The sequence below is a fragment of the Dicentrarchus labrax genome, unplaced genomic scaffold, assembly GCF_905237075.1.
Source record: "Dicentrarchus labrax unplaced genomic scaffold, dlabrax2021, whole genome shotgun sequence".
Taxonomy (NCBI): domain Eukaryota; kingdom Metazoa; phylum Chordata; class Actinopteri; family Moronidae; genus Dicentrarchus; species Dicentrarchus labrax.
Window position 1 is genome coordinate 6,497,363 of NW_026136710.1, and position 70,364 is coordinate 6,567,726.

General features: G+C 39.8%; 3 protein-coding genes across 5 annotated transcripts in view; all 3 read left to right on the plus strand.

Annotated features, from left to right (window-relative positions):
• Window positions 1-730, plus strand: part of ptcd2 (pentatricopeptide repeat domain 2) — a 3,040-nt gene extending 2,310 nt beyond the window's left edge. Inside the window, exon 10 of the mRNA XM_051412574.1 lies at window positions 118-730. Within this exon, the coding sequence (XP_051268534.1) occupies window positions 118-336 (219 nt within the window). The 3' untranslated portion in view covers window positions 337-730. The remainder of the gene's footprint in view (window positions 1-117) is intronic.
• A 667-nt stretch (window positions 731-1,397) lies between these two features.
• On the plus strand, window positions 1,398-8,859 carry cacfd1 (calcium channel flower domain containing 1). The gene is made up of 5 exons (XM_051412575.1): window positions 1,398-2,051; window positions 4,366-4,438; window positions 5,611-5,736; window positions 5,962-6,069; window positions 6,543-8,859. The coding sequence occupies exons 1-5, from the start codon at window positions 1,943-1,945 to the stop codon at window positions 6,631-6,633; spliced, it is 507 nt and encodes a 168-aa protein (XP_051268535.1). The 5' UTR covers window positions 1,398-1,942; the 3' UTR covers window positions 6,634-8,859.
• Window positions 8,860-13,747: 4,888 nt separating this feature from the next.
• Window positions 13,748-60,741, plus strand: si:dkey-34e4.1 (carboxyl-terminal PDZ ligand of neuronal nitric oxide synthase protein). 3 transcript variants are annotated; one of them, XR_007886243.1, is made up of 13 exons: window positions 13,748-14,295; window positions 15,735-15,806; window positions 36,202-36,294; window positions 36,435-36,493; window positions 37,977-38,085; window positions 39,282-39,423; window positions 40,839-41,014; window positions 41,590-41,643; window positions 44,050-44,211; window positions 45,453-45,657; window positions 47,826-48,156; window positions 54,825-55,121; window positions 58,456-58,547. XR_007886243.1 is itself a non-coding variant. In XM_051412640.1 (12 exons), the coding sequence occupies exons 1-12, from the start codon at window positions 14,191-14,193 to the stop codon at window positions 59,021-59,023; spliced, it is 2,076 nt and encodes a 691-aa protein (XP_051268600.1). In that variant the 5' UTR covers window positions 13,749-14,190; the 3' UTR covers window positions 59,024-60,741. The 3 variants fall into 3 exon arrangements, 2 of the variants coding, with proteins under 2 accessions (XP_051268600.1, XP_051268601.1); XM_051412640.1 differs by lacking the exon at window positions 54,825-55,121 and having other exon boundaries at window positions 13,749-14,295; window positions 58,456-60,741; XM_051412641.1 differs by lacking the exons at window positions 41,590-41,643; window positions 54,825-55,121 and having other exon boundaries at window positions 13,751-14,295; window positions 58,456-60,741.
• The last annotated feature ends 9,623 nt before the right edge of the window (window positions 60,742-70,364 follow it).

Consider the following 70,364-nt stretch of genomic DNA (forward strand, 5'->3'; position numbering starts at 1 on the left):
ATCTTCTGTCAACAAGATAGTGGCAAACCTAACTTTAAAATCAAAAGGTTTGAGGTGTCCTTTACGGTGGCTATTGATACATAGTTAGCTCAGTGGCCTCTTGTGACCTTTTTTCAGTTGGATGTGCTGCGCTCGTGTAGCAATGGCGGACCACACATGATGGAAGTGGAGCAGGTAGTGGCTAACCTCAAGCAAGCCGGTCAGGTGACCAGTCAGACCCTCGATGATATGCTCTGCCACACACCCAAAGTGAATAGTAAGCCAGTTCTGGTGCAGGCGAGGAAGGCCAGCCGAAGGACCATGAAGCCACTAAACAACATTCTGCTGTCAGAGTGAGAGAAGCTGTGTGCCGTGCCAAAGCCAAGTCACATCAGTCTGTTCACTAAAGGGTCTAATCTAACTCTTAAAGGAACCCGTCAAAAATGAAAAATGAATGACTGCGGCTTGACTTTGTCAATCTAATGTACTTAATCTACAGTCATCCCCCTTTTGATTTCGTCCCTATGCAACAGTTTTTGAAAAAGGTCACAGTTCATGTTTGTGCAACTTGCACTTTAACAGAAAGCAGATGAGATAAAGTTGCAGAAGTAACACCATCTACCTAAAGAGGTATTGATTTCCTTGCAAGGGTCTCTGTGTATAATGTGTTGTGTGTATAATGTGTTGATTGAGTGATTAAAGATCAATCAGATTTACTTTAAAAAAAATAAATGAAAAGTGTTTCATTGTGTGTGGGAATGCTGGTCCTTTCACTGTAGCTCAACCATGAACATTTACATGTATTCAATATATTGTGAAAGGTTGTTTTAAATGTATGCATTGTAGTGTGTTCACACCATACAGTTGTTTCCTACTGTCCTCTATCCAGTACTAGTCCCAATGTTTGCCTCCCATACATTACCATTACATTTGAGTCACACAGCTAAGCATCTGTTTTTCCAGAAATAATCATCTTTGATAAACCCACACGGTCCCAACACTTCCAGCTGTTCTATATGTATTTTGATCTGCTTCAAACCACCTTTTCCCGAGGTGCACCACTATCTCCTAATTCAAACCTTGTTTCATCACTGTTAATATGGGCATCTGACTTGTTTTAAGACAGATTGTGAATCTGTCCTGTAAACCACCACCTGGGTTTTTTTTTTAGAAAGATACCGATGCTGATACTTCTTAGCTCTGTGACAAATGTAAGGCACAAACTGGGGATCTGAAGCCACACGTGGCATGGTGTGATTTATATTAATAATAAAACCTAATTTAAAAAAAAAAAAAAAACCCGTATTTCACACGTACACTGTGATAATCACAAATATGTAGTAAAATATTCATCACAATCCGAAAGCCTGCTGTTCTGAACAGCATGTAAACAAACCATGACGCACATGAAATCCCTCCCACAATGCACCGCTTACATCGGCTGAGCAGCCAGAGACGAGAACAACGGAGCAGCCTCGTCAACCCGAATAAACCGGCTGGATAAACGACAGTGAACGGGTTTAAAATAGCAGGAAGCGAGTTCGTGATAGTGTTTGCTTATTTGAAACATCACAGGGTAGTTTCGGGCGGATGCAGCGGCGGTAGACACTCCTAGCGGCAGCTGGTGGCGGTGCTTTTTAGCATCAGCTAGCCGGTTAGCTGGTTTTGACTGACGTTGGGGGGGGAGCTGTGTGAAAAGCAGCTGGTAACACCAGGCAGCTGGCCACCACACGAACAAAGGGAAGAAAATATATAACCTTACATTTAAAAAAAATACTTTTAAGTTGATATTATATCTGGTTTTACAAAATAGTCGTACGTGAAGAGGAAGTTAGCGGTTTAGTTTGTTGAGACTGACGTTAGCTAACTTAACTCCGCTATTGTTGAAGTGGTCTCAGGCTAACATCTGTAAATACTGGATTTCGGGAGCTTTAGCTAACGTAGCTAGATAAAAAAAAACACAATGAGCTCTGAGGAGACTGCACCGTCCACTAAATCCACTCCGGAGGATGATGGCATGACCTGGTGGTACCGATGGCTCTGCAAGATAGCTGGGATTTTGGGAGGAATATGTAAGTAGTTGTCGAAGTACATTTCTTGTGTCACTAAAAACTAATAAGTAAATAAATAATAAGTCCACAGAAAACCTTTATCCTGCCATAGTTGCTTGTCTAGTGAATACAACTGTGAGAGTGCTGTGTGCCAGGTGACATTTAAAGTTTGTGCTAGTTTCTCTTATAGACAGACAGACAGACAGACAGACAGGTAGATTTATTGTCTTGTCAGCATACTTGCTATGTTTTATTATGTGGACTCAATATCTCTGCATTAATTTGAGGTTGACATCTGAGACATAACGGAAAGGGTATTAGATTACCATTGGAAAAAAAAAAAAAACATGTTTTGGATTGTGTGTTAAACCTCACTTCAGTTGCTCAGCCAGCACAGACAAAAGCTCTGCCACAGCCCATTGTCCCCTCCCTGCAGCAGCCACTGTCGGGCACCGCCTGTTTGCATGGCTTGCTCATTCCATAACAGTTTGTTAACCCTAAATTTACCATATGGTATGAACACACGTAGTCCACAGCGTGTACGTTGACTCTTTCCCTGAGGACAGTGTGAGACAGAAGTGTTTTTTTTTTTTTTTTTTACTGCTGGCTTTGCAGTTTTCCAGCAGCATTGCAGCCCTCTATCCTTCTCTCCTTCACAGTGACACCAGAGTCACAGTGGTGGTATCACATTAACCACCTGGGGCACTGCATATTCAATGGGATCTGTATTATTAAGGAGGCTGAATGCTCTAAAGGAGCTGGATATGCTATATGGCTTTTCCACTGTTTGTGGTGGTATGGGCTTGTCTGGCCTGAGAATTCACATAGACACTAGGCATATTTGCCCTCTCTTTTCACTCTGGAGTTTCAGCCTGAAACTTGTTGTGCGACTGAAACAGTTGAATCTCAAATGTATCTGTATGGACTGGCAGTCAAAAGCTTTATCATTTTGGCTCAATATCAAACAATATGTCCACTATAAGTACCACAGATTTAGATTGTAAAGATTAATAGATATATCACCAGCTATTCTGATCATGTTTTTTATGCAAAAAACTAAAATTAATAATTATTTGCAGGTGTGTCAATGTGCCAGATTGTACAACACAAGGGCCCTGACATTAGCACACCTACTAGAGTGTAACCATGAATAATCTTGGATTGGATACAGTTGTGTTTGACAACTCCGTTTGTACAGTGTGTTTATTAGCTGCAGATTCTGCATTTCTTTCATTTTCATCCTGAGTCAGATGTTGCCAGAATAATTGACTGCAGTACACACACAAACACACACACACACAGGATCAATTATATATTTAAAATAAGCCATAAATTCACTATAGGAGATACACCTCATATGTTCCCTATGTGTTTATATATACTTCTAGGACTGCTATCATTGATTCATTTACTGATGCCGTGTTAATTCCTTTAGCTGACACACCTCTCCAATGTGTAATGTTGTCATATCACACATTATTTCAAACCCTACCGAAGATTCCCACATGTAGAACGTTGAAAGTGTTTCACAGCCCTTTCACAACCTCGCCACCAGTGGTCTACTTTTCACTGAATCTCATCTCAATATCTCATATTGCAGTATACGCATATTTTAAACAATTAATAGTCAGATATTGCACTTAGGCAGGTTGCATTGGCCCTATTTGTGTAGCACAGCGAAATAAGCAATGCAACTTTTAACTCAAATCATAGCCATGGCAAAAGCTAAAACAGGCCTATATTGAATTATCTTTAAAGGAATCTGTCTGAAACTAATTATCTTGTACATGAAAAATGGAGCCTGCTTTGATTTTGGCACGGTGGTAATTAGTGTTTCAAATTTGATATTAGTTATTAATTTTCAGGCAGTGCATGTTTATTAATGGTTTTTACATCTAGATATGAGTGCTGGATTCCATCATTTCATACAGTGTTTGTTTCCAAATGGCTTTACATATCAGGCACATCAAGACCAACTTATGCTATTTTAAGTTTGTTTGTTGCACAGTTGCATCTTCGTTCTGTACATGCTCCATATGTTCCGCATTGCTGATTTCCATCTTGTGATGTTTTATAGTGTGCAGGCAGTGCAAGCAGCGGCATAAAAAGGAAACATTTTGTTATCATGTTTTTTAAAACAAGATTGACTAAACTGGATCTCTTAACAGCCAAATCCATCATTTTAAGATCTGTTTTCCCTTTTGAGGTATTTCAAAAATAAAATGCCAATAGTTAATGGTCAGACCAGAATATTTTCTGTATAACAGCATTACTTGTCATATGTCTTATCTTAATAAAAGTCTCTTTTGCTTTGTCTTTTGTCCAAACAATGCAGCCTGTGCCATCGCAGGAGTGTGGAACTGTGTCACTGTAAACCCTTTAAACATTGCTGCTGGAGTATGGATGGTGTAAGTCTTAAACACTGTTACACTTACTTAAACATAGCATGCATAAATAGTGTCATTCACATTTCATAAGCTGAGGCATTTTTATATTCTGTTTATATACGGGAGCAAAAACAACAAATATACTATAAAACCTACTTTAAAACCACTTATTTATAATACAAAGCTATCTATTCTATCATCAAGTCTTCATTTAAGCTTAGGTCCATTTTTCTGTCCGAGTACGGTTGCACAATGAAAGTCTTGTTTTGAACAGCCTGCTTGCATAAGACAATAGTTTAATTGTTTTACTGAAGTTTGGGCTAAGGTGTCACTGACACAGTTACTGACACAGTTGTGAGCTGGTTCTAGAGAGATTCAATAAACACCAACTGAAACTAACTGAAGCTGAAAGTTGGATAGCTTAGCTTCAGTGCTTTCTACAAATAAAAATGAATTAATAAAAATTACAATCAAGACATTCTGTCATTCTTTATATCAGACAATTCAATTAATCTAGAAAGTAATTGCCAGGTTGATTGATAAAGAAAACAAACAGCCCTTTCAGTTTCCACAGAAATTACATTATGCTGAGCAACAGGGAGGAAAATGTCATGAGTAAGTTTTTTTTATAGCAATGCAGGTAGTAGGAAGCAACTGCCCACACCTCTACAGATCAAGAAAGCCTTCATATTAAAAAAACAGATTACAGAATAGGCTGTGCCTGACTGTCAGCCAAACTGACATCCTGCCAGTTTTATTCACTTAGAGCTGAAACTATTCATTGGTTAGTTGGTGAACAGAATATTAACAAGAAACTATTTATCATTGAAGTCAATTTTCTAGAAAAAAAATGGCAACTATTCATTAGTTTCAGCCTCTAACATCTGAGGATTTGCCATTTTTATCTCATGAGCAAAAATCAAATCACATAATTACAATAATCGTTACTCGCAACTCACGTTTCACTAACCACCACTGTTGAAACCTTTGTGCTGTTTCCATGACGGTAAACGTGAGCACTAGTGCTCCAACCCAATTGATATACTTTGGTGACAAATAATAATAATAATGGTTATTTTCAACCCATCTGCTGTGTTTAATTCCCTCAGACTTCCATTATGTGATCCAGAGCTGTACAGTATTTGCACAAAATGATTCACCGCTGTGTTTGTGTCCTCTCCTCCTCTCTCAAGGTTGAATGCCTTCGTGCTGTTCCTATGTGAGGTCCCATTCTGTTGCCAGTTCATAGAGTTTGCTAATGCAGTAGCAGCCCGTGCAGACAAACTCAAACCCTGGCAGAAAGCCTTCTTCTACTGCGGGTGAGAACTATGCATCGTACACGGTTTCTGTCATTGGAGGCTGTACTGCACTATATGAAAAATTAAAATTTTGGAATGTGAATTTCTGATAGTTATTAACATTGCATAGGCGGTTGGGTATGCTTTTGGGAATGTGGTTCTTTTATACAGAACATGTACTAAATATGGTTTCCTGAATTCTGTGTTTGTCTGTTGATGGTTGTCCCCCTGGTTGCTCATTTTCAGGATGGCTCTGTTCCCCGTAATGTTGAAGTTCTCCTTTACAACCTTGTTTGGAAATGCCATCGCCTTTGCTACAGGAGTTCTGTACGGTCTTGCGTCCTTAGGCAAAAAGTAAGATGTCTGTTAATAGCTGGTAACATGTAATGACATAATATATAAAAGCTCTTTAGAAAAAGAAAAATGTCAGGTATTCTATATAAGTTATAATTTCAGTCTATTCTATTTGAGTAAAAGCTGTTCAATACAGGCATTTTGTAATTACTCATATGTCTCATGCCTAAAAACATTCTTCTAACATGTCATATTAAAACAGGCTCTCATATTAAATGCAATATTCCACAATATAATCAGTTAATAAGATTTTTATTTGATGCTTGGAAGTTCTAACAACCCTAATGAGCCTCTTAATTCATGCAAATTAACTTCTGACAAGGTGAGCTGTGCAATAACCTTGCAATTAACGTCATCTTCTCCTGTCATACCCACTTGTCCTTTTGTTTCTACCCACCTCCCCTCGTCATAACTTTATATTACCGTCCTTCTCTTGCATCCTTTCTTCCTTTTGTCCCCCCCCTCTCTCTCAGGGGAGATGCAGTGACTTACGCCAGACTGCAGCATCAGAAACAGGGGGATGAAGAGAGGATGACAGGAACAACAAATGGCGCTCCAGAGTGAGGCATCTGCCTTTCCGCCCTCCTCTTTTCTTCAGTTCTTACAGATTAAGTTTTTCCCAAGTCCTCCATCCATCCTACCTCTCCCCCCATGCCCCTTTCCTCTCCTATTTCTGTCACTACATAACAATGGTACTGGTTATTTATTTACTTAAACTGCTGTATCCTTGTTACCTGACCTAATAGTATCCAAACAGATTGATGTTGGATTCAGTCCATTACTTGATACCTGGAGTGTAAATGGGATCTCTCATTGTGATGCGATACCTTAGATTGTAAGTTTTGTTTTTATGTTTGTACTTCTTCTTAAGGGTCATATTTATTATTGGTTCCCTTTGTTGGTTGTTGCAGTTGTAAACCCTATTTTGCAGGAAAAATGTGAGGTACATCTCTGTAGCCCAAGAGCCTTTCAGGAAATCCGAAAGGAAATAAATGTGATTGTAAAATGTACATAATTGACTTCAGGTGACTTTGAGGCTGTGATTCAGAGTTGTCTGCTTTAGGACTGGGTAAAGATAAGCCAAATGATACTTTGGTTGGGTGTGTCATCCTGTTTTTGGCAGCAACATTTGTATTGATCATTCTGTAACAAGTGCAAAGCGTAAGCAGCATGGAACCTAGATAGATTGTTCTTTATATCCTCTGTGGTTTTTTTTTGCCAGTATGAATGTAAACTGGGTCTTCAGTTGCATTCATAATGGTCTCAAAAGTCTTAAATTGAACCTGATGGAAATCCTTCTAATTCTGCCTTTAAGTGGTGAATGTATAAATGCTTCATAGAAGACAAAACCTGGCAATTTCTGCATTAGAAGTCAGCTATGGTAACAGTGAAAACCAGTCCTACAAAAGATTCCATCTAACTAAACTTTTTAAGTCAATACAGACTGGAATAGAGGACCAAGTTCTACTGAAGGCTGACTTTTAATCACAATTATTACCCAATTTAATGACAAGAAATCACAAATCTGTAAATAACCACGTTTTTTACATCTGAGTAGTTCTATCATGAGTAAGCCCAACATTCTGATTATTAAATATTGGGAATCTGAAAAGAAAAGGAATAATTTTGGTATTTCAGTATTACACCCACTGTGCACGCACAGCTCTGAATTGCAGCCTGAATGCATTTTTAAACATACATAGGCATTAGGGACATTTTGTAACATTGGGGGAATGTATCTGGTATGCCCAAAGATAAAGAGTTCATCATTTTTTTATTTTATGCTTTCTTATATTATTTTTTCAGTTGCTTTAAGCTCAGTTGCGGCATTCCTGCACTAAACTTTTGGTACAGAGGGAATTTCATCAAAAGCTTTACAGTGCATAGGACAGCTTGTTTGCGTATAGTTCCTCATGATCCAGCAGCCAGTAGCCAAGGTAGGGCTGCAGATTGTGTGGCACATTATGTAATGAAAAACTGGAATGTGGAACTATTTGTTCTCCTGTTTAAAACATGTACCTTTTTTTTGTTTTAGAATCGGTTACTGAATATCTGCTGTTTTTATTATGAATCTTAATTAGAACACTACCAGAACCCATTAAAATCTAATGAGGGGATGTGTCTTGATTCAGGGACTAATTGGTCTGTATCCCACACAATCATCAGAGCCATGGTTTGCCTTTGTCACTCAAATGAGGTATGCAGTGGTCAGCAATGTACGTTTTGTTTTTGTGTTTTGTTGCCTTGCCTCTGTTGTGTCATTGGTAATAAGGATGCTTTGGGAATAATTGTTTACACGTACCTCTTACAGCTATTTCTATCTTAATTCTATTACTGACTGGTCAGTAAGACTGAGTGGATTATTTACACATTACCACCAGCTCTCAGGTATCATACTTAAATTCACAGCATTGAGATACAAAGTAGTTTATGCATAGATCATAGATATATGGTAACTACCACATAGTAAGCATGACTCTGCATTTGTGAAACATTTAAAACATGCACAACCAGTGTCCACAAGTGATTAAACACTACTACACCAGCAGTATGCTACAGTCCAACTCTACAATTGTAATAAGATGATAATAAAAACCACCATTTCCTATCCACGCCCATCCAGATTTAATTTATTGCAGTGACATGCATCTGCGACTCTTATGATTTGATTGATTTTACATCTGCAGGTGTTGAATGCATGCTTTGCTGTAAGGGATATGTGTATAATGTGTGTTGTGATGTGAATCCTAAACCTGTTATAAAATAGTGGATTAAACAAACTTGCTATTACTACCATGGTGTTGGCTTCTTTTCGACTTTTCCTCTTGCACCATAATGAGGTTAGCCTTTATGGTTTAGAGTGAAATAGCTTGACAACTATTGGAAGGATTGCCATGAAATTTGCCACAGATATTCAAGGCCTATGAGGATCTAGTGTACTAACTGCCTCCTTTTACTTTTTTGCCAATTCCACCAGCAGGCCAGGTTTTTTGCTTATTCAGGTAAATATCTCGAGATCTATGAAATGGCACATGATTTGGTATAGATACTTACGGCTCCCAGACAATATATTACCTTGTTGGTCCCTTGAACTCCTGCAGCACCACTACCGTGAGGTTGAATTTTTAGTTTTCTATTTAAATATGTCAATAACTACTGGATTGCTGTAAATTTGGTACAAACATTCATGGTCCATAGAGGATAAACCTTGATCTATGAGTGAACTTTGCTCAATGCTTTGGTTTATGACCAAACACCTGGAAAACTACATTCAAAACAGCCTGCTGCACTTTATATTTAATGAGATGCCCTCGAGATATGTTTTAATATATTTAAAATACTCAGCTTTGAATAGTAATTTGTGTCTGATATGGTTAGCCCATAAAAAAGATTAACTATATTTAAAACGTTTAAAAAGATAAATCAATTCCTTCTATAATGCTATTGGGCACAATATGTCCCCTGCTTCACTGCTAAGTCCATTATCTGTGTGTGAGGTTTCCACATCACAGTTGCTTAAGTTGCATGCTGGACCATGTATGTTCCAAACCATGTGTAATATTACAAATCATGCTCACACATCTTCACCTGAGTTTTAAGGGAGTAGAGAAACTTTCACCCTTCAGCAGATGAATGTGAAAACAGCAGTCTGGTGTCAAAGTCTACATCATTCTGCACCAACATCCAAGTAACACCACACAAAAGACATTTTTGAGTGAAGGGCGACTTCAAATCAAATCAATGCACCTGTGATTTGGTCTCTTTGAATATCTGTTAGTTGTCTTGTGTTGCTTTGAAAACTCGCATATCAAAGTAATGATTGTTAGGGATCTCTTTTACAGCGCATAAATGCAACTAATTGCCATGTGACCCACAGTGTTTGTAATTGTGATTAACCCACTTCAGAGCTAGTCCTTTTCAATGAGATGCTTTCATTATTTTGTCTTCCCCCGCGTACATGAAACAGTGTTTGTGACATGAATGGCACTTGAAACCAGACCTGTGATTACTGGAACTGGATTGCTATTGGAGCATATTCAAATAAAGCATTTAATTAATTTGTTTTCGTTCAAAGGCCACAAGGAGTACTACCACTTTAATTCATCAAATAGTTTCATTTTTTTGTTTAGATCTATAGACTAAGATAATCTTTTTTCTGTATGTTTTTTGTATGTAAAGCCTACTGAGGAACTGAGACAAAAACAAACAAGACATGAAATAAAAGTCGGTCCTTTTTTGATGTTATAAATAGGACAGATACTAATTAGGTATGTCTAATTACACCTAATGACTATGTTTCTTGGTTATGTTTGTGTACAAGATGGAGTTATGTATAGATAAATATTCACTGTGGTTAGCGACTGTATGCATTATTGGAATACTACATATTATTTGGAACCACCAGGCACAGAAATACCCTCTTCTTTAAAGTAAGTATAACACATTTACAAGTCTGAGTACCTTCACAGTCTTCTTAAGGGTTTATACTTCTGGGTGTCAAGAATTTTCTTTCATTTTTTCTTTTATCAATGATCAAAGAACCATCTGAAAGAGGATTTCAGGCCATGCGCGCTGAAGAATTCTTCATAACATATAATTCTCATCACAGAAATCCAGGTTACCCTAGGGTTACCATTTTTCATATTTTGTTTTTATACTGCATTGCATCCTTGTGTTCTGTGTATGTGGTGCATGTGTCATATGTCAAAATGGACTGACATATGACATGTGGCATAATGCTGTGATTTTTCTTTATTGCAGCTGTAAAAATCAGATGGCGAGACTGAAAGCCACCTGACTTGACTGCAGAAGATATAAATGTGACACAATACTCATACAGCCAGATGGGAATCGCTGTACTTCTAATAGATGAAGCCAGTCTTTTATCATTTGTCACATTTGCCAAAAAGAGATGAGACTGTCTGGCATCATCAATCAAAGCTGGAGTGGGCAGTAAACCCTCCTACTGCATCCATGTTTTTAGTGCACAAAGGAGGATACCAAACTTTGGTTGTGACATAACCTACAATACAGTACAATTAGTGTGTAATTCTCAAATGCTTTATTCATATTGTTCCAAACAGACTATTGAATATACGTCTTAATACATGTCTGGAGAGGATCTTTAAAGCTCATGTATTTAAGAGGCATGAAATGTGCTGTAACTGTAAAGATACTATTTTCTTTTTCTTATAATACTTTTGTTCCGCTATTCGTCTCCTCATTGTTACCAAATAAACCACACCCTTTGTGTCAGTCTCTCACTTGTAAGGCTGAAGTTTGTTTAGTCATATTGTTGCCTTGCACGCATGTCAAATAGGTTTCATACATCACAGCAAAGAGTATTAATGTCTATCTATGAGACGGACCTTACATGTGGATAGGATGTTAAAGGTTATAGTAAAGGTTGTTTTTACTGGTAGTAGGTAATAATCGCTACCTCTCACCATTTAATCAAAACTGCATTATGCCTGCATTATCCCTCATTTGTGAGGAATCTTCTCTCACCAATAAAGCTTAGTGTTTTTCAGTCTTAATATCTTGCCCTTTTAGTGCAGATTAGAAGGATTTATTTGTGGCACTTGACTTCCTATTTCTCATATCAATAGATTAATTAATTTAATTGCCAAGGATTAGTCCATATAAGTGCATATCTGCTGCCTCTGAACTGTAAAGCTACCGACAAAGACTTTTATTTGTACTATGTATTGTAAAATGTACCTGGAAACATGCTAAAATGTGCACTTTAATTTCAGTAACATTTATACTGAGTAATCAACAGAGGGCGCTGTTGCATAATTTCAAAAATAGGTCTTAGTTTTAATTAAGTATTTAACCTAGTATTTAATTAATTATGTATTATACTACTACAACTTCTACTAGCACAAAGGGAGGATTCATTATGGGAATTGAACCTGTGATGCTCCACTTGCAGGCTGTTTATTTGCCTGCACATGCGTGGCAGGTTTAATTAATGATAATAATCATAATGCTCATTAATAATTAATACGGGCAGCTGCAGTGGCAGCAGTGAAATGACAACAACATAAGGTGAAAGCTTGATAAGAGCTGAGCGTCATGAGAATCAACACTCCATCATTTCCACTTTACTGTATGAGCAGCAACCATTTATTATCTGAGCAGGAATGTCATTTTGCAGTCATTAAAACGATTTGTCATGCAGGTAATAATGGCTGTTTAGTGACTGAAGTCTTGTTATGTAGTAACAGACTCGTCTGGACTCCTGTGGGGAAACTCAAAGGGTGATGAAAATGACAAAATGAAGTTTGTGTGATGATCAGCATTTGATCAGCATCCTGACTCCGTAATGCAGTTATAAAGAGCAAAATACAACATGAAAGACTTATTTTAGATTAGGAAAAATAGCCAAAGGCACATAGCCTACAGTAGAGCACTGTATGAAGCAATAAGGAAAGACGTGGCCTGATCTGAAAATGAAAAATAAGTTGTTTATCTATGCAGAGATAGTGGTGGAAGCAGTACTCATTGTTCACTCAAATAAAAGCAGTAATACCATATATATATATATATATATATATATATATATACACACACTCAAGTGCCAGTAAAAATATTGCATAAAAAAATATATGAAAGTAAAAATACAAACATATTAACAACCAAAATGTGCCAGTATAAAAAGTAAAGGTACTCATTATGCAGAATGGCATCAGTCACTATTATATTATTGGTTTACTAATGTTATTATTTATGCTTTAACATTGTAATGTTGTAGTTGGCCAAGGTGGAGTTGATTTTAACTGCTTTATGTACTTTTGTGTAGTTTAATCTATAACAATGCATCATATCTTATGTGCAGTTAAAGTACCAAATCAACACTGTGAAAATACTCCTCGATAAGTATAACCCTTACTACTAAGTATCAGTAAAATATCAAAAGTAAAAGTACTCCTTATGCAGAAAAACATTCCTTCTCTGTGTTTTACTGTTTGCATTAATGTGTATGTTGCTTTTTACTGCTGCAGTTAAATTGAATAGCCTACTGTTCATCTACAGCATTGCATCATATTCTGTAAAATCATCAAACGTGAGAACCATGTATCTCTACAAAGTCAACTTTTCATGAGCTCAGAAACACAGCCCCCCCCCCGATTTTCAGCTAAGTGACAATGAATTTTTCCAGCTAATCCAAGAGGGCTTTTAAATAGTTTATTTAGCTTAAGCTGTAGGAGAATTTTCCCAACCCATAAAGGAACACTTAATCCTCCAGGTTATTACAAAAATGAAAAATGACCAAATTTTGAGATGCGACATGGTTTTCACAGGATGGGTGGGGTATGAAAAGTGGCTAATGGCAAATAAATGTAGTTTTAATAAAAAAGTGCAATATTTAGTGTAATAATAATGAAGCACAAGTCAGTACTTGAGTGCATGTGCTCCTTTATTTATCCTTTATTTTATCTCCCCCTCAGTAAATCCACCTCAGTCTCTCAGGAACAAGTATCACATTTTCATCTCCTGACTGGGGGTGGAGGGACTAACTTGTCCTCCCAGGTCCGGGTTGCATCATGCTTGGGAACTTTGCTCCAATGAGGGGTTTGCTTTGTGCTTTGTGGAGGGAGAGACACACACACACACAGAGAGAGAGAGAGAGAGAGAGAGAGAGAGAGAGAGAGAGAGCGACGGGTGCAGCGTTGCCACCACCAGGACGGGATAAAAAAAAAAAGACCCACAGCGAGCAACATCACCTGCGGAGACAGACGCTGGATTCCCCCCCCACCCCCAAACCCCCGGGGCTTTGGAAAAACACACACATCCTCCACGTTGCTGTGTCTGTTTTTGTTTTGTTTATTTTTTTTTGGTCAAGAAGGAAACCCTCAAGTGTCTCTCGGTTGTGTATTGTGAGTCAGAAAAAAAAAAAGAGGGCGCCCAAATCTGTCCCTCTTTTAGGACGGGACCTTTTTGAAGCTCAGAGCACCAACAATGGACTGCGTTTCCACCGGGAACTCACTCCTGGAGCCGTGCGGCACTCACACATGGGACCGTAGCGTTTCAAACCCAGACGACATCTGTCTGTGTAGTTGTTGAACAGTGTTTACCGTGGTGGTGGGGGTCGGGGGTCGTCGGTTGGTGCCCGCCATGCCTGCGAGGAACAGGTACAACCTGGTGGACGATCTGGCGGACTCGAGGGTGCCGCTCCATAACGAAGAGGCGTACCAGCATGGGATTCATTTCCAAGCCAAGGTGAAATGAGCGTTATGTTTTCTGTGCATGTGTTTGGGCACTGTTTGGGTGTTTTGGAGCAGGTGCACTGAGCCCTTTTCAGGTGGGAAGTTTGGACGCATGGCCGTGGAGGCTACCCACACACACACACACACACACACACACACACATTTACACATGTGGTTTAAGGCTTGCATGTCTGATGGAAAAAATGCACCTTATTCCCTTCAAACTTTCATTTTGCATCACCTTACAAAAGTGGGTTGATGTCCTTATATCTGATGCTGAAAAGTGACCTTAACTGAGTGTATTTTCAGGTTTTTTCCCACCCCAAGTCATTGAATTATTAAACTCTCAGGAAAGCTGCTAGACTGTATTCAGTTTTTAGTGGCTCTGTTCACCAATCTGTAACTTAATCTTGAGCTCCACTGTTTCACATCCACTAGCCTATAATAGCTCTCAATTCATGTTATGGGTTGAGCAGGAAACACACAGCACAGTCGTGGAAAGGGTTAAAACTAAGGGAGTGTTACTGGTCCAAAGTTCAATCACAAGGCTGCTTGTATCTTATATGTGATTAGGACAGCAGTCTCATCTCAGTTTGTCCTAATACGTCTTTATCCCACTGAGTGTCGTGAGCACAGTCACATAGGAAATCAATGACTGACAATTTCTTCCATACTTACAAAATAAAAAACACTATGCTGAATATAATCTGACGGCAGGTGGGACACACACAGAAAGATGCACACATCACACACATCCATCCTTGTAAATCAGCATATACTCTACATATTATGCAATAAAATAAATATAAATGTATAAATACACCATGATGTGTGGAATGAATACAGGTAAATAAGCTTAAAGCCGACAAATACAAATTATTAATTAAACTACTCATTTATACGCCCTCAGACCATTTGCAGTGTTCAGAATAATAGTAACAACAACAGAAACATGGTCCTTAAAGCCCCTTAATTACACAGCCACAGTTCTTTTGTTAGCTAGACTTTTATAAAACACATTTAAAATCATTTTGTCCTAAATAGAGAAGCACTAGTTGCCCCAATTTCAATAAAAATATTTGGTTTACCTTGTATGAGTTAATCTTTCTAATAGGAACACACTAAAAGCATTTTTTTAGAGGGTTTAGGTAGTTTAGTTGTTCTTTCTATAGGGCTTGGATCACCACATATAGTGGACAATGAGTAGGCAGTTTTTGCCTTTATAACAGTCTAAAACAAAATCTTATAAATGAGCTTGGACCTCACTTTGGGAGCTGATGGAGTTGAATAAGCTGCACACTCAGCGGCTGTGATCAGTCACAGCACTTTGTGGGAATAGCTATTGATATAACATATACTATGATTGAGTTTGTTACGTATGATTATGGCAGATTAATTGTGCAGCTGTGGTGTGTGGGCTAATATCTATGACTCTTGCTTGTTAAACTACAGTATGTGGGGAGTCTTGACGTGCCCAGGCCCAACAGTCGGATGGAGATTGTGGCAGCCATGAGGAGAATCAGGGTAAGATGAAATCATTATGTCATGAGTATTTAAGACCAGAATCGCACACACACACACACACACACACACACACACACACACACACACACACACACACACACACTTCTTCAGGCCTATGGTGATTGTTCTGTGATGGAGTACAGTAAGTATCTATACAATAACACAGTAATCACACACAAAATACAAAGAGTGTGTGGCTGTCAGGTGATATTTGTTTTATGTTAGGATGTAGTGACGCACTCACTGGCTCGACAGCAGAACACGTCTTCTTGGAAATGCAATGCAGGGGTGAATTTTGTAGAAAGAAAAAGCAATAAGAGAGAGGTGGATTGTGTGGCTCTTTGCTGAATAGTACATTGTCCTTTCTAGGTATGTTTGAGAGAGTTGAAGGACATGTGTGTGTGTGTGTGTGTGTGTGTGTGTGTGTGTGTGTGTGTGTGTGTGTGTGTGCACACATCAGACTGTGGCTTATTGCGCTGTGTTGAGCTGAATTTTACAATTCAACCTTTTTAGTACTTAGGAGTTTAATTTGTTTTATCTCTGTCACCCTGTATACACTCTTTTCCTCGTTGTTATTCGCACTATCATATCATAGTCAGGCTTGGTGGTTTTTTTTTTTCTCCATAAAGCTATATCAGTAGTGTTACTATGGGGATCATGTAATCATTTTTCCCTCTCATTGTCCCAGTAGGCCTCCAGAAGCTAACACAGAGCCGTATCACAGTGCCGGGGTGGTTCTGTAATTTAAGTGTGAGTCACTGGACGAGTTTGGTTCAGACATGACAAGGCTCTTAAGCCTAGGCGAATGTGCGGAAAAGAAGTGTGTGATTTAATTTTTTTTGAGGTACTAAAAAGCCATAATGTGCACGTATCCTCAGAACAACGCATTAGTTTTGAGGCACAATATGCAAACTTTTTTTTTAACCATTTTAGGGAATCCGAGCCCCTCTTTGTTTTGGCTCCTGTCTTAAAGAGTGTTTGTTGGTCGCTGCTGTGTTGCTTCAAGTGTGAAACTTAGTGTGTATCAAATTAGAGGAACCCCCGCTGATCAAAAGAGATATTTTTGGCAAACTGAACCCATCTACAAAAGTAGGCTTATGGTACAGAGACAAAGCCAGACAGTTTATGAGTCTGTGTGTGAATGGGCTGAGTGTGCATATAGCGGCTGTTATTTCCTTGTGATTCCCAAATGGACCAATCAATAAGATTGTAAAGCAAACATGATCATCGAGGTGATCCACTGCAGGCTGAGGCAGAGGCAGAGCATGAAACAGCAGGTACAGGCAGGCAGGGATTTATTGCTACAAGAAACAAAAAAATCTCTCTGATAGAAAAACATAAATCAAGTGGTTTTTACATCAAATTGAGATCCATTTATCAGCATGTATTTATATGATGTTCCTATTTAAAAATACACACAGTGCGTCATTATTGCCTTATTATGTCTGCGTGTGTGTTCACGTGTGGGGTTTGTGTGTCTCTTTATATTTAGTTCCCTTGAGGCCAAAAGAAAGCCTTGAATGAATAATGAATGAGTTAGTGTATTTTAGTTGTAACCCTCAGCCTATTGTATAGAATATCTTTGTTTTTAAAGGGCTGATGAATGAAGTATAACCCTGCTTTTATAGAGTCCCCTGCGACGAATGTAAACAGGAGAGTGTCTGATAGGAAGGACCAATCTATATAAAAAAATAACTTCTTATTTATTCATTTGTCATGTGTGTTTCATGCAATCGCTGCTGACAGTGACTAGAGAGATGTTACTATTTATAGACTTGTGTTATTACTCTGACCGGTGGATGAATCTGGTTTGTACTGTGTCATGTCATCTTTGCTGTTGAAGCTTAAAGTGAAACTACATCATTTTTATTGAACGGCGGCCAAAAGTGGGAATCGCACGATAATGGAAAAAGGAATTTCCCTTCGTTTTCATTTTCTTTTTCATTTTCTTGAGTCAGCTGCTCTAAAGTCATAAATAGTACGTCCTGGTGGCCTGAACTGTCTCAGTAATGCAGTGGTTCTCAAACCTTTTCTGGCATGCCTTCCTTCAGAAACCACACAAATATTAGCACAGTATCATCAGCAAACTCTTGAGGCTCACCCAGAGCCAGTGCAGTAATGTCACTTAAACAGCAACAATATCTACCTAAAGCTGCTAACTAAAGCTAGCGCACACTAGCCATTACAAGCTACTGGTCATAATAAACCAAGTAAGACTGTAGCAGCAAGACTTCAAGTATATTCAATTGACCAAGGGTGTGTTTTACTGCTTATGAGTTCCACTTCATTTGTAAGAGGAAGATTGTGTTTTTCAGAATTTAACCCAATGGTCTCGTAGTGGAGTGGTTTGGGTTGGTATGTCTTATGCAAGTGTTAGTAGACCTGCTGTTTGTGCTGCCTCGGTTTCAAACACATGGGAGTAAAGACTGCATTTTTGTGCCAAGCACTTCTTTTTCGGGTGAACCCTCTCACACTGTGCCTACACTGCATGAATGCAAACACATGAGCATTTTAGAGGGCAGGCGCGTGCGTTTAGGGTTGGTTGCCAAGTCAAATGTAATTAGCTTTGTGTAGATGAACATTGACTGGCCTTCCTGACTTTCTCTTCATCTCTCTTCACAAAAGCAAAGGCCTCGTCTTTAATTTAAAAGCGCAACCCTTTAGCCGAGGGACTGTGCAGAGACTCTACGGAGTTGAGTGTGATTAAAGGGAGTGAGGAATGAACTGATGGCAGTGGGAGGAAGACTTTAGGAGGAAGTCCTGGAAGCTGGAGGGGCTGCATGGTGGCTGGCAGAGCCGTAGTCGTTTCATCTCCCTTGGCTAATCTCTTTAGTCTCAGTCGATGTGAGGGAACAGCAGCAAATATGAGAAGAGAGAGAGAAAGCAACACAGGCTGATCATCTCTGAACAAACAGGGAATCTGGGTTTGACAAAGCAGAGGAGCTGCACTGGTTGAGTCAAGTCCACAGCCGTTTTACACCTGCCATTCCCACAGCGACACAATTTTGTATCCTGTGGATCTTTTCAGCGATGTGTTTTGGTAAACCTTCTCCCATTATGGCTGACTGGTCCTAGTGTGTTGGTTTTATAAGAATTTGTTTCATTCAGTTTGACCGGTGGCATAGAAACCCCCCAAGTGGTGTGCTAGTGTCTTCACACACAGATGTAAGAATGTGTGTGTGTGTGTGTGTGCATGTGTGTGTGTGTGCGTGCGTGTGTGAGTGAGCTCCAGTGCTCCATAATAGATAGCCCCCTCGCATTCTAACAACCTCCGCAATTGATTAACGAGTAATGACAAAGGCTGGCGTTGCTGCATCCCACATGGAGAGATGTGGTGTAGTCGTCCACAGCTCGCTGCCTCAAAAAAGGACGTGTGGTGTGTGTGGAATTTCCCTGGGAAACAAACAGGCACTATTTACAGGAGGCCACTGTCTCTCTACAAAAGGAAACAACTTTAAGGCTATTCTCTCTTCAGTCATTCCCCTTTCTCTTACTCCCTTATTTCCAACCCCCCTCCCTCCACTGCTGTTTTCTTTTTATCCCCTCACTCCCCTTTCATACTCCTACCAAAATAGACTGTCTCAATTTAGCCCATCTCTCCCATCTACTCAGTGCTGACAGGAATAGATTTTAGGCTGAGGGCAGGCTATGCATACTTCCCTTTGAATTTTGATCGGCCGTAATGGGATTTTAAGCCCCCCCCTCATATGTCCGTCAGGATGCAGCCTCCTTCCTCAGACTGCCAAGAGTCTTGCTGGAAATTACATGGCTCTCTTCTTTCTGCATTTGTCCCTGTGTCTGTCTGGAGCATCCTATGAGAAGATCTGTCTGCCGTGCGAGAAAGAAGGAAACCATGTTATTTGGTTTCTCCATTTCAGTATGAGTCCATCAAGTCTGTGTCAGTCTTTTGAGAGCATGCTGAGCTGTCATGACTCTGACTGTCAAGAGGGATGTAGGGGGAAAACAGGCACTCCGGACCTGTCAGAGACAGAACAGAAATGTTTGTACTACCTTAGTTTCACTTTGTGTCCTTTTGTGCCTCTATGCTTAAGACTTTACTCAATCTTTGGACAGAAAAACTATTTGAGATTTTGAGAAGCAATGAGAGTTACATAATGGTAAACAAGTAATAATTGGGAGAGAAATATTTGTATGAAATCTTCCAGTTGCCAATTTTGTCAAGAAAAACCTCTTACAACTGCCAAATCAAAGCACACATGTTTGTTATTAACCATTTTGTTTCTCTTCTCTATGCTCTTCCACCTGTCATTCAACTCAAACAACACTGTGGCAGCAGTCAACTTATTTGGCAGCTGCCAGTATAAATAACGTCCACCAGAGAATCAGAGAAATGGCCATGTTTCACTTCCTCTTGCTATCCTTTCTGTTTCTCTCTATCTTTCACTTCATTCTTAATGGTCAGAGTCTGGCAGCTAGCCATAACAAACGCTTACCCATGCCTGAAGGCTGCAGAAGACACAACAACACACACAGATTTGTGATAACATCACATATGACTATGCATGAGTATGAAATGCACAAATGAGGCATTTTATTCTAAACCCACAGTAGAGCCAAAGTTAGAGTTAACACAGATGACAATCAAACAACATGAACATGAGGAAAACTAAACAGGAGTCAGGACCCAATAGACAATTCTTAATTATCAGTGAATCACATTTTTGCATAACAATTACACACGCTGCATGTCCCAGAAAACCAGGAGAGAAATGAGAGCAGAGCTTAACTCCAGGGGGGTTACAGATCTATAGCAGTGGGGGCGGCTGGTCGGGTGTTGTTCTGTGTCTGCACTTTATGTGTGAATGAGGGATATGCTGTATTTAGGGAGACATGACACATATCTGGGGGGGGGCATTGTTTTCACTTTGTATTCATGTTAGCTTAATGGCAGATGTACAAGAGCATAGTAGGTGACCTATATGTGTACTGGATTAGATGTGATTTTTGGGCTTGCCTTTGTTTATCCAAAACCCCCCCAGAGAATCGGGGCGTAATTCTTCTTGATTAACAAACATTTGAGAGTGAGTCAGTCTGTGATCAGTGTTTTAAAGTGTATTTCTGCATGATTGGAAAGTGAAAATACGTAGTTCTAGATGCTGGGTGACATAAGGTGGATTTCCATAGACCTGTTTTTTATGCACATTTTCAAATTGTGCTTAAAAAACCTGAGTGAGAAATGTCTCGAAATAAGATGTAAAAGTTGGTGTATTGATAAAAGCCAAATGCGCCGAAGTACAGTAGAAACAGACTTGGTGAATAAATCATGAGCGATAAGGAGACAAGAAGCTTGAAACAAACATGCTGGCGTCCAACCTATTAGTCCAAGCCATCTGTAAAACCTGATGCTCCACACTGGATGAGAGCTGACGTCTACACTCTCCGAGAAACACTTCGATAGGATTTTACCAGCAGATCTTTTGCTAATTTTTGCGATTTTTCTTTTTTACACTAGTGTGTGTGTAGTGGATAAATATACTGAAGGGACAGCAGGTCTTTGCTCACATGGATGGACAGACAGGTGGTGAGTGGTCCCTGCCTCGACAACCAGCAGCATGTCGCACACAAACACACAGGCTTTCATCATCTGCCCTAAGGCTAGGCCATGTCTTTCAGCTTCACAATTAGTCAAGTCTCATATACTGTGATCTCCCCACTCTCACCCAAAACAAGCCCCATCTTAAGGAAAAGACATTTCTAAAGCCATGAACTCAATCTTGCTGGAGACCCTGAAGGCACATTGTCTTCATAGACATTTCCTGACTATTTCTCTCTGTGCAGCTTCAGCACGCAAAGTTGGGGAAGATGGTTTTTCAGTTTTCTGCATGGATGGATAAATGAATATAGTGTGTGTCGTTTGTGGTATTTCTGGACTGGAAAAAAATAAATAAGGCAACAGTGATGCTATTAGATTGCTATGGCTCTTTATATGACTAAAAAGTCAGATATGACCGTACAATTCAAATGTCACATAAACTGATCAGGGTTGGCATTTTCAGCCAGGTCAGCTGTATAAAGGCTGTGTTATTTTTACCCTATTACAGGGCATTGCAAGTTGTCAGCAAGTTCAAGCTTATAGTTACAGTACAGTGTAAAGGTACCTGTGGGGCTCAGCCAGAAACTCATCTGAACAGTTCTAAAACCTGCCTGCTACCATTGTTGCTGCTGGCCGCAAAGCCTTCTGTAGCTAATCTAAGTACAAACACAACTAAAGTCAACAGACCAAGAACTGGACACGTGCGTGTGTGTATTGGGTGGGTACTGTTTTCGGGTGTATGTATGTGTTTGGTGTGTGCCTGCACCTGCGTATGTGTAGTCATGTCAGCACATTTGCATCTGGATGCTCATATGGCTTTACACAGAATACTGTATTAGATTCGTAAAGGTCAAAAGGTCCTGTATGTGTACAAAGGGTGGACAAAATAACTGAACATTTTACAGTATGATGCAATCCAGTGCACTCTAAGTCAGCCTTCCTTGTACTTCATAATATAAAAATGAAACAACGTTATGCTTCCATACAAGTTTAATTCAGTTAATCGGGTTCATTTTTAACCACGTTGTAAGGATGGAAATGTTGATTGTTTGGTCTTTTCACTACCTTTGTCCAGACTGAAATATCTTATTAACTATGAGGTGGATATGAAGTTTTCTACAGACGTTCATGGTCCTTAGGAGGATGAACGCCAGCATGAGGTTGACATTTCTTTGGTTTGAGGGAAATATCTTCACTACTTCCGAATGGATTCCCATTAAATTTGTTAAAAACATTCATGTTCCCCAATGGATGAATTATAATACGTTTTCGATCCCTTGACTTTTCAGCTAAGGCCATCAGCAGCTCAAAATTTCAATTTGCCCAAACAAATGACTTTAGCACCAGTCTCAGCTGTACTTTAATGCTGATTAGCAAATGATAGCATGCTTACATGCATGTTTGTTTTTGTTTGTGTTTTGTCATTTTGAGCATGTTAGCATACTGATGTTAGCATTTAGCTGAAAGTACTGCTGTTCTTAAGTACAGCCCCACAGAGCTGCTCGCATGGCTGTAGACTTTTAGGCTTGTTCTAGTGTATTTTTGTAGTGGAAGTGAAGTCAAAGCCTCACATGCTACTATATAACCCACAAGCGTTTATGTCTTCTTTTCTCTCTCCTTTTGCCTGTCACTGTGTCTATACTTGGTCAAAGTAATTCTCTGATCTGTAAATTTACAAATTTGGTTCGGTCGTCCTGATTGTCCCAACAGAACGATTAGATTAGAATTAGATTAGAATTTCAATTGCATGGTTTGCCTCAGTTCGTCTTTTGATGAATGGTACTGTTGAGCTTTCACTCCCTCTCGCTATTATTGTGCAGATCTGAATTAACCACAAATGTCAGGCCGCTCCTCAGGTCTCCTTGGCAACCAGCTCTGCCGCCAAAACATGTCTTTCTCAACTTGTCTTCAGGTTTGGGATGGGCTCAAAGTTTGGTGTGGATGGGGATTTGTCACGAATATATGTGATGACAGTTGCACAGGAAAAAACATATGTCTGTAGACCTAAACTGAGGAGCAGCACTATTTTGTTGGTATTTTTTTGTAAGTATTTTTATTCATATTTACACAAATAAGTCTACTTTTTACCAGAAGTTCTCCTTCTTAAAATAAACGTGTCAGGTTTACAAGTTGTTCTTCTTTGCCTGAAGCCTTCTTTCCTTAGCATGAGTAGGCAGATAAACTAGGCCTATTGTATTATGGTATCGTTTGTTGGATAATGATTGAGGAAAGTGCTGCAGGCTTGAGCTGGCAGATAGGCTGCCCTACTTCTAAATGTTATTTGGCGTCGTTGTGTGTATATGTGTGTGTGTGTGTGTGTGCGCTTCGCGCACTGTTTCAGGTGCTACACTAAGCCTCAAGGTCTCATTCTCCTGCTACTTTCAACCTCCTTGGAACCCGATGCCTTTATTTCATACAGCTAATTTACGCCCCTCGGAACAAGCATTTTTAAGGTCTAGATCTAGTTAAACATTCTCCTGTCTACTTTACCGTTACAACCTCCTCTGCTTTGGTAACACCCTAAAAGGAAGATTCTCTATCTTTTATTTCACTGCCTTTATCTCTCTTTCATTACAAATTGGGGCTAGAAATTGATTTTAACACGACATTTAAACATGTTGACATTTAAAAGTCATCCACCCAACTCCCTGAAAGAGAAGAAAAAAACTTAACTTTTAAAGGCTGTTGCCTGATATTAATTATGATCAGTTTAAAAGCCAAAAGTCTGTGTTGGTTTAACGCACATTCAGCAAGTTCTTAATTTAGTGAACTGGACCTCTGCGGAGAGCTTGTTTTGATACAAACTGTTAAAGAACTGCAAATAATTGGACCACCTAGATGGTTGGAAAAATAGAAATAAAAAAATATGAAAAAATTAAAGAAGGTGGGGGAGATCTAGTTGACGCACATTTTAAACAATAACCCAGAAATGCATATTATATCATATGTGATATATAACACATTAGATCATCCATGTTTGGTCCTCTCATAAATTGGATACATTTCCACAGTGCACTCCACATCTGCAATTTCCCATTTTGTCGTTCTGTTGTCACTGAAACCCTAATTTTATTTTAGAAATAACTTGTCAATGGGATTTTTTTGCTCTAGTCTGTTGGGGACACAATAGCTGCTCCCTGTTATACTCTAATTGGATAGATGATGTGAGCAAACTACTGCTGCTCATCCTAAGGACTTTAAACTGCTTCAGCACTGCCATCAACAAAGCCACTAACAAGATAACGTATTCTCTGCCGTCCAAATGACAAGGCTAATGTGACTGTCACTCAGATTAACAGCATCTCCGTCTCACAGAGGACCATGTCCCTGCCTGTCAAATACTGTCCGTTCATTAATGTGTGTCACTTAGGCAGCAGGTTTTTAATAGATGCAATGAAATTGAAGCTGTTCTTTCAGTTGTTGATCAAACACAAAAGGAGCTATGCTTTGTGATTTACTTTGGCATTGTTTATGTAACACCGCACTCTGCAGTGGAAGTTTGAGAAACTGCTTTACTGAATTCATTGTTATCTCCACTTGCATCAACCCACCAGGGCAGAAAAACTGAATGGATAATGAGGGAGGAGACAGCCCATAAACCGTCTAATCATATGCACTGGAGGGATTAGCATATTTTTCCCAAACTTTGTACTTTTTTCATGTTTTCTTGTGCTTCCTTTGAATACTTTTGATCCCAAAGGGATTTCAGTGTAATCTTTGCCTTTGACTGGTCTGGTTTCTCACTGTCTGTGAGTGTTTGGGGGTTACGATAAAGCCTGCGCCCTTCAGATCTCTTTCTTATCTTTCTTTCTCCATTTGCCATCACCGACATTAGATACATCGGACTGGTGCAGGAGTGTGGCGTGACGTCCCAACATTATCCAGGCTCTATCATCCCAGCTAAATGTATTACTGAACCGACCTTCCCTAACAACCTTTGGTCACAGTTACAGTGGATATGAGACCAAGAGATCTCTGGCGGTATAACACCAGCCCAACATTCCTGAAGAAGATAAGAACTGATAATCCTGAATATGCTACAAATACAGTTACTGTTACATCTTGGATTTCTCTTTTTTAAATAAGAAACTGAATTGCATTTCTACAGCAGCCATGGATGTAGGCAATGGGCCTCGGTTTCCAGCCACGCTTAACTTTCAACATTTTAATTTACGGCCAAATACCTGCAAAACTAATAACATTCCCATCAGCCTCAGCTGTACTATGTGATTCTAATCAACAAATGTTAGCATGCTAACACACTTACCTAAGGTGGTGACCACGGTAACATTACCTGCTCAGCATGAGCACGCTGACCTTAGCAAGTACAGTAGTAGACTCTTTTGTCTTGTTTTTGGGTTATATCACAAAGATCAGGGATGTTCTTGGTTATCATACTGAACACTGCTCATCTTCAGTAAGTCCTTTGATTCACACAAAAGGCATTCAGTCCTTTTGATTGCCTCTAATCTGCTGCAGTGCATTACTTGTGAATAACAGCCTCAGTGATACAGGATCACCAAATGATAACACTAACTTTGCTGCAGGTTTTTTCTGATATTTTGTGAATCGTACCATGGTTTATTTAAGCACTTCTCTTAGGTGTGATTTCATATTCACCAAGTGGGAGGAAGCAGACAGCAGTTAATGGAGTGGAGGTGACTGTCATCAATCAGTGCCATGTGGTGGCACACTTTGCCCAACCTTCTGTTGTCACCGGTCTTCTAGCCTTTCTCAGTCCTCTCAGACAAGGATTTAAGCTACTCATGATTGAGCTTTATGAAAGCTCTCACATACTCTTAAAACCTCCTCCAAGGGGCTTTTTGGGACATGTTTGCATGTAAGGCACAGATGGTGCCCCTGATTTACACCCCACGTTTACCCCCCTAAAAAGGGTTAACGTGGTTAATCAGGCATTTGGCCTCAAACTTGACATTGTTTTATTAAATGATTCCTCACATACTTTTTTGTTCTCCCTGGTTTCCTTTCATCATGCACCTCCTTCTCACCAGCTGTAGGCTCCCCAGTGTCATGTCCATTTATATTTGGATTTTCCCTTTGTGATGGGGAGACATCACATATTAGCACGCATACAGATATGTGTGCTAATATGTCCAGGTTATACACACAAGCTACTGCTAACAGATTCTAGGTTATCAGTAATCTCTTTGTTTTGCACGGGAAGAATTAAATGGTTAATCCTCCTAATTTAAGCCAGTGATATATCAAACAAACCCATTAACATGTCTCTATTCAAAACCCCCCAAAGTGCAGAATCTGCTGCTGCCCTGACTAATGGTCATCATGTTGACTATATAGTAACATAAACTGTGTTTTTACTGCATACATATGGATGTAGATGTATGATGGTTTCCCCCCTGCACCGGGTGCTGGGACTTTAGTGCCTGTGATCTGACAGCATTCGTTCCACTAATCCTATTACTCTGACTGCTGCTTTGCCAGACTACTGCATTGGACAGAGCCACGCTCAGCATCTCTGTATCACCATGGTCCCTATATTAACCTCTGTCTGTAGAGTGCTCCGTTACCCCAGTGCCTTACTTTATCTATTAACCTGCCAACTTTTCTACATTTAGACAGTTTGTTATTGGTTTTGATTGATCCATTATAAAATGCACCAGACACACTAACTCAGGCCAAAAAGTCTTCTTTATACTCTCAGCTAGATTCCGAATGACACCTCGGCAGCTTTGCTTGTTGAGCCAGTGAAGCACTTTATAAATGATATGCAGCTATTTGCATGCTCTAGAAAGCAGTGGCACGCGTCACTGTTGCAGACCAAGATTATCCATCACTGGCCTGGTGTGTAAGTGTGTGAGTCTACAAGACAAATGAAGAGGTTGCAGACAAAGTGTGTTTCAGACATTTAACTACTAGATGCAAGATGTATCACTGTAGTTCTAATTATGCCTCCGGTGTTTCCTCACTGCAACTTGATGAGATAGCGTTTCCTCAGTTTGTGTTTTTATTTAGTGTTTTACTGTTCCCAATACACTTATTGCTTTATGTGTTGGCTGTTTTAATGTGTGACGCAGTTTGTGTTACATTTTGCTTGTATAAAAAGTGCTATACAAATACAAAAGTCTGATTGATTGATTGATTGATTGATCACAGTGTAAAAGGTCTCAAGTTGCTGGACTACAATTGCCTTTCAAACCAATTTTGATGTCACAGTTCATGTTTTTACATGCACGTCTTAAACTCAGATTTAATGTGAGCACAGAGAACATTTCCCCCTTTCAGCAGATGAATGTCAAAACAGTCACTGAGTGTGAAACTGTGCACATACATTATCCTGCACAGTGAAGGTCAAACAGTGAAGGAACAATAAGCAAAACACATTTTTGAGTTGAGTGGAATTTTGACCTTGGAACAAGGTTTTTATTAGGGTCCATGTCTGATTCTTGCAGGGCACAAGCTGTAAATTCCATTATTATCAAATCTACATACTGTAAATCACTCTACTGAAGTATACCACAGAAGCACAGAAGGTGTGTGATTCCCTCTCACCACTACCACACCTACAAAGATCTAATATATTCTCTTTAATTTCAGTGAAGTTACTCGTGACTCAGATTTCCTTTTAAAGGAGACACTGTCTTGTCTGCTTGATTCCCCTTTTCTTGAAACATGTTGACGCCACAGATGAGATCACTTTGGATTTTTATTTTTCTTTAGTTATGATTTAATGTAAATAATTACGTCCTAAACATTCTGGAGCAGTAAATCTATTTATTGTGCTGTTTTCCTGAGTGCACATGTGAATTCATACTTAGTGTGCATCCGTGTGCACCTTCTGCCTGTACGTCATTGAGAGTGAGTGTTTGTTATGCTCAGGTCGTTTCTTTTGTATTTCCTCCATGTCCCATGTGACTAACCCTGAGTAGCCGCCGTCAGCGCTCTGGGACTGGCTGTCCTTTCACTGTGCCTGTCAGCGAGTCACTCAGGCGTGGGTCCATTCTCACTGCAAGGGCGCCGACACTCGTGGAGTGCCTGCCTTGGCCCGCATTGGGGCTTAGCTGTTTCCTCTGACAAGCCTGCTTCAAGTGGATCCGATCCCTCTCCAAAGAAATGTGTTGACTCATCCCGCATCATGTTTGTTTTTTTTAACCGTGAAGCTTTTCTTCCTGACCTTGCTGCTTCAATTTGAGATGGAAGAACATAAAGATGATCAATATAGTGTACCACATGGTCTGTTGTAATTGCTGCCCAGAGTTCGTGGGGTTTGATTCCTTCCCAGCCTCTTTCCAGACGTATTAACACAGGCCTGGATTGATCAATTCTGTCTGTCAGCCACTATAAACACACTTGCAGTGTAAGTAATGAAAGTCATTTATCTATAGAAGTCACAGCTGTAGCTCACAGATGGAACTGGTGCAGTGTCAGTGCCAGCTGTGGTTGCTTATCTTTCTTCAAGATTTTTAATACTAAATTCAAGAATAAGCACGCTGACAAAAGACCAAGACACCAGACAACAGACACAAAATCCTTCAATCAAAACTGCTCCAAACTCTTCTTGAAAAAAAAAATTGATTTTCTATAAAAGCCTCAGTTGTTGTACGCCCTTGCAGTAAATTCCAGTCTTGCATGTAACCCCGCTGTCATGCAGAAGCCCCCGTTAAGCAGCCCTGTGAGCGGGCTGTTTCCTGTTAGCACCCTCTCTCCCTCAGGACCAGGCTGCTGCTGCTCACTGGAGGCTGCCAACAGACTGGAGCCCAGGAGTCCAATCCATAATATCTGCACTGAAGCAGAAACCACTCACGTAGGCACAGACAGGCAACAGCAAGCATCTAAATGGACGTAGACACACACTAAAAGGTTGTCTGCCCGTCTAGCTCTTGTATCTTATTCTTTCTTCTTCATACATAACACTGCTAGCGTACACAAACACATACTCCTGTCTGTTTCAGATCTAGGCCAAGGTCGCCGTCTGTGGTGACTGTTCAGGTAATTGCTCCCTTATCACACTCATGCTGACTAATGATGAGATGTGCCAGTTCATTACGGAGGTCTGGGAGTATGAGACGCGTGGGAGTCACTCCGTCCTCCCTGTTTGGCCACGAGGCTGAAAGGCCTGTCCGAAAATACCTCTCACAGGGTGGGAGACTAGTTGAGCAGCAGTGATTAAAGCTCCAATTCTTTGTCAAATTAATGGGACATTGTATGAAGCAGCTGCTTGATTGCCAAAACACGTGATTTCCTTCTAAAAAAAAACAAAAAACAAATAGCACTCACAGTTGGAGTTGAACATAAAATAAATGTGCTAATTTTATCTCAAATTGTTTCCAAAAAGTCTCTTTTCATGTTAAATGCCGGGCTGGTTGGACAGCTGTTGTGTTTCTCAGCTCAATCCTGCTCCCAACAGTCATCTCTTTGTGTACCGAATTGTGGAAAAAAGCAGTGAAATTCCTCGGAACTCCCCAAATCCTGGGAATTGTAATGAAGGGGTTGCTAGGTTGCGATCTATAGGGCCTATTGTGTACTCCTGTATGGATTCAATGGTACTACAGGGAGCATCAGTGACCCACAATGCACCCCACATTCCACAGCTTTTCAGGATCAACGAAGGGGAGTGGGGGGGTCGCCCATAATTCCTTATTCCATGATTTGGTTTGCAAAACCTAAATCCTGCTCATTTATTCAGTCTAAAAATATCCATGAAAAGCAGGAGGGGGAAAAAAAGTCCTTTTACAACTTTTCCTTTAAAATTCCTCTAAAGTCAGACTTTCAAGCGTGAACCAAATAACATTAACTGAAGGACTCGGAGGCCTTTCATTAAGAGGTTGTTGACAGGTAACTTTTGGAGCCAGGAGGTTTATTTACAGTATCTTCAGTACAACTGCTTCCACGTAATGACTGGGAGCCTTGTTCCTAGATTTGCAGTCCCTCCAAGTAAGAAGATGTCAATGTCATAACATTGGAGTTCACTAGAGTTCCTCATGTCCTCTGGATTGTCCTCTACAGTTTGCTCTGAGACTCATGCCTCCTGTTAGGTGTTGATCTGTATCTAGGAATCACGGACCCAACAGAGAGCTTACCAATCATACTCATAATCCTATTTGTTGAATACAGTCGAAGTGGGTAATAACTTCTAAATTGAGATCTAAAATAAATGTGTTGCTTTGAAAGTGGTTGTTTTGAATTCATGAATTCCCAATGCTAACTAAACATCTAAATAACTTTACACTTGAATATTTAAACATTTTAGTATATGTTACATGATCAATGTAGCCTTAAGTGTAAGAGATGTTAAGCTTGTATAAATTTTGTATTAGCATTTTAACATTCGTTCATTTACACTAAAAAGAGTACAGCTCAAGCTGATGAGGAATGTCATTAGTTTTGCATGTATTTGGTCAAAAAACACTGAAACTGAAACTAAAAATGGCAACGTTTGACCTGGTGATGGTGCTAGATGAAAAGTTAAGGGATTCCCAAAGTTATTACACTCAGTCTCGACGGAAACCTGAATGTATGTAACAGATTTCATGACAAACCACCCAGTACATTTCACTCAGCTCAACTCACTGTCAACTTCATGCTGCTGCTAGAAGAAAAGTCATGGAATCACCAGAGTCCTTAGTGTTTGTCCTCTGGGCACCATGAATACCAAAATGTCATGGTAATCCATCCGATAGTTGTTGAAATATTCCAGTCTCAAAGTGGTGGGCCGACCAACCTTACCATTATTAGAGCCATGCTGCTAAAAACAGAGCGGGAAACAGAATTTAACCATTTTCCTATGTGATAATCTCATTTTACAGCCATTGCAATTTAGCAATTATTTACACATTGACTTAAATCACACAAACAAGCTTAAAGTAAGTGATTTGGAAGCTGTCACTCTCAGCTCTTAATGACTTATATTAAATAGTGATAGTTGGACTTGGAGTTTGGCCATAGCTGATTATTCATGCCACAAAAAGAGAGTGCTCTGAAACTGTCACACCAAATTCTATTGTCTTGGCTTGCTCAGATGTTACTAATAAAAAGTGAATAGCCTCTTGTCTCCTCTAGTTTGATCTTGTAATATGTTGTATGTCTGTTTTAAAGCAGCACTATTTATTAAACCGTGTTCGAAAAGCCAGCCATTCCTTCTACATTTTGTGCACATAGCAACAGCCATCACTATTCTGTCTGACACTTCCATAATAGATTGCAGAGAGGAACGCTGGCTGAAATTTGTTACGCTGTCTGGGAAGACTGATGAGTCTGACGGCTTAAATGCACACATCCATACTGAGAAAGATTTGAAGTAAATGCTCACTTGGTTTGCTTTAAGCTTGAACATTGCTGTAGTATTGCCGTAGCACTGCTCCACTCACAGTCAGCAACGGAGGCATAGTTTTTAAGGAGTTAAGACAAATCTTTGAACAGTTCTACTGAGAACTGCATATCCTCTGCATGCCTGTTCAGTCCATATATTAGTCATACTTTACAACTCATGTGTAATTCCTCAAGTTTGTCTTTCTAAATTTCTCAAACATAATTCTCAGAATGCGTAACAGCTGACTAAAGTAAACTAAGCTCTTCTCGGGAATATTTTAATGCCTTGCTGAAAGTTTTCTAACCTGACATGCCGAGGCTGAGGGGAACTTTAGATTTTAATTGTTTGCTCTGCAGTTGGTGACTGGAAAACCATAACAATGCAAGTGCATTAAAAGCTTGAATATTTCAAAACACTTAAGCAAAGAAAATATAAAAATTTTATACTTTCAATGAAGTTGCACAATCCCATTTTTCTTCACCAGAATACTGGCATGAGCTGAATTATAAAAGAGCTGTGTGGGAGTGTTCTGACACCGATGCGTGTTAGTAAAGGTTATATATTGATGAACTTCGCAGGTGTGGGTTACGCTTTATAGTGCGTATGGAAAGGGTGTGTTTTTTATCTTTTCACCCTTTCTCATTGGTGTTGCACTTACTCCATTTTGAGGCTACATTAGCCCCTAACTTTGTTAGCGTTAACTTGCCAGTTAAAATGCTTAAACTGTTGCAAGTGTTTATATGGTGATGCCCCAGCAGAATGAAGTTTTAGGACAAATCAAAGCTGGCTGGAATTCTTGTGCTCATTACACACAATCCATGCGATGAACATATATTGATTATACATATGAGGTAGGACTACAGCTAACAATTATTTTAACTATTGATTAAGCTGCGCACCATTTTCTTTACTCAATTGATCGCTTGGTCGATAAATTGTCGGAAATAAAAAATGCAAATCGAGTTCCTCGTGTCCTCTGGATTGTCCTCTACAGTTTGCTCTGAGACTCATGCCTCCTAATCAGTCATGTTAAGTGCCTGTCCACATAACATGAGGTGTTAGGTGTTGATCTGTATTGTCGATGTCCAACGGTCCAAAAGCTAAAGATATTCATTGTACAATAGTATAAAATAAAGCAAACCAGCATAGCCTCACAATGGAGAAGAACTGGAGAATTTTTAGCATTGTGCTTACAAAATGGCTTAAACAAATGATCAGGAAAACAGTTGCAGCTAGTATAGGCATTTGTAAAGGGGTATGTATAGAAGAGATGAATCTGTTTCAATATTTTTTTTGAAGTACACAAAATTGCATGCCCACTGTGATCTGAGCACAATAATAACAAGGCAAAAGAAAGGGAGAAGAAAAAATGAAAACACAAAGAATCAGCACCCTCCCAATCCACAGTGATATACATGTTACTTTAATTGGATGAGTTTGACAGATAGTGAACATAACCACTTCTTTATAACACAGTCAAGATAGTCCCAGTGAGCTTTAATCCAGACTTCCAGGGTTTAGCTTGAAAAACAGCAATGTATGTAACAATATATGTTCACAGCTTCAAATTTATATTTCTGATGGATTTGCTTTGATTTTATGTCAAGATTGGAGCTTTAATTATATAAAGTCAATATAGCAAATCAAAGCACTTAGTTAAACCTAATCAGTAATCTTTATTCACACACTGTCAGTCACATTCACGCACAGATGCTGGTGTAGTTCCATACTAATATTGTATAGAATGATATCTGGCAAATTAATCTGTTCAACCAATTTAGTATCAATGTGATTAATCAAGAGCCACATCTTAACAGAAGGTGTTTCTTTACTATCCCACAGTGTTGACAAAATTTGTGTTAAGACCAGAAAATTGGAAGACTGAAAAGCATATATATAGTTTAATAATGTTTTTGTTTATTTATCATAAGTTATTGGAGGTAAATGAAGGAAAAAGCTTTGTTTGTGTAACGGTATACTATGAAACTTTATATTCATTTTCTCACTCCATTTTAACCATTTCACTGAATGCATTCGTTTATGTTTTTGTCTCGTCTAATAACCTTTTCCTGCCTTTTGTCACTTTCCATGTATGGCAAGTTGATTCACGAAAATCATTATTCTGCTCAGTCACTTTTCTTTGAATTGCCTCATTATTATTTGCCACAGAGCAAATACTGTATACCTAATATCAGCGGGTTTTGCAATAGAGATAAATTAAGTTCATCGCCTGGTTTTTGGTTTCACTTTGACACTTTCCTTTCATCTCACCACCATACCACTTCCTCTTTGCAGCATGAACATTCCTCCATTCCTCCTCTTTAAACCCCGGCTTGCGTCTCTCTCTCTCTCTCTCTCTCTCTCTCTCTCTGTCTCTGTGGTGTGTTTCCTCGTCTCCCTCTCTAAACCTATTCTCCATTTAATCAGCTCTCTCAGGACTCAGTTCTGTATAATTAGAGACTGAAACTTTAATCACCATGGATCCGGGGCAGGGAGAGCAGGGCATTTCAAATAGACACAAGCAGGAAATTAGCATGAAAGAAGGTATGGAAACGTAGAAACGAATGTGAAAACTTGCTTCATCTAAAGTCATGACATTGATTAAGTGCACATATTCACAGACAGTGGAGACATATCCTCGGTTTACGCAAGACAAATAAAAGTCGAACTTCCATCTCATAATCAGGTCTGGTAGTTCTTGACTTGTTCACAATGCTCAGCTAATTGTTCCATGGCGGCATTGTGCAGCTGAATGAAAAGGTCACAGTTTGCAGGAAGTCCTTACATAACAACAGCTGTCTCCTCACCTCCTCTCCTCCTGTCTCCTCCTATCTGCTCACCTCTACCCTCATCTTTTTCTGTCTTTTTTCTTGTATTCATACTGGCATTCATTTGACCCTTTCCTGTACAACAACATATTCTCTCCACTCTCCCCTTTACTTATTAATCTGGCTGGAGACCATTCACTTTTGCTGTATATTAACATTTTGGCAGAGTGTGGTGAAAAGCGGACTGGACATTTATCGTTTTCTGGAAAACTCTGCCAGCTCCAGTGGGAAGTGCCACCTATTTCTTCCAAACTTTTAGTGTTTACCTCAATAAAACACAAGATGGGAATTAAAAAGTGAAGATCGACATGTTTGGCTGCCTATTTCTGTTGAGTTTGAGAGGTGCAAAATATAACTGAGATATTTGGAAATGAAAATTTCAAAATTTTAAAGTAGCTTTAATTGATATTTTTATAATAACAAAGTGAAAGGGCCCGTAGTGATTAACCTACAGACAATTATTATCTGAATCTGCAAATCCCCTCTGCTTTTTTACGAAGCTTTATAGTGAGTTTCCCCTCAGTGTTTAACCCCACATTGCTTCTTATTTGACCGGGCCACAGTATGAAACCAGGTTTATGGCACAAAAGTCAAACCTCTCCATTTTTGTAACATGATAAATGTCTGTGTCCTGAGAGTCCCACTGTAGGCCTGGAAAGCTGCTAGTTAATAAGGGTTGAACCCTGCTTCATGTTTAAAAGTGACACTGATGTGAGTCGACGGGGCGGACTTGCTAAGTTCCTGAGCAGAGAGTCTTGGCCAGCTGACGAGGTGGAAACATGTTAGTCACTCAGTGCAGACACAGCTGTTGTGTACCACTCAGCAAACTGAGTGGAGACAAACCTACATCTTGGGCCTTTTTACTTAAATGTTGTTGTTTAATTTAGCTGGTGTAGTTCATGTTTTGGGCCCCTGAGGAGCAGAGACATAGTTTATCTGCACATTTATAACATTACGATACTTATCAACTGCAAACTTTAATGCTTTGACCTGCACATAGTCAGTCAGTATACACCTGAAATGGGTATTTTGACCTATCAGATTGTATGTTCTTATTATAGTAAAGGTGAAGTTAGGCAAACTTTGTTGTTTATCCATCTCTGCTATCAAACTTTCAAGTGTCCTTTCTCTCTTCGCTGGCATCACAGAGCTGCAGACAACTTTTTTTCTTTTGTTGGCTGGGCTACAAATATTCAGCAGACGTTATTAGTGCTCCTATTGTGAGCTGCCAAGCTATTAAAGATGCTGATATATTAAAGTGCACCACAGATCATGTTTTAATGCTGACAGATTGTTCCCAATTATGCCCTTAAATCTGTAAGCATGCCAAATGTGCAGCAGGACATACACTTCCACTGCAATGAAGAGATGTGAGAATGTGTGTGCACAGCAGTGTGGCTGTATGTCAAAGCATATGCTTACATGTACAGGTGAAATAATTAGTCAATTAATCGATTTGTCAGTCAACAGAAAACTACTTTGCAACAATTTTGGTTAATTAATTAAGTGTTTAATCTTTATTTTCCAAGGCATGATTTCAAAATGTTGCTGGTTTCAGCTTCTCCAGGGTCCATTCTAAATGGAATATATTTGGATTTTTTTGTGCATACAAAACAAGCATTTTAAAAAAGTCACTAATGATTTTGACTTATTTTCAGCAGGAAAGATAAGATACTGTCATGTAAAGCTACTATTCTAATGTACTTTTTTGGTCTGTTTTCCTAGTATGAATTCAAGGCCAAGAACATCAAGAAGAAGAAGGTCAGCATTGTGGTGTCTGTGGACGGGGTCAAGGTGATGCTGAGGAAGAAACAGAAGGTAAATCACCAGTGACAAACTCTAAAAGGAATTAGATATAATCATTTTCCGTTGGATTCACAAAGTTAACCCCATAGTCTGTAACACTCAATAAAAATGCTTCATCGGTGCTTAATCACAATCATCTGTCTCCTACACAGAGAAAAGAATGGTCATGGGACGAGAGCAAGATGATGATTATGCAAGATCCCATTTACAGGTCAGTCACAAGTCTCAATCTTTGACAAATTAAGATGTTCATACTGTGTGTAAAACAAATTTAAAATCTTGCTATCTTTGTCACTTGCTTTGTACACTCAGGGGATTAAACTGTGTGATATTCAGTCCCGTCTGTTCTTTGCACTCCCCATGTTCTTGTTATCTTAACCAAAGTAATTACTGTGAGTATACTGCACATAATACATACTGTATGCCTCTCAGTGGAAATTTGATCCTTCAACTCGGCCTCTGCGGATGAAGCTGAAGCTTGCTTTATAGGCCATCACATGTACTTTACCATGCAGGACTAACGTGCTTGAATGTGCTATACTGTATATGCCAAATGCAGTTACATTCATAAGACAGCATGATGAATAATCTATAGCTTGTGCATGTAGATGGAAGAGCTTGTGTTTGTATACTTGAAAGTGTAATTTTTCCAGGCGAAGCATGCCTACTCCCAGATTATATTCACAGTAATCTGTTATTTAAGACCATTTGGTACAACAAAGTTTCAGTTTGTTTGACAGAGTTGAGTTTTGTTTGTCTTCCCAAAGAAAATGCATTCATTTATGTCAACCAATCATCAGCAAGCCTGTGAAGCTGTCAGTCACTGCTAAACAGCAAAGTGTCAAAATGATGTCTGTCAGGTGCTGAGAAGTAAAGAAAGGAATAGAGTGCGAACAATAATTAAAGATATAATTTTTGCTTAGGAAGAAATTACTAAATGTGAGGGTTTTTTTCTTGTTTTTTTTGGCTGACTTTAAACAAGCAATTATAGCTAATAAGGAAACCTCCTCATGGAAATGGAAATCCCAGAGATGGAACGGAGTGGGCGACCACTTAAAAATGCCTTAACATTATACACCAGCTTGTGTGTGTGTGTGTGTGTGTGTGTGATTGTAAATTATGTATATATATGTGGGAGGATCTCATTTGGCAAAGCCACACCTCATCAAGGGACTGTGTGTGTTAAATATAATTATCCTTGCTCGTGTTTCTGTGCGTGCTTGTGCACTGGGGGATATATAGTATGCTCTGTGTCATGTGACTTTCAGTAGCACTGTAGATGGTCATAATTTGTTTACCTGGTTCCCAGTGGACATGTTTTATAGCAGTGGCGCTACAGTAGGAGATGCCGGGCTGACCCTTTGCTCTGCCAGTTTACTGCAGAGTGTGCTGTTGCAGGGTTGCTGGCAAGTACAGAAGCAGACGGGCCAGCATACTTTAACAGTACAAGACCCAAAGAGTATACAGTAGTGGTGTGGCATATATTCATATGAAGTATTATATTGTAAATACAGTGTTCTCTTTTCGTTTAACGTCTATGCATTAGGTCAGTTGTTGATTTCTAAACTGGGTTTTAATGTAATTTGAGGATGGTGATGGTCAAGAAAGGGTTGGCTCATGTGCAAAAAAACTTCTTTTACAATTTGAGGTTTTTGCAGCTTTTGTGAATTTAAATTCGGTGTCATGTTTTGCAGGATTTTCTACGTGTCTCATGACTCCCAGGACTTAAAGATCTTCAGTTACATTGCCAGAGATGGTTCCAGTAATTCCTTCAGATGTAATGTCTTCAAGTCAAAGAAGAAGGTACAAGAAGTCCACCCATACATCTCCTGATTGTAGACGGCTGATTACAGATTGACATTCTGGAAAATATGCTTTTTCACTTTCTCGCTGAGGGTTGGATGAGAATATCGAGGCGGTTAGCACTAAGGCTGGGAAGTTCACTACAAACAGTTTTCTGTTTGGCTTAACTCTTTAATAGACATTAAAGGAACTGTTCGACCATATGTAAAATAAGCCTATTTGCTTTCTTGCCAAGAATTGATTAGGAGATCGATACCACTTTTATATCTGTATATATATATATATATGTCTGTTAAATATGAGCCAGCAGGTGTTTAGCTTAGCTAAGCATAAAGACTGGAAACCATGGGAAAAAGCTTGCCTTGCTCTGTCCAAAGGTGGAAATCTGCCTGTTTTCAACTCTAAAGCTCGCTCATTAACACGTTATATGTCTCCTCCTGCTTCCAGTCTTTATGCTAAGCTAAGTTAACCGCGTCCTTGCTGTTAATATTTAATGGACAGACATGGGAGTGGTATCAGTCTTCTCATGAGAAAGTGAATAAGCATATTTACCAAAGTGTGTCAAACTATGTAACAGTGTTAGACATCAGATAACACTTCTCTATGTGTCATCACCCCAGAGATTCCCTGTTTAAATAACTGAAATGAAACCATCAATCAGTAACCATGAGACATGTTTCTCATGGCTGCATTAGATTACTTTGATCAGATTGCCTTTTCTTAACTGGAAAAAAAAAACCTGTACAATTTTTCCTCTTACCACCCAATTTGCTGCTGCCATTGCTCCTTGATGTAAAATCCCCTAGCTGAATAAGTGTGAGGTTCACTGTGGAACATACCGCATGCAGAATGTGATTCACTTTATCTGCTTTTGTGTCCAGCTACCTGTGGCTAAGGGTTATCTGTACTCTGTGTTTTATTTCTTCATTATGTTAGCTTAATTAATCAATTTGGGTTTTAAATTTGATTTTTTAATTTAATTTCCGGTAGCTTAGCAAATATCCGGTGGCTTAGCACCGGCGATCCATTTCCCACAGTGAATGCAGAATAGATACACTCGGGAACAAGGATCACAACTGCGTATTTAAGACAAGCATCCCTTTACCTTTTTCTCAGTCTGAGATGTTATCATGTGTATCCCCCCCGTTCTTTCCGTCTACCTATCACTCTCTCTCCCTCCTCTCTTTCCCTGTCAGACTCAGGCCATGCGTATTGTGCGGACAGTAGGTCAGGCCTTTGAAGTGTGCCATAAGCTCAGTCTTCAGCATGCTGAGCAGGATGCAGACGGACAGGCCGATGGAGAGAGTGACAAGTCCACAGAGGAGCCCAGCAGTCAAGGTAAGGCCTACCTGAAAGGGTTTACTTCAGAGTCCGCTTACCTGAATGTTTTAATGTCGAAATTGAATAACAACCAAATGCACCTTTTCCCTCCTTGCAATGGCTGTAAATAGATCCATTATTGTAAGTATGACAAGTTGATTTACTGCACACTTCACTGGTGTTAAAGTCAAACTCAAGTTGCTAGCACAATTAATAAAAAAATATTAGAGAAAAACATGAGGAAAAAATGTGGACCAACCAAAACAATTGTGGAAACAAATGCACACACCATACAGAAAGCTTTGTGGGGACTGGGGTGTGTTTCACCAATAGCTTATTCTCTTTGTAGATGCTTTATAAAGTGAGTGACTAGCTTACAAAGATATAATGCCAACCATTATTCGCAGAGAAACACGCAGGTATATTTAAACACACATTTTACCTTAACATCTGGTCTGAACAGTGTAATTGTGAAAAACGTGCATTTATGAGCCTTTATTGGGCATTTTGGTCACATGGGGACCATCTCTCTCCTGACTAAAGCTTGACCTTGTCCGTTTAGTCTGATTACACGCCTCTTTACGGCCTAAATTGAGCCATCAACCCTCACTAGCTCATTAATTCAGCACAACGATCAAACAGTAACAACACGGATGTGCGGTTACACTGGACTATAAACAGATTTAAGGGACAACATGAAACCAATCTGGATTAGAGTATTCTCAGAGGCCTCGTGCTACGTTTATTTCATGTGGGAAGGATGGGAAAGATCCCTGTGATTACAGTTTTCACGTCGTTGGACAACACAAGAGGGTGATTGCCAGCGTAGTAATGAGTGTAATTTGCTCAGTGAATGAATAGTTGTCTGGCACTGAGCTATAGTTGTGTGACAGGCAGAAGGGGTAAAATACTGTGTATGTGCTCAAAAATAGAATTAATTTAGGGTTTAGTTAGCTAAATGAAGGCAACCATGTTTGTATGTTTTTTAATAGCCTTGAATGCATTATTTTACTGTAAGGATGGTATTTCAGAAGGATATTACATTGCACAAATATACTGTATAAGCTGTTTTTATCTTCAAAAAAGTTCATTTTGTGAAACATGCTTATTTGCTTTCTTTCTTTAGATGAGAAGATTTATACCACTCTCATGTGTCTGTTATATATATATATAAGGCTCCAGCCAGCAGATGGTTAGCTTAGCATAAAGGCTGGAATATTTCCCAAAACATTTTTTTTCCTACTCTAAATTCAAATTTAGAGTCTCATGTATGGTTTATTGATATGTTCGATATGATGTTAATGTTGTTTCATCAACGTCAGTTTGCTGTTTTGAATGACACTGATACTTAGTGCCCATGTTCTAAACAGGAACAAAACACTGCACAGTAGTTGTGATATTAATCAAGAAGCGAACAATGTATTCATTAACAGGTCGTAAACTGACGGGAGCAGAGCAAGGGGAGGACGAGGAGGAGGACAGCAAACATGGGGGAAAGCAAGGAGGAGAAAGTCCTTCGGCTGGAGCTTCGCTGTGTGAAAAGGCAGTCAGTGAAATTCTGCAGAGTCTGGCTGAACTGAACGTGGTGAAACCTGGACAGACCATTATAGTAAGATACTGCGACACACACACACACACACACACACACACACACACACACATTGAACTGCTGAGGGCAAGAACGCTCTAATAAGTACACCGTATTGTGCCCGATACATTATAGCTGTCTTATAGTCCTGCAGTATGAAGGTGACCGGTCGTTCTTTTCTACTGATACTACAGCTATTGTGCGTATGTTTTAGTCTTTTGAAAGGGGTTAAGACAATTTTTGGACATATTTGTAGAAGCAGTGCAGTTGTGCTGCTAGGAGATGCACTTTCAACTTCAACTTTGAAAGTAACTTTAACAGTTACTTTCTATCACAGTTGGAGTGAAGCCTCCCCCCTTTATTACTGACTGACACTAGCAGTAGGGGTGAGGTAACAGCCGCATCCACATTTTAATGATTACAGCTTTCTTTACTCCAGACTGCCTCTGGCTTTGTAGCTACAGGAGCCTGCCCCTGCTTTGATTCACTGCTTTGGCTTTAGTGGTGTTTTGATGCTATTATCTAGGCATAGTGCTGCCAAATGGCTCATTGAACTTAGGAAGAAGTACAGTATAGTGCTTTCTCATCTACTGCAGTACCTGACCAGATCATTGATCTGCAGCTCTCCAAGTTGGCAGCAGATACCAAAGGTAAGAAATAACCTGGTCACTCTAGCATGGAGGTAAAAAGACTACAGTTTTGTTTCTCTGTGTTTGAGATTTGGCAGACTTTAAATCCTTATGAAGTTAGGAACTGACGAATTATCTTTCACATGACAGTGACAGGATGAAATGAGGCAAACATGCAGGCTTTGGTGTGTCGTGATGTGTTCCTTTGGATTTGTCACCAGAGCGAGTGTGGTAGACACAGCTGTTATCGTGCTACTAAAAGAGAGAAAGAGGGAGTGGGAGAGAGAGAGAGAGAGAGGGAGTGGGAAACCTGAATATTCCTGCTGGCTGTGAAAAGGGGGACACCTAATCCCAGAAACCCAGTCTGCTCCCTTTGATTTCTGAGAAACGCCACCATAATCCCATCGAGGGGTTCACGAACATCTGGTCTATGGAGATAAGCAAGGAGCGTGGGGAGGAAAAAGAGAGGGAAGGACAGAAAGAGATGTGGGAAGGAACAATGAGAGATCAGGATAATGGGGAAGATATGGATTACACAAGATGCTGGTTGTAATGGTGGACAAAATAACAGAAACACCTCCAAGACCATCTGAGGTCTGTAGGACTATAGGATTGTGTTCATTATCAGTTAAAGGCCCTGGAAGCTTTTTCTCAATCAGCTTTTTACTATTAAAAATGTGGTCCCACAATGCATTAGCCAAAGTTAGGACAGTTTAGGTCATTTCATGTGTTTTTTTGTCTGACCGTCTATCACTGGTTTGAGGTGGGCGGGGCTTAGTTCGAAAAAAAAAGTGACATCACATCATTCTGTACACCAATCACAGTTGAGCAACATTTGAGTCAAAGTCTGGTGACAGTTGGTGTTTTGTTTGTTTAGGTTGCCGGGCCACTGTCAGTCAGATGTTTCTGGGGCTTTGGTCTGCTCATTCGTTAGTTTATTTGTTTTGTCTATTCAATGTCTGAAAATTGTAAATAAAAATGCCTATTACAAATTTCCCACAGCCTAAGGTGACGTCTTTAAGTTGCTTGTTTTGTCCAACAGTCTTAAACACAAAGTTGTTTAATTTTCTGTAAACCTGTAAATATTTGTCCTTTTTTTGCTTGATTAATGACATAAAGGCTTAATTGGTCAAATAATTATCTGATAATTGACTGATCAATTAATCAACTTTTTTTTGCACTTGTAGTTTATACTGTTGTTAAAGCCCCTGAAAACTTGGGTTTAAAACCTGTGTATTTCTCTATATAATTAGCTATAGAGAAAGTTAGTATTAGTTATTATTTAGTAAATGTTTAACTTCACAAACTCAGATTATTTGCTTCATCACGACTTTGTGGGTGTGGCCGGATCAGATTTGATTGACCAAACAACCCACCAACCGTCAACTCCATTTGAACTAACTCCCACCCACTTCAGTCCATTCAGTGGAGCAGAGACAGAAACACTAAAATAGAAATCCCTCATGAAATGATCAAAACATTTCTAACTTTGGCAAAAAAAATACTGTTTAAATAGGATCTATTACTCATGGTCAGAAGTTTATTGAGTGGATTTTTTAAAGGTCTTTAAGCAAAAATTCTGTCAGTGTCAGTGTTGGTGACATTGACTTTTATTATTTTAGATGATTTCATAGTGCTAAATTAAAAGGTCTTCTTTATTTAAGGAAGAGGGTGATATACTGAGTTAGAAGCCCCTCTAAAGATAGCACTCACTGGAATGTGCTGTACTTTACAGTGTGCTACTTTGCCCTCTAGTGGGGCGATGTAGACGTTACAATAAACCCTGTACCACAATATCAAGTCATTTTATATGACAGCAGTAGCAATTTGTACTTTCTCACTAAAGACATCCACACACACACACACACATAAAATCCATCTCTCTTGTTCAGTGCTGATATTCCTGGAGACAGAGACACGCCATTGCTCTGTCTCGACTATGTGAGACAAGGAGGTGAAGTGAAAAGCTGCTTAGGGAACGTCTTATTTATTTGTGCTACCAAAGATCATCTGGACAATCGTCCACAGAGTAAAGAGACCGTGTGAGATAAATGGAGGCAGAGGAAGAAAGTATATGGGACGATAATGAGCTTAGAGATTATTCTAGTTCTTTTAAGGCTCCATGGGGCTCCAGATCAGTGGGTCGCAGTCCTGGTCTCATCGTCTCAGAAGACTGGGTGGTTTCTATCCTACTGGTCGGTTAATTGCATTCAGCTGGTGTCCAAGGTCTAAAAATAGACTGTTATGTGGCAAGTATGAAAAAATGGCAGCACATTAAAGTCCACTGAAGTACATTATGTCTTTGATTATTTCTGTGAGTAGAGAATGTGTCAGAGGAATTATACCCATCATTTCAGCTTAATGTACGTTGCTCTCACCGCCATTTTACTTGTGTCAATTTTTTTTTCTCTGTGTGTTTGTGGTCAGGACTTTGATCGAAGGTCCCTCTTCACTGTGACATCCCAAGGCGTTACTCCCAGCAGCCCTCGCGCTCAGTCTCTCACTCCGCTGGCATCTCAGCACTACCTGCAGCTTCTTCAGCAGCAGCTACAGCAGCAACAGCAGCACACACAGGTGGCTGTTGCGCAGGTAAGAAACAGGCGCAGTGTGCAGGTTGTGTGAAACAAAACAGCAGACCCGGCTGAAAACACATTATCACTATATTTCAATACTCTTATTTAGTACAGTGTTATATTTCACCAACTAGTCTGACTGTTAGTGTTTTAGATTACATTTGACATCTTTAAATGTGTTGTTCTGTTCAACCAGAAAACAGAGAAAGAAAAGCAGCAAATCCTCAGACGTGAGAAGTTCACGTTTTTTATTTTACAAACGACTGAAACAGTGCATTGATTAAGAAGCTAATGTTAAATAGCTGATTATTTTTCAGCTGATCTACTAATATATGAATTGATTAACTGCTTCAGCTCTGCACAGATTGGTCCTTATAATAATAATCCTATAAATACACATAAACATTTCTCTTTTAACACTTTATTAAATGAGATTGACACTTTTCATTCAGTCTGTGCTCTTTTTATAATCTTCCACTGACAGGCTAATTTCAAATCCATAGTCTTTCTTCAGAGAGGGGAACCAGATCATCAATATCAGATAAATTCACCTTGATATTCACCTGTTTTCAGTCAGGGGCATGTATCATTTATTTTTACCCTGACTTCAATTTTAGTAGGCCTAGCTGAAATGCTGAAGTGCTGTGGATTTACTTCATCCAATATGGCATGAATTATTAACCATTATTTGGCTTCAGTAATACTGATAACATCTGGCAGCGTACTGTATGGTGTAAAATGAAACAAAAAAGTTATTTGGCCAACTAGACTTGTATATGTACACTGGCATTTACTCCACCCATACATTCTTAGGATTCACAGCACTCATGGTACACATTTACTGTGCCTGAGGCTAATACCATACATTTAGGATGAACTGTTTGTAAAAACCCCTTAAGCAGTTGAGATTTATGATGGTGATCTTCATCTTTGCAACTAGGTCATTGCACACTTCATCAAGTATCTGTCTGTTATTCAAGTCTCGATAAAATCTGTGTGAACCTCATGGCAACCCTGTGTTATCTCTATGCACTTTATGTCTTTTACTGATGCTGTCCACTAGAGGGCAGCACCAACACAGTAATGGAAGGACAGTCAGTGCACCATGAGCCGATCATTACTTTGAGGCGTGAGACAGAAAAAATAACCATTGAAACAAACATTTTTACAGATAATGCTTTGAGGTTCTGCATAGAAATGAAATCAGAAATGTTCACCTGTAAACAAACACACCTTGCCCTGTGTTTCTCACTACAGGTGCAGTTATTGAAGGATCAGATGGCAGCAGAGACTGCTGCTCGTATGGAGGCTCAGGCCCGTGTCCACCAGCTGCTGCTGCAGAACAGGGACTTGCTGCAGCACCTGGCCCTGCTCGTGCAGCAGCTGAAAGAGTTGGAGGCCCGCTCCCCAAAAACAACACAACCAGGGCAGCCACAACAGGAGCCTCAGGCTAATGGGCACAGTAAGTGACTAGAGAGGTGACTGGTGGGAACATTGTAATCCCTCAGATGAATTCATGTCAGGTCAGGTTCCCAGTGTGCTGCAGTCCTTGTCATTGCTCACTCCCCTGTTGGCAAGGGTATGGTGTAGACATTCATGACACAAACCGTGATCCCTCACTGGCTTCCTGCCTGGAAACATTGTCAGGTGTGTTTGACAGGCAGAAGCACAGCTGCCAGGGATTGAACCCCATCTGCAGGTGAGCACGAGTGCTTTTCCCATTGCGCCACCTGGGTGTCCTTTAATTGAGCATTTCACTTGTATCTGCACTAAGGAGAAAAAACGTTGTCCACCAAGTGTGAGCAAAACCAGTTTAATGTATTCCTGTAGATGCTACTGAGGTTTTTTTTAATGCTGAAAATGTCTTGATCACAGCATCAAAGGAGACACTTAAGTCACCGATAATGAGGACTAATGCAAAAGCCCAGATCATTTAAATGATAAAGAGGGGAAAGACCGAAGGGAAAGACAGCGAGTTATTGCTTAAACATGTTTTCTGGTCAGTTAATTGGATCTTAATTTCACAAAAGCATTTGCACATGAATTCCAAAAATCCCATAAATGAATACAGTTCTCTGTTTTGATATAGCTAATTTAAGATCTGATTGTCAAAATTTTACATTCTCTTGTTTTATACTTCTCTCGTTTGTGGAAAACAAGCAGCATGCATTCAGTTAATGTTTATTATAGTGACTTGCACATCTTAGTTTACTTTGTTAGCATGCTAACATTTGATAATCAGCATTAAATACAAACTACAGCTGTTATGCTGATAGAATGGTCATTACCTTTGCATGTATTTGGTCTTAAACCAAAGTATTGAGCAAATACAACTCAGTCTTGACTAAATAGGTGGACCAAATGACATACAGATTATAACTGCCATCCATAGAGCCATAAAAATAACACTATAGCTTTATTAGGTACATACAATTTAATTCAACAGATCTGCTACAAATTCTCCAGTTAGGAAACTTCTAATGTTCAGTTGACACTGTCAGAGAGGTGTTATTTCATATTACTGAGGTCATAGTCGGTGGTTGTGTTGTACTAGACTAGACTGCATTATATTCAAATGTGTCATGTTTGTAAATGGAGTGGGTAGAATATTAGAAACCTTTCTCAATGCATTGCCACTTCAACCACACTGCAAACTAAACAGTAAAATGAATACAGTGTCAATCAAACCTGAATAATATTATCTTTGTAAAGCTATAATTTATGGCTGAGTTGTAGTCTTAGATTGCATTAGATTTTACAGGTATACCTAATAGAGTGCCCACTAAATATAAAAATGCAATACCAACTGCAGCTGTGTCTGTGATATTTCAGAATGGGATTATTCACTTGAAATGATCACTTTCAAATGAATGTTTTTACATAAGCCGAGGGCCACGCATCAACACCACGCTCTCACTGTGTAACACAAGGCGTGTAAACAACATATTTTTACACACAATAGCATCTCCGTACTAAACTAATAGCAGATTATGTGATCACAGTGGATGTAAAACCATTCTGTCAGCATTATCTCATACTCACAGGCTGCAGTTCTCAGTGAGAGTTTTGATCGTGTTTACAACCTTTATTTTGGTACACACATACACACACACACACACACACACACACACACACACACACACACACAAACACACTTTTTTGGTGGAGGGATGTATTTACAGCAGCTAAAAGAATGGTCAGTCTTGCCAAAATAATAATGAATAACTACTTGCACACACACACACACACACACACACACACACACTCGCACACATACAGTGGGCAGAGCCGTGTATTTATCAATCTGTGTACATACTGAGTGTTTTGACGTGTGTGTTAGTGTGCATATTCTGAAAATGACACACACATGTTTCATGCTTGTATTAATCATGTTAGTCCCTCTGATGGAAAATGCTAATCTTACTAATCTCAGACATATCTTAAGCCTAAGTGCTGCCACTGTCACAGTGCCAACTCCTCCTTTCTATAATGGGAGTCAGCACTTAGAGAGATCTTTAGAAAAAGAAAAAGCTAACACGGTGGTTGACTCATTCTTGTTATTCTCTTTACTTGTTGTTTTTAACAGTGGCATTTTGTTGATCTGTCTTCTGTGTTATTTGTCTATTCCAGACGGTCAACAGTCACCTTGCAGCTCAGTTTCTACATCAGTAAAGTCTCTGTCTCTGAATCTGAAGAATCACTACAGCCAGGCCCTGGACCAGCTCATCACCTCCACGCCCGCATGGCCCCTCCAAACCTCACCCCTCTCCCCCACCCAAGTGGACTGCGCCGAGTCCTACCTGAACCTGCTCAACCTGGAGAACAGCACCAAACCAGACGCATCGGTCAACGGAGACCTGGACCCCTTCATCGAGACCAATGGGAGAGCGGACGACAAGGAGGGCTCGTGCAATGAGATCGTCCCGTTTACGCTGAGGAACTCAGTCAACATGGATGAAAAGTAAGACAACGTTTGTTTGTACTCTACCAACACACAGAAATAACTGGCAGCATATAGTGGAAGCAAATCATTCTGCAATGAAGCCTACATTAAAGGAATAGTCTGGCATTTTGGGAAATGTGCTTATTATTTATCCTTCTCATGTATGAGTTTTTGGTCTGAATATCATCCGATTTTTGACACGGGGCACATACCTGTTGAGCAAATTGTCAGCGTTCCTGGAATATAAGAACCATGTTGATGGGACATTCTGAGCCTTACTAATGTCAAAAAAATATCGATAGTGCAACATGAAAAAACTTTGTATCAATTGATCTATCTACTTCTATTTGAGATAGATTTTGCTTGGCATGTAAACAGGAAGTATAATGTTGCCCTGGTGTCAATTCGTTAGCTATGGGCTACAACTCGAGCCCCATTCTTTTAGCCTTTATTTGTTTCCATTTTGCTAATCGGCACCATTAAAAGTATGCCAGATTAGCTATTAGCAGTTCCTGATGGCAGTGTACCCATGGCTGCACAGATATCACTGGGTTACTTTGGAATTGAAGAAAACTTAAAAACTTGACAACTCTCAAGCAAGTTCTGGTTTATTTGAAAGGGACATGGAGATACTGTTATCCCGCGTGTCAAAGCATAAGTCACATTGAATCTTAAAAATATGTGTATCATGTCTGTGTGTTCACATTTGACTGAGATATGACTCAGAGAAGGAGTAAAAGTTGTGACGGTCAGGAGCTTAAGCTTTTAGAATACCCTGTGCTGTAGCTCCAAATGTTGACCATGTTGGTAAGTAGGACGAATCAATGGGCCAAATACAGTAACTTCCTGCTGTTTTTGCATGTGACATGTTATATCTTGTTTATTTAATCTGTACAAAGACTGAAGTGCAATAAAAAAAGAACAAATCGTTGTTTTACAGGGGGGTAATCTGCCAGAATATTTCTTGCCTCTGAGCAGTTGCCAGGCAGCCAGCCGACTCAATGAAGTTACTGGCCAAGATATAGTCCTGCTCGTAAGGACCCATAAAACAGTCATTTTTAACCGATTATGTACAGACAAAACAAACAAGATACAACATGTCAATAGTGGAGCTTTAGTGGTGCTAAGCTATGTGACTGCCAGCTATAGCTTCATATTTAATGAACACATGAGAGTGGTATTGATCCCTCATGTAACTCTCTGCTAGAAAGCAAAAATTTCCCAAAATGCCAAACTATTCCTTTAATGTGCGTACACAGTCCTAGCAGTCAGTTTGTATTTGAGGTAACCAGGCTACACAGTGACATACACAGCCCGTAGCTTTTAGTGTTATTAGTGGAGAACAGCTCAACTCAGCAGAAACAGCCTTCAGCTAATGAAAGTGTGACTGTAATCGGGGGATTACAGGACACAGGGAGAAAAGGGCCGGGGTTAGACAAACAAAGAGGGGATCAGGTTTGAGCTTGAAAGAGGGAATCAGAGAAGCTTGAGAGAGAGAATGAGATTTTAAGAGAAACATGGAAACTCCATCAGCTTTAAGTCCGTCCCAGTGTTTCTATTTCATAAAATAACTCATTTTGAAAAGCCATTAAAAGACGTGTCGAGAGAGTAAAGACACTAAATGGAATCATTTTCTTTAGAATAATTCATGATGAATGTGTTCTGCTTTTCGAGGATGTTTGAGGTTCTGTTCCTTGTTTCATTTTATCTCGTGAAGGGCTTTCCTGACTGTACTTTTGACTCAATGTCTGAATGCTCTGGCATGATACACAAGCAGCCCTTACCTTGAATGCATATATGGAGCCACAGCATGTAATTACTTTTTAATGAGCTTTTTAATGAGCTTTTAATCTTCTTAAAGCCATCACAAAGACCAGCTATACTACAAAAAAAAATAAAACATTTACTACATAAGATCAAGCAGAGCTCTCAAGCAGGACAAACTCTTTCCTTTTATTGCCCTCCTTCGCTCTCTCATCCTCTCACTTAATTTGTCTCCCCTCTTGCTGTTTTCTCTCTCCATCCCTCTTTGAAAACGATCCTCAGCGAAATTCCCTGAGGAGAGCACGTTAAAGCTGATTTCAGAACAGACAAGGAGAAAAATAAGGAGTTGGAATTGACTCGGCGGTGTAGTGTGTACTTGCCGTCCTTGTGCTTGATGTTGTAGTTTTGTACGTATGCTTTGTTTTTGTGTGTGTGTGTGTTTGCCTGTCTGAGACTGCAGCTTAGCTCCCTACAGCCAGACTCACATCCTGTGGTTTCCTGTAGCACAGACTCCCAGCCAATCCCAGCTCCCATCCCCTTCACAACCTGAAACTCTACCCCCACTACATATGTCAAAATAAGTTTTTTTCTTTTGCATGAGCTGGAGTGGAAAAATATAAGGAAAGACAAAAGGGAACTACAGATCTCTTCCAATGAGAGGCATCTTGTTACTGTATATTTCCATCTGAACATTAGTTTCATCTGGGAGTGTGTTGTGTGCCTGGCTGAACCCCCCCCCCCTTTCCCTTTATTTATAATTATGTAACAGCCGGCATCTCTTTTCTGTCTGCCTCTCTTCCTCTTGAGCTTTTCTATTTTCTGTCTCAAAGGCTCAAAAAAAAATGCAGCACCGTAGCCTAGAAATATACCACTAGGACATTTTATGTTCTTTTTCTTTAAAGTGACTACCCCCTCCCTGCCATCCTCCCCCTCTTTTATTGGCATGTGTTTGCCTCCTCCAGAGTGACATCATTTTTCTGTAAATAGTAATCATAAAATCTTATGCTGCGTTTATACACAAATGGCATATGAAAATAATGAAATGTCAGGTTGTTACTACACAGAAAAAACACTAATAATTATTCGGGCAGCATCAGGAAAATGGCCAGCAAGTTAGTTTCTGTTATGAAAACAACTATGACCTTTCAAGAATTGGTAGTGTTATGCAGCTTATGTGGCTCAACTATATCTTTTAATCTCACTAAAGCATTGGAAAAATACGGAAAAAATAGGTTTAGAGAAATGGAAACTTCTGCTCCGTTGTGTTATTTTGTTTCCCAACTCTTTTGCATTACCTTTGGTGCAGTCCGACTCCTCCAAGCACCCACCCTCCCCCACCGCACGGCAAATTTTATTGCTTCCATTTGCTTTTGTTTTCTGGATTTCCCCAGCGAATCAATGTTTACAGCCTGAGTAGCCTTATTTTATGTTCTGCAAACTAGCAGACACATACTCCTCTCCCATCTTCTCTCACCTTCTCTCCTCCTCCTCCTCCTCCTCCCTTTTTTCGCCCTGCCTAAGCTGACCTCCCCACCGGGCCCAGTGCTGGTCATGCAGAGCGATGGAGTCCGTTCACTTCACATTATTTGGGCAGCTTAGCTTTAAATCACATAGGCATTATCACCCAACATGGACCATATCCATGTGTGCTCTCCAGCTGGCCCACTGACTCGAGTACTGTATGAACACTGCATATGGTATGTTGGCACACCATACCAACATTATATCTAACCATGTAGTGAGTCACGCTTTACAAAACAAAGAGAGAAATTGGAGTAGTAACAAAACAGGATGTAATAGTAGACTTAAAATACATCTTGTGGGCATAACATTGAAGTGTGTTATTTGCAACATTTTGAGTCATCAACCTCTTTATCGGACCCACATGAAAACCAAGAGTCAAAAGCCATGCTGTGAGGCTGTACTCCGGCACAACAGTGCTTTGAGATAAATGCTAACATGTTAGCAGCTATAATTTTATTTTGTTGACCATATTACCAATAACTTGCATCAGATGGTTTGTTACATAGAACCTTCTGGGGAGTCGTTGTTGGAAACTGTTTGTAAAAGGGCAGGAACTTTCAAAAAATACTCGGTAGGGGATTGGATGAACCATCTGTCAATCAACGTCTATCACATGCAAACTCATCAACGAACCATATAACGTCAAACTCCTACTGAAGCTGAAGCTCTTGGGGGAAGAGCGAAAACATCTTTTCCAGTCGAGAAAAGCTTTCTGTGGTGTTTTTGCTCCTCTTTGAATAAGTAAATATTCTCCAGCTCTGATAGGACCGATGGTAGCAGCATCTATGCTGATTTCCACAGGAGCCTCCATTGGTATTTAATTAGCATGCCTTCTCGTTGCGTCACACCTAGTGACCCCAGCTGAAGCAAAAGTATTATATCATTTAAAATGTTGAACAGATGGCGGTGCTAGAGGAAAAGTCAGGGGATCACCAAAGAGATGCCATATTTCATGGCAATCCATCCAAAAGTTCAAAGAGAAATCTTATTAAAAACCTACAAATATCAACCTCGTGGTGGCGCTAGAGGAAAGGTCAGAGGATCCCTAAAGCCTATATGATATATTGTCTAAGAAACATGAATGTCTTTACAAAATTTCATAGCCATCTATCCTTAAATTGTTGAGATATTTCAGTGTGGACTGACCAACATGGCCATCCCTAGAGCCGTGCCGCTAAAAACTGCAGCTTGCCCACACAGAGCAAAAAACAGACACATATGGCGACCAGCTTATATGAACAGTCAACTATATATTATTCACAAGTGAGTCATGTTTTCCTCTGGCATGGTATAGACTGCACTCTCTCACACACTTTCTCTCTGTCAGTATTGTATGTTGCATAATCACATTTCCTGACCTGCTCTGGTGATCATCCCTCCACCTCTGTCCTTTTTTTTTTTTTTTTTGGGTTGCCTCGATGTGAATGATGAAGAGCCTCATCGGCCGCTAATTTGATTGCAGCGATGTGATCGGAGTGTAATGGACAATATCTCCAGCCGTTTGGGTGGAGCTGGTTCTGTCGGCTGGATTTACACGCTGCTACACGTTGTTGTTCAGAGAGAGAAAGTCGTTTTAAGAGGTTTGCCTAAAGATTTATTATGTTCTCCGGCTGAATGCGATGCCAGGAGAGACGGAGAGTCAGCCTGTCAGTCACTGAATAATCTCTGACAGGGACTCTGTCAGGCAGGGATGCTCTTTAGAATATAATTGCTTGATTTTTGGGAGTTTTGCAGACACTTTTTGCAGTTCCCGTCATACTCTTACAGGCTCACGTTCCTCCACCTACATGCTTAAACATCCCACACAGACATCCCACACATTCACATGGGTGTTGTGTGTTAATTTCTTTACAAAAGCAAGATGCTTTTACAAAGGCCCAGTGTCTCTTCTCTGAATTTAAACCTCCTACTTGTTCTTTCACTTGCTTTGTGTATGTCTGTCTGTGTGTCTGTCTCAGGGGCCTATGTGTGGAGGATTCTACTGGTAACCCTTTTTTCAGAGACAAATAGGAAGATAAAGATGTTTCACTGATTTTATTTATTTATTTTTCTTTCTCCGCCAGTTGATCTCCAGACTTTCTACCGGGTGTTTTTTGAAATAAGAAAGTGTTGCTAATTTTCCTTGCTATTCTCCTGATTGCCTGCTTTGTTCCTGTTTGTTGAATGGTGAAGTAAATAAGCATGCTGTGCTTATGAGTCATCTGTATTGCAGACACTGTAGGGGTTCGTTTTAACTTCTCAAACACCTTGGCTGCTTTGGTCTCGATATTGATTTTCATGTGACATTTAATAATGCCAAGAATAAACAAGCCACGGCGATGAATAGCCTGACACACATCTCTAACACTAAAAAGTGAAACATTTGCCAACTGCCATTGGTATGCGTTCATTTTAGTGAAAAGTAGATAGCCCATCGCATTGTTCCAGGAAGCTCCATCGCCGTCTTTTGGTGATAATGCAGTAGAAAGAAGGAACGTTCTTCATCCACCCCAGTGTTCCTGGGAAGGATTGGTAAGAGGAGCTATTTTGGGCACCTCTGGTTCCAGATCTAAAAGTCCCATTAATTCTCTCAATAGATGTTCAGTGAGTCACAGTTGGAGGACTTCCATGGGCATGAAACTCGCCCAGCTGAATCATCAGTAGAAAAGATTAACAATTGCGCTAAAATGTATCTAGTTCTTTGATAAAAGAAAAAAGCACATAGTACATAAAACATATGGTGAGAAATTAAGTACAACTCCCAAGGTGCCATATAAAACATCCACACGACTATTTTCTTTTGTGTGCCACTATCAGAGGGCAGTAATTAATGTTTTTGCAGTTGGGAAAACAATAAAATGACACATTTGCAACTTAAATCCTGTCATTTTTGGATTCTGGGTTCATTTTGGATGACATTTTGTAACAGTGGCACTGTGTTTGGTTCCCAACTTCAAAGTCAAGGCATTTTGAATCTGCTACCGCTTTAATTTGCCCCTCGACTGGCTTTTTTTCTCCATGTCAACTATAGTCGAGGCTCATGGGTATTGTAGTATTCAGATCCTTCTACCATGCCAAACTGACTCTCAGAAAGTTGAAATAATTCAAACTGGTAGCTATAACATAAACCTATAGGATCGTTACTGTATTTAGGATACTTGTATGTGTGTTTCTATCTTGAGCAACATTGAAAAATATTTGAATGGGAAAAAGTATCAGCAGCTATGTTCACTTCACAACTACATTGCTGTGTTTTTGGATACTACCACTGGGTGCACCAGAGTTGGAAATGTTCAAATCTTACACATGCTGGCTTAAACGTGCAAAATCAATTGTTTGGGTTTTTAGTTTCCCTAGTCCCTTGCATACACTGGCTCCATGATCCTCTGTAGTCTAACTGTTGCCTCTTTTTGGTACAGGTGCGAGGACCCTCTCCTGCTCTTCCTCTTCCTCATCTAACCATCCCTCATTTTCATGTCAGTCTGCTCAAACAAACAAACTGAACCCCAAAATAACACCCAACCATCTCATGCGTTCCACCATCCCCGTCCTTATCCCCGTCCCTCTCATCGTTTGCTGCACCAGCCCGCCTCCCCCTACGAGCCTTGGGGAGCTCTCTGCCACAGCCTAAAGCCCCCTTCCTCTCCTCCTCCTCCTCCTCCTCCTCCTCCTCTTCTTCTTCTTCTTCTCCTCTCTGCCCCTTCTCCTCCCTCTATGTGAGTATTACTCATGACTACCAGCATGTAGAACCAGTGTCTGTGGCACAAGCATGGGACTGGGCATGTGGTGGGTGAACAGTGTGGGTGTTTGCTGGCTCCTGTGTAGGTCTCACCAGTGATTTCTCTGCTAATGACTGCATAATAACCTCCATTTACATGCGGATGTGGTTTTGCAAATTCATAACCACATTAGCATTGAAGTAATCAGTGAGTTACACGTGTCTTATGCATGGTAGCACTGTCTGTGTTTTTTCTCCTCACTCTTCTGGTCTGTGAGCGCTTGTTTTGTCTCGCCTACTTTTGCCAAAACAGACGAAATGTTCTTGTCAAGATTTGGTATTATATTGCCAGTGGAGGTTCCACCTGAACAGTATAGATGTCAGAGGAGAGACAGAAGAGAGGTACCTCTTGATGTACCTGTCTTACACTCACGGTGTTACAGTGGAGTATGTGTATATGTTTATGTGTGTGTGAGTGCGTTTTTGTCATGTGCATGTTACCAAATCACCGTCTTCCAGATGGAGAATGTAATAAGCGTACGGCACCAGTGGTCTCACGTACTGTCGCATGTTGTAAGAGCAGCCAGTAGAAGAGCAGCATAAGGCAATAAAGTCACAGAATTTGTGTGGCTTGCAATAACTGACAAAAATAGTCTTTAAATAAAAGTTATTGGAATTCTACATCAGATCAGGACACGATTGTATTCAATAACAATGAATTTTGTTGATTTCCGGCAGCTTATTTTCTGATGCAATAATCTCCTTGAGTGTGACTTCAGTGTTGTAAGACATCATGGTATAATGAGCACTGGAAGATTTGAGTACCAGGGGCCATATCAGAGATCCCATTCCTTAGCTTATCTTTCTGTCTGTGTAAGAGATACTATCCTTGTGTAGTTTGTCACAGAAACGATACAAGTTGTACAGTATATATTTTGCATTTTGTCAACATTTGATGGTCATAATCTGAAATATTGATTTCCAAAAGGACACAAATACAGTATGAATTATTAAATTGATTGTATGGAATCAATCTGTATGTACATTTTTCTGTTTTCTATCTGTGTGAGACAGCATTTCCCAATAAAATACACTAGAAAAGTAAGGCTGAAAGAAAAAGATAATCGCAGCTGAAATGCATGGCAGGTAGGTTGAATGAGACTAACGTGAGATGAAAACATGGAGTAAGACAAGAAAAAGTAGAAAAACTGTGAAGAAAAGATGTGGCAGAGGGAGATAAGGCAGTGAGGTGGAGAGAGGTGTCAATGTGACAGAGAAGAGGAGTGCTGAGTCAAAGTTATGATAATGAGACCAGGGAGAGAAAGAGGCAGCCTGCCCCTTGATCCAGCTGCAAATTCATCTCCACAACTTGGCAGCACAAACATTCACATTCAAAAATAACAGCACAAGAAACCACAACTGAGTCAAACTTAAAACTGCAACGTTAATCTCTATAAGCCACAAAGAAACGATTATCCCAGAGGAGAAAACAGTACATGTATTCAAGTCTCCAAGGGTTTCATATTGCTTTATGAGCACTTTGTGGGCTACTCTATCACTCATTGTCATATCCCTAATTTAATTTCCTCAAATTAAACAAAAACTTGTTCCCAGATAAAGAATGTGTTGTCTGCAAAATTATAAATAGGAGCAGGGACATTGCCAAAAGTATGAATACGGACAGATTTACAGCATAGTCAGTGAATGCAGGATTTGTGACTTAGCGAAGGAGTAAATCCTAGCAACAAAATTATAATTTCATAGCATATGAAAAGATCAGCAAGCAGGCTTGTAATTGTTTATCTCATAATACTGTATTGCTTTAAGCCAAAATTGTACTTTTTAATTTTTGTTTCATTGTATCAAGTAGCATCTTTACTAGTACTAGGTACTAGTTAGTTAACTAGCTATACCATGCAGGTATTTTTTCCAGTAATTGCTGAAACTTTTCATCACCTATTTAGATAGGTGGTGCTAGAGGAAAAGTCAGGGGATCAAGAATGTCATTAGGGTTTATCCTCTGGGGACCATGCCTGTCTAAACCAAATTTTGTGCCAATCCATCTGATAAATGTTGAGATGCTTTACGCAATAAGGGGAAACTTTTACCTGTTGGTAGCACTAGAAGAAAATCCATGGGAATCAAAGTCATTATGATCTATCTTTTGGGTACCATTGAGATACAATACCAGATTTCATGTCAATCCGTCCGAAAGGTTTTTCACTAAAAATAATATTGAATCGAATATATCAGCTTCATGTTGTCGCTTGAGGAACAGTCAGTTGATCACGAAAGTTAGTAGGCGTCATCCAGTGGGAACCATGATCGTCTGTGCCAAAATTCATGGCAATCCATTCAATAGTTGTTGAGATATTTCAGTCTGGACCAAAGTGGCGGACCCGACGACCGGCCACGCTGCCACCCCTAGAGCAGTGTACAGTGTATAATAAAAACTGAGGATACTGCTTGTGACATTAGGGCCAGTGGAGTTCAGCTTGACTTTTACCCCACTGTGCTGCGTGTGATACTCCATTTCTTAGTATGGGAAACAGTGGATAATTATCTCTGGAGATAGGTTCCCTGCACCATTACCGCAAGTCTGTTGTTACTGTAGCCATCAACACCAACCTTGCACAGAAGCAGAGACAGTAAATACATCAGCCAGTCACATAAGTTAATTACTAAGACCAAGATTCAACCACAGACCGGATTTTACGGGGGAACAAAGTTAGCAGCCACCAGTATAATGTTAGTGGGTGGAGTCACGGGAGGAAGCGAGGCTTGTTACCGGGTGTGTGTCAGGGCTAATTTTCCAAGAGAATGACTGTGATTGTGTGTGGTTGTGCACTCTGGTGCTTGTCGAGGCATTTCTGTGGTACAATCAGTGACACTGCGATGTGGCTATTTCTGGTGTGTGTATGAGGAGGGGGGAAAGCCTGCAGCTCTTTCCTCGCTTATTTACCCCCCACTCTTTTTTCCTTGGCTCCCTTTCTTTCCCTGTCCCTCTATTTTCTCAGCAGGGGAGCTGTTGGATGTAGATAAGTCCCCAGACAGCCGAAACAACAGGGAGCCAGAGAGAAAGAGAGGGTTACTGTCTTGTCTAGTAACAGCTTACGTCACAGTGCGCTCAGGTTAATGGGGTATAATGTGACTGATGGAGAGAAAAACTGGCTTTAGGCTTATTCTGTTACACATTCTTAGTAAAGAAGTAGTAGAGAAATTATTGTGAGGGCCATGAAAATGTCTTCCTGGATCTACAGTACATATTTTAACCAATAAAGGCAGACTTTGTCATACTTTGCTAACCAATGCCCCTGTTCTCTCCTTGGCAGGTTTAAACAGATGATCCCTAAACTTGACCCCCCTCCACCCTCCCTGAACCGCAAGCGGGCCAGCAGGACCTTGTCTCCGGGGGCAGACGTCACAGCTGCGTCCACACCAGGCGAGGTCACCGCTAATGATGTGGCCCCCAGCCGCAGCAGCAGCCTCTCATTCCCAGACATCACCCCCAGCTCGTTGTCGTCCGCTGATTTCCACTCGCTTAGCAACGGCGGCGAGAGCAGCTCCTGCTCGGCCAGCGAGGACTCGGGCGTTCGCTCTGAGACCAAGTCCCTGCTGTCGCCGCTGCGCGACGACGACGACCTGTTCGGGGACCGCGGGACGTTTCTGACGGCCTCCAGCGGCTGTAACAGTCCCTTGGAGGAGAGATGCGAAGCGGTTCTCTCTTCCTCCGAGTCATATCCTGCTGACCCCCCCACCCTCGTCACACATTCGGACACCTATGAGCACCCACTGCCCTTCACGTCTCCTATGAATGATACCTGCCTTCACATCAGTTTCTCTGAGGATGAGCTGCTGGAGAGCAACCAGGAAGACCCAAATGTCCCACAGCGGAGTTAGGAGGGCGAGCTGATGGGCCCCTGGAGACCCTTTTCACCGTGTCCATCAATCAGCTTTTAATGCAATACTTACTGTCAGACTCTCCTATGTTTGCACTGGGCTCCATTTCAGGACCTTTAATTATTCCGTCCACTTGTGACACAGTACAGACATAGCATATAGCAGAAAAATAATCTTATCGTATAAATTATTAGCCAATGGACAGATTTAGTATTTTTGTAATGAATTAATGATCTAATTTACTTTTTAGTGACTAGAATGTTAAGCAGAATACATGTAGCAATTCTTGCACTGTTAAGGTCACACGTAATTTACTGTAGAATTCAAATGAGGGAACACATTTTATTTTTGCTAGTAGTCTACATTTAAACTTTTGTTTTCTATGATGCTTCGCTGTGGTGCAAACTATTGTGGGAAATATGATTTTCTGGAGATTTGATACACAGTGATCATGCAAATGTTTGGTGATGTTGGGAAGAGCCTCGCCGTCTGTACTGCACCTGACTGGATTAAGGGTGGAAAGAAAAGAACAAGAAAGTCAGTTAAAGGAAAAATGGAGGATAGAAATGAGCAGATCTAGTTTATTTGTTTTGTTTATGCACATCCATTTGTGACTGTGCACAAATGGATTTTTTTATTACCAGGGTTGAGTGGATTTTAGAATGTTTTGTGCTACGTGTATTTTGAGGTTTTCACACTTGTGAGCCCCTAAGGCAGTGCTGTAAAAATGAGGGGAATAGCCAAACTTGTGTATTGCATTTATTCTGTCGATAGCACAGTTGTAAGCCTTCAAAACAAAGGAATTTCCATTTTTTTTCTCCAATTTAAAATATTTTAGTTTTGAGAAATGGCACAGAAAGAAAGCAAACCCTCAAAAAGTCGACACAATGAGCCATAAAAGCTTTGCACCTGTCTGAGTGGGAGTCTGTTATAAAATGAACCCTCAGACTCAATAGGAAGATAATTGTGTAATCATGGAGAAAGACAGCTTTGCGGATGGATTTTCTCTGTTCTGTCTCTCACTTTGTGAAATCCTGAATAACCAGCAAGTCAGTTTCATTTAGAGCTTTCAGGAGAAATTACCCTGACATTGTATATTTATTGTTTTTAGTGAGTGCAGTTTAATCCGACCGTTGGGAACATTGTTTTAGCTTGATTGGTGTATTTCAGTATAGAGCTACAACAATTAGTCGATCAACAGAAAATGTTGATAATCTATTAATAGTTTTGAATCATTTTTTGGTGTTAATATTTAATGTGAAGTGAATATCTTTGGGTTTTCGGACTGACATCTCTGACATTTTATAGATTAAACGATAAATCGACAGAGAAAATGATCAGCAGATGAATTGACAATGAAAATAATCATTTGTTACTGCCCTATAGCTAAACATGCAGCTATTCAAATGTTCTTTTTAAAATTTGTTTACATGCAAGTGGTAAGGTATTACTGCACTGTTAATAGTTTTGTATTTAATTAAGCGCACTGGTGTAATCTCTGACAGGTAGAAGCGTCAATAAATGGATGAACTAGGAAAAAGGAGCAGAGCTGTGACAAGAGGTGGTGGTGTCAAGGTGCAGGTGTAAAATGCCCACAGGCAAAGCTTTTAACACCCAGAAACGAGGCTTTTCTCAACATCACATGTGGCAGGGAGCTTTAACAGCAATAACAGCGTGGAAGAAAAAAATAATAAAGAGGAATAGTTGACAAACTTCAACATTTACAGTGTTTTTTTCTTTTCCCCACAAATTTGTATCCAAGGTATGTGTGTATTATATGCAGACAATATCACACTCTTCTTTATGTGATCTTGCACACAGGATAATGACAGAAAGTGAAGACGACTGCGCATGAAGGTATTCAAAGGTACCACTGCTCACTGACCTGCTTAAATTACCTGTCACTGCATGGTTCTTTGTTACATGTCTTCTATGTAATTTCCCATAACCACAGCAGTGTAAACATCATTTTATCCACTGATAAATGCACTTTGAGGAGATCAGGTTTCAAACTGCAAAAAGCATTCACATATAGTATTAAAACAGGTAAAGCTGTGGAAATCATAGCATGCAGCTCACAGCTGGATTCAAACCACTGAGTAACAATGCAACCACATGTCCATTAAAGAACGAAACACTGTTCGCTTCATCTCTTTGGTTTGAATTGGAACAAGCATAGTCTGTCTGCCCTCCTCCTGTGCCCTTTTACTCTGCATTAATTATGTCTCCCTGCATTCACATTTGGTATTAAAAATTCATGTCTCTCAAACTCTTTCCCACATGCGTAACATTTTCGAGGCTCGCCGAGACTTTCCCTGAGTTGTTCTGCTCCTAGAAGGCGAGCTGTTTTTTCTCTGTTGTCCCCGAGCCTACAAAGCTCGCCTCTGCAGTCGCTTTAGTCGCTGCAAGGCAGGAACAGGTGACTGACAGGCTTAATTCGTTCAGGGCATCAGTGGGAAGCAGTAATGAGAATGGAGGCAAATAGGAAATCCTTCAGCTCTATGGTGTTAGAGCTGTTATTTCTCTTGCAGCGCTCTGATCTCAAGAGTACAAACACCACCTCTAAACAAGAGAATTGATGAAGTGTGTGGGGTTTTTTATTTGTGGCACAGGGTTTCTTCCTGTGTGCCTTCATCCCCTCTTTGAACTTGGAATTCCCCAACTGGCTAATCAATAATGCAGGGTGTCTGTGTGGCTCAGGAAAGCAGGAGCTACTCCCTCTTCTCTGGTTGTTTCTCTCCAGAGAGGTGGCCTCCATCTGAGCCTGTTCAATACCAGACTGCGTCTGATCTGCGATCAATCCAATGTACCTCCAAAGAGCCACATCGCAGCTTGACGCCGACTGTTAACCTTCGCTCTGTGGCTTCACATAGCTGCTTAAAGTAGATGGCCATCGTCCTTTATGTGCCCATTAATGCTGCTGAAAAGTCATTAGTCTTTGTATAGACAGAAGCGAATCACTGTCAGTGATCAAAGCTTTGTGTGTGAGGCTGGTGATCACAGACACGGGGGTTGCACTCAGAGCATATGCCAGTTCATTTTAACAGCTGCCAGTGGAAATGAAGATAAGGCAGCAGATTAGGCTTTCTTGTTACTTTTTAGAGCTTTAAGATATTTTCGAAATCATTCAAAAATGCCTGAGCGCTACAATCTGATGGTTTTGACATCAAGGTAGAAATGTGCCAAACATGCAATAATGGATCACTGAGGATTATACATTATGGAAAAACATACAACACAAACAGTACACAATAATGCATATTTTGAAAAAGGATGGTGAGAAAATGAAAGCACATAATTAAACGTTCAGCTGATAATCTGGTTGTTATAGGGGAACCTCTCAGCTGCAGACAAAGAAGAGATGATACCACTGGGGCCATGGTTATGTTTCTTTTTAATGCAATTTTGTAAAGGCAAGTTTATTACTCAATCCCAAATCATTTCAGGACTATATTATCACTTAACATACTGTATTTATGATTATTTTCATACCAAGATTCGGAAAATCAAGTGACCAGTCAAAGGCAGAGAGCAACACAGAAGCAGCGTAACTGAAGGGGTGTAATGCCTTCATTTTAAACATTATTAGGGTGATTATTTTACAGCAGAAATATATATATATGTATACTCGGTTTTTTCACCTGACCTAAGACTAGCTGTAGCAACCTCACCAGCTAGTGTACCCTTGTTATAGCCTATAGAGCCCACAGATATCCACACTAGAGTGCACTGATTGTGATTTTTAACCCTACTTGTAGTCTTTTTTTTTACCTAGCTGTGTAGTCCCAGACCTGGCCAGCAAACTACATGATATATAATAGAGTAGCCTACTGAGAGAGTAAGTTAATATCTGTATGTTTGTTGGATTTGGTATACAGGTATATTAAACTCAAATTCTTCAGGCGTAGTGAAGCATCCCTCTCCGGCCCTGCCTGGAGTCTTGTCTCCCTATGTCATGGCTTTATTAGGAAGACAGTCATCTTAGATATGTAAACTTTGTCAGGCAGATGGATGGAGCTGGGAATAGGAGGAAACAGTGGTGGGACTGTGGAGACATGCAGACGGCAGGAAGAACAAGACTCTCAAGTAGATGCTAAGCCTTCACATTTGCAGTTTCTCAGTGGGTGGGTTTGTTTCTTTCTATGACAGGAGTGTATTTTGAAGTGCCTAATGCAGAATTTATTATTTCTCTCCTCTTCCTACATGTGATATTGTCACTAAAATGCACACACAAATACACAGTTTATCTGTTGTCTGTTTGCTATTTCTTCTTATCAGCCCGTAGCAAACTCGGTAGCAGGATAGACAGGCGTAAAAGGTTGTTTTGAGTGTTACTTGAAGAGCCCGTGAGGAACCTTGAGGGCTTTAGGTGAGGGGTGTCTGGAGTCGGGGCCCTAGAGGAGACACAATAACCCCTGGGTTCAAACAATTTCCTTTCCACAGAAATGTTTTCCTCTGCGGTCAAGTAAAGGAGAAGTAATACTTAGAGTATCCGCCCACCACTTTTATAATCTGCCCAAAAAGGTCAGCTACAGTTTTGAAAGCCAAGAAGCTCTTGTTTACACTTTGAGATTTAATACAACCTGGTCTTTCTGAAAAGCTAAATATAGTTTGTGATGACAAGACTGGAAAGTGATGTTTTTTTTAGCTAACAGGGTTTGTCCAAAGAAAGACACACTAACTCAATATGTTCAGCTAGTTGACAAGAGCTCAGCAGGAGATATTGCTTCAGAGCTGCTGCTTGGTCGGCCCACCGCTGACTGCTTTTGGGGGTTTGAAGCCGAGGCCAAGAGAGAAAGCTGAGGAGGTGGGTTGAAGTGTGTGATGTTCCTGTTGGCTATCAAAGAGCCCAGCTATGGTATACTGATGTGTTGAATATGAAGCTGAATGGTTAGCTCCAGTTCAGTAGTCCAGGACTCCAGGAAATGACCAACAAATAGTGCAGCACACTATCACCTAAACCACAATGTGCATTTTTTTATACTTTTATAGTTTTTTTGTACAGATAAAACAAACAAGATGTAATAATGAATTAATATTTTCAGCAACAGCAGTGAACACCCACGCAAAACTGTACACATAGAGCATCTTACAGGAAGAAATAGTAATAAAGTGTAGTAATTCAGAATAGGGTGAAGTCTTGGCAGTATGTGAGGACAAATAAAATGTGCATATGAAAACTGCAGAGAACTATTTGACTTGCATTGTGTGAATAACTATGTAAACATCATTTTGTTGGACGCAAAACATCCAGAGGGAGAATACGATAATTGATGGTTGTGCACAGAAAATAAGGAATATGGAATTACACCATAATATTATCTCTGGCAGCTCAGGCTGAAAAGCGTTGTGGTTTCTCCCAGCCGCTGTAGGCGATGGGCAGCAGCCTCATATCTCCACACAGAAGATCAGAGGAAAGAGGGAGGAGCAGGGAAGATTGCTGCATGTTATGTTGGAGTTAATATGGGGTCGGAGGTTTGGTCTTTGTGAGTATGGATGTGGTGTGGGGCAGAATAGTAATGTAGTGTTAGCCTTGAGCTGCCTGGGGAGATTTAACGTCACCATAGAGGTCCAAGAGGGAGTTTGTTCAGCTCTGATTATTTTCCGTCTGTGTTTTCACAACCTTTTAACCTTCACCAAGCTACAAGATGGAAACTTTAGGACTTTAATTAATCCTCTCACTTCAAAACATAAAAGGGAAAAAAATGTAGATGATTAAAACAGCCAATAAATATTACACTCCACCACTACCGAAGTATGTGATAACTCCACCAGCTTAAAGAGTTTATTGCTTTGTGTCTTGTCACAAGACCTCGGCTCTATCCTTGACTTTGTCCCTTGATTACATTTGGCATGACTGGTATATAGTCAGTTCTAAAAACACACAGGCTTTACTGAATGTAGAAAATACAATATAGAAAAGATTCTGATACATGATCATATGAGAATTTTGACAAAATTCTCTAATGCACCTTTTTTCTTTTAGTCACCATCTCCTCTCTAAAAGTCAACTCATTCGTGTGCTTCCTAAATACGTCTCAAATATTTTGGCTATCAGTGATCCAGTCATTCTCTGCTGCTTGAAGCTCTTATTTAACTATGTTTGTTTATCAGTTTCATCATCTTAGTTTAGTGCATTAGCACATCAGGATTTTCTAATTAGCACTAAATATAAAGGATAACATGTATTCAGTCATAAACCAAAGTAGGGGCCACAATTAAACCAACCTTATGTTGGTATTAGAGGAAAGGTCAAGGAATCATCAAAGTCATGAGGATTCATTGTCTTTTTTTATACATTAATAAAAGCATATGGACACTATATTCCATTTCTGCCAATAGATTCTCCTTGTAACACACTGGACCTTTAAATAACTACCACTCAGCAGACAACAGCCAGAGCCAACATTCTTGTTCTGCTCTTATTACCCACATGCCTCATTAGCATACAGCTCCCTGCAAATAGGTCTATTCAAATAATCACAAAAGGCAAAAAGATGACAATCCTGCCCATTTCAGAAAGCTTTGTTACATAAAGTCAATTAGCAGGTCACATCTCATCTCAGGGTGTAATTTGTAAGAATTTGACCTTTTTCCATTGGTTCCTCTTCTTTGCTTTGTGGTAAATGTTGGAGTGTTGTAGTCAGACTATTCAAGCATAACAAAGCCTTTATTAGAAAATTCTCTAAATCATTTTTTAACCTGTGACAGCCTCTTACACGATGTGCTCTGTCTTATTCTCATTTATAAATTTGACTTATTTAACTTGGAACAGTTTAAAACCAGCAGTGCATCACACACTCAACCATAATGTTCATCCACTTTCCCTTATATCCTTATGTCAGATCACAAATTGATTTTATTCAATGCTGTTTTTGCATCACATCAACATCTCTGCAAGCAGGCTGTCAGTGCAGTCTCCACCACCCGTGTAATTGAATCCTCTCTTCTCAACAATACAAGACCCAAGAAATACAAGACGCATTTAATCATTCTTGTTTACATATTTCATTTCCCCCTGTAACAGGGAAAGTGTGCAATATTAACGTCAATCTGTGGTGCAATGATTCACCACACACTAAGACAAGATGGGTTGGAAAGTAGAATGACTTTTTCATAGCTTGTTTATTCAAATAGCATTCAGGTGTTACTGTTAAGGATCAATAGTCACAACTCTAGCCACGTCTTAGAAAAATCAGAGATCATCCTGCTGTTCAAAATGATTTAGAATCATTTTCAAGGTTTTACAGGAGATTGATTTAAATCTTCTTTTTTTTTCAAACCAAAATTACATTTTACAAAATCAGTTTGTGAAATAGTTGCTTTCTTTTGTTTTCACTAGGCCCTATTGGCCAACATTGTCAAGTTTGTGTTAAATCACTCATGTTAGTTTGTTTTATTCAGTTAAATTATCAGTCAAATTATACAAATTGCAGAACACAGGGATCCACAGGAGTAATGATTGGAAACAGGTGTGCATCCTTAGACAGCATGAAGGCACTGTCACATGGTGGAAGGCGACAATGTTCTGAATTAGATGATATTTTTCCAAAGTTTTAGTAATTCCTAAGTTTGTGCTGACCTGAGCAGGTGGCAGGTTCCACTTTAGGCAAGGTTGAGAAGAAATTCCAGTGAAAGGTCTGTAGTAACAAAGGTTAATGTTTGCTGGGAGGCTGTGGGTTGTGGGTGGATGTGATACTCCATGTCAGTTTAAATGTATTTTTGTTTAACTGTGGGGTACATTTTTATTTTTTTTTTGCATGGAGTTTAGTTGCTGCACTGCTCCTCATCCCTTCTCACCCAAGTCCTAACAAGGCAATTCTTTCCCGATGCCAAACAGCATACAGCATATGGCCTTTCATACTGGGATTGTTACTACACAGTTGACCATGATATAAAATACTGGCTAGCACACATGCAGATTAATATATCCGCTGAAATGATTAAATAGTGAAGAACCATTTCAGATACTAATGGTACAAAATGGTCACATTATGACAAAATTGAGGTAGATTGAATCTCTCTGACCTCAGGCAGAGGATATTTAACCTTTTTAGAGTGTTACATTGACACAGTGTAAAAGGAAACATGTATATTGTATAACTTGCATATAATCGCATAGTCACTGTTCCTAAATATACTCATCCACACCCATGGAACCAAAATGTGTCTCCACCCTATTTCTGTACATTTCAACACAGTTTCAGCATGTTTCACTTCCTCTTTGCATTGAGACAGCTCCTGTCTTAACCCGGTCAAAGAAGTAATTTTCAGTTATTTTGGCAAAAAAAAAAAAAAAAAAGCGACAGATGCTAGCTGGTAAACATTTTGGGGCATTTAAGTGCTAAAGAGACGGACATTAGTTGGTGGAGAGCAAAATGAGAGTGAATATTGAACTGACTGACTGACACACACTTCAGTGGGTGACAAGAAACTCAACTGTATCTGACAAATGTGTGAATAAGCAACTGTTTGCTAACAATTTTGTCACATTAACTCCAAATGTCTGATAATATCATAGACCGTATCATTAAAAATGGACGTGGCATAAAGTTGTGCATTTTATTATGGGGCCTCACGGAGACTCACTCACTCTTGTAGCCAGCCTCAAGTGGCCGTTCGAGGAACTGCAGCTTTTGCTATATTTGTGCTGGCTTCATTTTCCAACCACAGAGGTTGCCACTTGGATAATATGTCATTTTTGGTTTTACAGCTTGTTTCCGCTGTCCCCAAGTGGCCAAATAATCTGTTATTTGAGGTTTGCGGTGCACTAACCACTATCAGGCTCAACTGATTGAACAGAATGTGAAAATTCTAAAAAAAAAAAGTATAAGGACCAAAGCTTTAAAGTCTTGGAGTCTTGTGGGCAGTAGATCAGACGGTGCTTCATCCCGAATTGTTTCCCCATCTTGTTTACTGTCAATTCAATTGACACTAATGCATAAGAGGACATTATCAAACTTGATATTGTCTTTTGTTTTGATTCACAAATCAAGTTGTGTAAAACTATAAATGGTGGTTGACATTTCCTCATCCAAGTCGTTCATTTCTCATACATCACTTATAGCCTCAAGGGGCCAGAAATACTATTTCAGCTTACCTTGCTCGATTTCCATCAGCTTTCCTTTGGTTGCCCCCCCTTCCAGCCTGCCTGCCTCAGCACAAGTGTAACACTGTTGTTAATGTGTTTCAGAGAATCCAGACTTTTTCCTCCGACACAGTGATGCTCAAAAAATTACTCGAGGAGCATCCCCTCATTGATTTTCCAGCAGCGAACAATAATTTCATTAAGATTCTGTGTTTATCTATGTGTGGGACCTTGCTTGTTATCCACCATCTGGACAAAATGCTGAGCCCAGCCTTCATACAAATGGACAGTGGGAGAGAAATACTCACTGTTGTTTGCATTGAAAAATCATGTTTATAAAATCTTTCACTTGGACTCACCAACATCCCCTTCCTTCAATAGCTCAGATAGAGCCATGTTTTCCCTTTTAAAAAAAGTGCCATAGCCTTTGCTGGGCAATACAGTTCTGGGTAACCAACCCCATGTTTTTTTGTTGTGTTTGTTTTATTTTTCTTTATCGTAGTTGTACTGATTTTGTTGAAAGTAATTAGTTATGTGGGAAATGAACATTGTATGGTAATAAGTTTATCAGGAGTTGCATGGATAGCACAAGCAGGCTGCCCAGGGACCTATGGAGGTCTCAAGGAAGCATAACTGTTGATGTATTTGACCCAGGAGGTTGCAAGTGTGCCTTTATGCTTTGCACCTGTTAATGGTAAAAGATTGTTCATGCAGTCACAAAGCCTATCCATCCATGTGTGTTACATTTACAAGATACCCAAAAGGTCCAGAGAGGCTATAGTATCCAATAGTTCACATAAAAACAAATTTACATTACATACAAATTACATTTTGAAGGTAATACTTCTGCACTTTTTTTATTATTTTAATGTTTTTTATTTAAGTAGGATTTTTGTTTTTTAATTTTTGTTCTATTTGTACTTTAACTCATTCTCCCAGACCCCAGATGTATACTTTCAGTTATATCTCACAGGTGTTTTATTTTTTCATTCCAATTGTTCATGACTTTTTCAGTCAATTTGTTCTTAATGACTTCATATCTTTGTTTTCTGTTTCTGTTTTAATGAGTGTTTGTAAAAATACCAATGTATTAGGGTCCTAGGGGACCAAAGTCAGAAGCACCCAGTTCTGCCTACACAGTTCTAAAAGATGTAACTATAGAGACAGACACAGATCTCCTCATTCTCTGTCGACGACCCTAAATACTGCTCTTCCTAAGACAAGATGATGTTCAGAAATGCAATACATCATTTCATCATGAAACGTTTCGTGACTATCAAATTAAGTGCTTGATTATACAAGATAGGACTGTAAAATAGTGCGCAAGCAGTCAGAGCATGACCAGGACATGTTGTGAGTGTGGGAAAAAGCACAAATGTAACAATTTTGGGGGCTGCAGATTAGATTAATGACATAAATAATAGTGTTTTGAGGAGAAATTAGTTAACATTATGATGTTATGATGGTTTCTTACGTCAGTTTAAAGTAAAACATCCTCCAGGTCTGTAAATGGTTCACTGGCAGTTACAGATTAGTATTAGATGAGTTGGGGCTGATAAAAATATATAATATAAAAATCATATCCATCTTCACTCTGCAGACAGACACCTATCCAACACTGAACAATGCAACAAAGCTGTACACTGAACACTGAGTTTTCCAGGGTTGCAAGTTTATGGAATCTTTATTATACTAAAGCATGAGTCAGCATTGTAAGCCCTTTACCCTGCCCCTCCGCGTCCCTGTTGATTAAATGAGATACCTGTCACCTCCTATCAGACCCCATGTGCCTGGTTTTTATTTGTGTGTGTGTGTGTGTGTGTGTGTGTGTGTGTGTGTGTGTGTGTGTGTGTGTGTGTGTGTGTGTGTGTGTGTGTGTGTGTGTGCGCGTGTGTGTGTGTGTTCCTGACAGTAATAATATAAGTGACACAGAGCGGTGAGTCAGTCAGTATAAGCTCACTCAGCTGTGCTGCTTCAGCTCTCTCCAAATCTGATACGTTTTCACACTCAATTTATTTAATCACATCCAGAGGAGAGATCGGATTTGACTGCAGCACGAGAGGCATCTTTGGAAGAGAATTACAACAATGCAAAAATGCAACCAAAGCTACTGCTTTCTCTGAAAGTTAAGGTTTCTCTCTTTAGTTCACTTCTGTATGTCTTCTGATTGTGTTCTTCTGTTATGTGTCGTCTTTTAATCAGCTAAAGTCTCTGGCCACAAAATAACGTAAACAAGTGTATTAATGACCATAA

Excerpts from the sequence above, each read along its gene's own strand:
- cacfd1 (XM_051412575.1), top strand. The coding sequence starts at position 1,943 with ATGAGCTCTGAGGAGACTGCACCGTCCACTAAATCCACTCCGGAGGAT. Across the intron at positions 5,737-5,961 it reads AAAGCCTTCTTCTACTGCGG|GATGGCTCTGTTCCCCGTAA; the intron begins GTGAGAACTATG and ends GCTCATTTTCAG. Across the intron at positions 6,070-6,542 it reads CTTGCGTCCTTAGGCAAAAA|GGGAGATGCAGTGACTTACG; the intron begins GTAAGATGTCTG and ends CCTCTCTCTCAG.
- si:dkey-34e4.1 (XM_051412640.1), top strand. The coding sequence starts at position 14,191 with ATGCCTGCGAGGAACAGGTACAACCTGGTGGACGATCTGGCGGACTCG. Across the intron at positions 14,296-15,734 it reads GGATTCATTTCCAAGCCAAG|TATGTGGGGAGTCTTGACGT; the intron begins GTGAAATGAGCG and ends GTTAAACTACAG. Across the intron at positions 36,295-36,434 it reads TGCTGAGGAAGAAACAGAAG|AGAAAAGAATGGTCATGGGA; the intron begins GTAAATCACCAG and ends TCTCCTACACAG.